General features: G+C 38.0%; 2 protein-coding genes and 1 long non-coding RNA gene across 4 annotated transcripts; all 3 read right to left on the bottom strand.

Moving 5' to 3' along the window:
• Nucleotides 1-16,065: 16,065 nt before the first annotated feature.
• LOC108169553 (uncharacterized) lies at nucleotides 16,066-19,662 on the bottom strand. The gene is made up of 7 exons (XR_011578028.1): nucleotides 19,506-19,662; nucleotides 19,085-19,176; nucleotides 18,827-18,970; nucleotides 17,939-18,239; nucleotides 16,629-17,240; nucleotides 16,469-16,546; nucleotides 16,066-16,369 (listed from the first exon to the last, which is right to left on the bottom strand). It is a non-coding gene; the product is annotated as an uncharacterized lncRNA (long non-coding RNA).
• Nucleotides 19,663-21,319: 1,657 nt separating this feature from the next.
• On the bottom strand, nucleotides 21,320-23,231 carry LOC103401762 (threonine synthase, chloroplastic-like). Its single transcript, XM_008340482.4, has one exon. It carries the CDS (start codon nucleotides 23,129-23,131, stop codon nucleotides 21,563-21,565), a length of 1,569 nt encoding a protein of 522 aa, XP_008338704.1. The 5' UTR covers nucleotides 23,132-23,231; the 3' UTR covers nucleotides 21,320-21,562.
• Nucleotides 23,232-39,608: 16,377 nt separating this feature from the next.
• On the bottom strand, nucleotides 39,609-44,156 carry ALF3 (PHD finger protein ALFIN-LIKE 4-like). 2 transcript variants are annotated; one of them, NM_001293899.1, is given in 5 exon segments: nucleotides 39,609-40,132; nucleotides 40,600-40,732; nucleotides 41,163-41,391; nucleotides 42,337-42,369; nucleotides 43,829-43,960. In NM_001293899.1, coding segments are annotated over 5 exon segments (774 nt in total). In that variant the 5' UTR covers nucleotides 43,932-43,960; the 3' UTR covers nucleotides 39,609-39,856.
• Between the last annotated feature and the right edge of the window lie 27,933 nt (nucleotides 44,157-72,089).

The following is a 72,089-nucleotide window of genomic DNA, read 5'->3' as shown; positions in this document are numbered from 1 at the left end:
TCATTTTTAATCTTCAACTGGTAGTAACCCGACCTCAAGTCAATCTTAGAAAATACACAAGCACATCAGAGTTGGTCAAATAAATCATCTATACGAGGCAATGGTTACTGATAGGAGCATATTTATGCGACTTAGTTAGCTTGTTTCTTGGCATTTATGTTGTTAGTTCGTAGTTATTTTATTATTTTAAGCTATTTTCGTGTGTTTGTAGGTCCAAAGGGTTAATGTGGCAAAGAAGTGCATTTTGGAGCATTTTGGAGCATTTTTGGGCATGGAATGGGTAGCATATGCTTGGAGCAAAAGGAATGGACGAAATTTGAAGTTTGTGCATCATCCTCTTCCTATAAATAACCATTTTAGCACACTCATTTCACCCAACACATCCACTCATTACAACCACCCAACACATTCACCTACCACTACATCCACTCATTTCACCCAACACATGATGCGAAAATTACTTGACACACAAATTAAACCCTCTTTTTGACAATTGTAGTATAGATGTAAGTAGGGTATCGTTCTAGGCCGGGGATTAGGAGGGATTGCTAATCTATTCTAAATTAATTTAAAAATATTAAATAAGACTCAAGGACACAAAATTAGGCTAAAAACTCTAATAACTCGAAACACACTTAAAATGACTCAAAATAATGAAAACAATTAAATTAAACACTAGGAACTGAAATGGAAGGAAATTAAATTAAAAGACTAACAATAAAGAAAACTAACTAAATAAAATAATTTAATAATGGATGGGTGTTTGGTTTTGATGAAAAGTAAATTAAACTTAATTAAATTACAGAATTGATAAAAACATAAAATTAAGGTAAAATGATAAATGACGGATTAGCTAGAGGGTTCTTCTCCACACATGACACATATGCAACCTAAATTGATTTTCAGTTGTTCTTTCAATAAATTATTAATCTCAATACTCCAGATTAACCGTGAACAACACTTTTTTAATCTTCAAGTTTTCCTTAAGTTATTGAATTGGACGGGAAAACGCATACAACAATTCAAAACATTCTTCAAAAGTCCCCTACGTGAAAAGCACAATAGAGATACAATCAAAGATCATTAAACTTTGTGAAAACTATAAGCATTGACGAGGCATTCGTAACTATGAAAAGCATGATACTCTTGCCAAGAATTTACTTAACGTGATTGTGACTAGCAACCTTTACTACTTGTGAAAATAAGTTCATAACGATTAGGTGAAATTCACTTATATTCTAGCATCAAATTCATGCATGTAAATTAAGCGTGCACTCTCAACCAACATACACAAATCAGTTTTTATACGAACGGATAAGTAAATTGAAATCACAACTTATGAAATCACAACCGAAGGTAATCAATTCATATTACAAATATATTCATGGTTTTGAATTAACCTCTAGCCAAAATAAAATTTAATTACACATTATTAAAAATAGAAATAAAATAGAAGTTTGGAAAGATTTAACCGAGAGAATAGATTGAAGCCTTCTGCTCACTGTGCTCTGATGCTTCAGTTTCTTGACTCTCTGCCAATCTGCCCGTATTTCCTGCTCTCCCCCTGGACTCCTTCCTCAGCGCCTCACAGTCCGAGTGTGGACTCCCTATTCGCACTGCTTAATCTCTCTTCCACGCTGCCCCAAAGGCAGCTCTCTGCCTCTCGGTCCTCACCCTTCCTGCGCCTCCTGCGCACTGCTGCCAAAGCAGCCCCCCCAGTCTCTCCGCGTGTCTCTGCGAGCTGCCCAAAGGGCAGCTCCTTTCTCCCGCTCCAAGACCCCCCTACTGACTTCTCCCGCTCTCCCTTATCTCCCCTCGTTCTCACCCTGCTGTAAAGACAGCCCCCTCCTGTCCTCCGCACTACTTCCTTTATTTTTTATATTTTTTTCTTTCTTTTTTCTGGCCAGCTGCAAAGGCAGCCCTTTCCATCCCCTTTCACGTGCACTCCTCTCCCTCTTTTCACGCCTGCTTTCTTTCTTTTCTTTGGATCCGTCTTTCCCATTTTTCCTTTTAATTTTTTTATTCCTTCTTTCTGGCAGCCTTGCTGCCTTTCCTTTCTCTTACTGGAGCACCATCCATCAACTCAAACTTAGCAAGTGCCTCTGTCTCAACATGAGTATTGGGCCCCGACCCTGTTGACTCACGACGCCTGATCTCCAGATCCATATTCTTTATTTTGATTCTTACAAGAAGGAAATATATCTTGCCGATAATAACATCTTTCAGATGGTACTTGCTCTTGTTGTACTCAAACTCAATGTGCAGACAATCCTCGATTCCCACTTCCATCTTGATGCTATTGTTAATAGATGGAGGTAGGGAAAAGATGCGAACCTGAAGCACAGAACGACATCAATATAAACTGTGAGAATGCTACATGACTAATGATTGTGAATTGTACTTATAATCACTTATATGTGAAATCCTGTGAGTAGTAAATTGTGAGCAGGTTTTGAAAGCATAGACAATAGAAGGTGAGGAGCACAATGAACAATATTGCTAAAACAATTCTGATCTCCAAGAAAACGAGAGAAGAGAGATTACCACAAAAGCTGATCTACACAGACAGTTTTGACGAATTTATTACATAAAATTTCACTTGTTCTATTTTTATTTTCTTTGCGTAACAAATCCTATAAACACAGAAATAACGTAAATAGCTCAAAAATATAAGGAACTAACTAAGAAAAGACGAGTGAATTCGAAGTAAAAATATATATAAATATGATCCGATCAAATACCCCCACACTTAACTTTTGCTAGTCCTCGAGCAAAACAAAGAAATTATGAAAAAGTAATAACATGAAAAACATTAGCTTCCCTCTATGTGACCCTCATAGAATTTCATTCAAGAAAACAAATCATCAAGAACCATAGCTAGCATCAAGGAACTAATCCAAGTTCATCTTTCTTATTCAAATATTAGCAGTAATCTTTGAATCATCCTTGAAGTGTAGTGTGTGAGATAGCCATGCTAATGCAATTTCAAGTTTTTATTTTTAAAATCATCATATGCAAACTAGCGACATTCTCACTGAATATTCACTCAATCACACATGTGTTTAGTTTTAATGTGTTTCGCTCAAAGAATCAAATGTGAAATTTCTACCATAAGCTTGCATAAAGATCTCATCTCCACAATCATAATTGCAAAACTTAAATCAAGAGGACTTTTATTGGACGTAATGAGGTTTAGGGAGAGGGTTATTGAAATGAAAGAATAGGTAAACACAAGTTCCAAGCTACAAGCAGTTCTTTCGTTTAGATTTATAAGAACTCAATATTTCCAGCGATTCTTCTAGCATCTCCAACCACACTCTTAAACTGAAACTTTAAAAACTTTTTATTTTCTTTTTATACAATCTTTCTTTTTCTTTTTCTTTTTTCTTTTTTTTTTTTTTTTTTTTTTAATACAAACATGAAATACCCCCACACTTATTTTTTTTGCCAAACACCTTCAAAGTACTTCACAAACATTTCTCATAAGACAATCTCACATTGCTCACTAGCTTGCTTGGAAAGGGTAAGGAAAAAAATGTTTCAGGTATAAGGGTAGACATATCTGGTGATAAGAAATAAAAGGCTCAACATACACGGCTCAAATTGGCAATCTAATGATATCATTCTTATTTGGGAAACATGGTTATTTGGGCCATAGTGGTAAACCTAATGCCTCTATCATTTCCAAGTTCATGCAATCAATGACAAACATTTCGAAAGATCTTTACGCAAGTTCTAGAGATGTATCTCACATAAGTTCATCACACATGAAAGAATAGGAGTGTATGAAAAATGCACACACTTTCAATAGGCTCAAAAACTCACATAGGATGTATATGGTCACTAAATTCACATATAAAGCTTTAAGTCATGCTTTAGTTTCACATTAACAAGGCTATGTGCATTTGGTTTTTCAAGGATGGTCAAACATGTACAAAACTAACAAGAGAATTAGGAATTTCACAAAACACATGTTAACTAAGTTCTTGATAATCGTGGTTCAAATTTGATTCAATTATATCATTGGGTCGGGAAACTAACAAAAATCTAATTCAAAACAATAAGGGAAACAAGACAATATTTTTGGATTTTTAAATTTTCCGAAATTTTTTTTTTTTTAATTTAAATTTTTTTTTTAAGAAAACAAAAAGCAAAAACATAGAAACAATAGAAATTCTAGAGATTTCTACCCCCACACTTAAACTTGACATTGTCCCCAATGTCAGAAAACACTATAATGCAAATAAAAAAATAAAATAAAATAAATAAATAATAAGAAACAAAATAAAACAATTGGACTGAAAACTTCCCTAATTTGCAGTAAAATCAAGCGATGACCCCCAAGCTAAAATTCTGCAATCAACTTCAAGGGTGGAAATAACCAAAAGTTCCTGCAAAGAAAAGGAAAAATTCAGTTAAGTACGCAAGAAAATTAATTAAAAAAAAAAAAATTGCAAACGAAAAATTGAAAATTACGATAAAAGATAATGAATAAAACTAATAAATAATCATTGGTCGTGCTTGTTGACTTTCCACAGCTTTCCTCTTGAACAGGGTGACACTTAGCTTTTCACTTGCAAGTGATGATTTTATGCTATTGTACTGCAAGGCTTTGCTCTTTGGGAATGTTGCAGTTCCTTATTTGTTCTCCAAGCAGATGTGGCAGCTTCTCTTGTTCTTCATCTCAGACTCCTTACGCTGGGATGATTGCGCAAGCTGCATTCTTCTCTGCTTGTTTCCTCTGCATGGCGGGCAGGCACGAGGTAGAGGTGTTGGTCTGTTTCTTTCTTCAATCTTTCCAAGTGCCCACCTCTTGCTCTCTTTCTCCTTGTCCTTAGTTGAGGATGAATCAGCACGTTGTCTCCACATGCTTCGAGGTATCATCTTCACTTCCCTTATAAGTGAGAAACAAAGCGAAAGCACAAGATGATGAGTACTCGAGAGCAGGTGCTGGCTGGAGAAAGGACAGGGAGAAAGCATGATATGAGATACTCTTGCTTTCAACCTTCATGATATGAAATACTTTTGCTTTGAATGGGTTGTTCGCAGGAGTATCCCAAGGAATGAGGAATACAGAGTGACTCGAGAGGGTTCTTTGGGAATGCATTTTTGGAGATGAAGAAGTGTTGAGAGGGTGTGCTGAGAGAGTGTGCTTTTGCTGTGGAAGGCGAAGGTAGAAACTTATAGGACTTGTCTTCACAACCGGAACTGTTCTCTCACTTAGTGTCGGCAGCCGGTGGATGGGTGAAGAATACAAATTACGCGCTTTCTGACAAAGCTGCCCGTAATTTCCGCAAAGCTGCCAGTTGCATGTGACAAGTGCTGACTAGGCTGAGAGAGACAGATGGTTGGAATCGGCACTTCGAGCTCTGAGCATCGTCGATTGTAGAGGTAGCATGTGACACGTGCGGATAAATCTGGAAAAGAAGATTTGCCCGTGGGTTGAAGCCCAGCTTTTGAGAAAGCTAGCGTGTCTTTGACTGTTGAATTTCCCTCTTCGATTTCTGAATTGGTGCTTCGACAAACTGCCCGAGATTTCCGCAAAGCAATTTACGTGTGACAAGTGACGACACGTCCGGACAAATTGATCTTTTGAAATCCGGGGTTCTGCTCGTGGTTTCTGAGCAAGCCCAGCCTTTAAGAAATGAAACGCCTCTTTTGAGAAAAGAATCCGGCTTTTGAGAAAGGAGCCCCGACTCTTCGATTTGCGAGAGGACGCTTCTCTGAGGAGCGCCTCTCCGATTTCTTCTTTTTATAGAGGCGTTAAGCTCACACTTGAGCACCCTCCTGTAAACACTCCCTTCTTGCACTTGTTTAATCTTGATCATTCCGACTCTCTTCTTTCTTCACCACCTCTTAAAAATGTCTGGCCCTTCTGATCGTCGTTTTGACTTGAACATTGGTGAAGAGGCAGCTCCGCCTTCACCAGACAACATATGGCGGCCAACCTTCATATCCCCTACCGGTCCTCTTACCGTGGGGGATTCGGTGATAAAAAATGACATGACCGCTGCGGTGGTGGCCCGAAACCTTGTCACTCCCAGAGATAACAGATTGCTCGCTAGACGGTCCGATGAATTGGCGGTTAAGGAGTCTCTGGCTCTTAGCGTGCAGTGTGCGGGTTCTGTATCCAACATGGCCCAACGCCTATTTGCTCGAACCCGTCACGTTGAATCGTTGGTGGCTGAAATACAGAGTCTCAAAGAGGAGATTAGAGGACTCAAACATGAAAATAAACAATTGCACAAGCTTGCACACAATTATGCCACAACCATGAAGAGGAAGATTGACCAGATGCAGGACACCGATGGTCAAATTTTACTTGATCATCGGAGGTTTGTGGGTTTGTTCCAACAACATCTGCCTTCGTCTTCTGGAGCGGCACCGCGTAGTGAAGCTCCAACTGATCAACCTCTGCCGCCTCCTCCTTCTGTGGCCCCGCCGACTGCTGAAGCCCCGCCTACTACTGAAGCACCACCCGACCAATGAATACTATTAGTTTACATTATTGTAAAATATTTGTACTTTTTTTTTTTTTATGTATTTTTTTTTTTTTTTTTTTGCATTAATTTTAAATTTTATCTTTTTTTTTTTTTTTTTTTTTTAATGTGTAAATTAATGTAAAGAGACTTTGGTTAACCTTCCCCCACACTTAAACTAAATAACACAAACTCACAGAAATCAACCAATTAACACAACTAACTAAACAAAACAAAATGAAAGCAGTAAAGATAAGGGTGGAAGAATGCAAAGCTGATTGGGTTAGTGATTCCAAAGTCTCCCTTCGTTGAATGCTTGGGTTGCCTCCCAAGAAGTGCTTGATTTAACGTCTTTAGCCGGACGCATCTTTCCTTTAAATTTCCCTCGGCTCCATTTGAACCTAAAATCAAAGAAAGAAAAATAAATCAAATATCAAAAGTAAAATACACAAACACCAATATAAACATAAACAAAAACAAAAATAAAAGGATTAGCAAAGTTGCTAATCCCCGGCAACGGCGCCAAAATTTGATGCGAAAATTACTTGACACACAAATTAAACCCTCTTTTTGACAATTGTAGTATAGATGTAAGTAGGGTATCGTTCTAGGCCGGGGATTAGGAGGGATTGCTAATCTATTCTAAATTAATTTAAAAATATTAAATAAGACTCAAGGACACAAAATTAGGCTAAAAACTCTAATAACTCGAAACACACTTAAAATGACTCAAAATAATGAAAACAATTAAATTAAACACTAGGAACTGAAATGGAAGGAAATTAAATTAAAAGACTAACAATAAAGAAAACTAACTAAATAAAATAATTTAATAATGGATGGGTGTTTGGTTTTGATGAAAAGTAAATTAAACTTAATTAAATTACAGAATTGATAAAAACATAAAATTAAGGTAAAATGATAAATGACGGATTAGCTAGAGGGTTCTTCTCCACACATGACACATATGCAACCTAAATTGATTTTCAGTTGTTCTTTCAATAAATTATTAATCTCAATACTCCAGATTAACCGTGAACAGCACTTTTTTAATCTTCAAGTTTTCCTTAAGTTATTGAATTGGACGGGAAAACGCATACAACAATTCAAAACATTCTTCAAAAGTCCCCTACGTGAAAAGCACAATAGAGATACAATCAAAGATCATTAAACTTTGTGAAAACTATAAGCATTGACGAGGCATTCGTAACTATGAAAAGCATGATACTCTTGCCAAGAATTTACTTAACGTGATTGTGACTAGCAACCTTTACTACTTGTGAAAATAAGTTCATAACGATTAGGTGAAATTCACTTATATTCTAGCATCAAATTCATGCATGTAAATTAAGCGTGCACTCTCAACCAACATACACAAATCAGTTTTTATACGAACGGATAAGTAAATTGAAATCACAACTTATGAAATCACAACCGAAGGTAATCAATTCATATTACAAATATATTCATGGTTTTGAATTAACCTCTAGCCAAAATAAAATTTAATTACACATTATTAAAAATAGAAATAAAATAGAAGTTTGGAAAGATTTAACCGAGAGAATAGATTGAAGCCTTCTGCTCACTGTGCTCTGATGCTTCAGTTTCTTGACTCTCTGCCAATCTGCCCGTATTTCCTGCTCTCCCCCTGGACTCCTTCCTCAGCGCCTCACAGTCCGAGTGTGGACTCCCTATTCGCACTGCTTAATCTCTCTTCCACGCTGCCCCAAAGGCAGCTCTCTGCCTCTCGGTCCTCACCCTTCCTGCGCCTCCTGCGCACTGCTGCCAAAGCAGCCCCCCCAGTCTCTCCGCGTGTCTCTGCGAGCTGCCCAAAGGGCAGCTCCTTTCTCCCGCTCCAAGACCCCCCTACTGACTTCTCCCGCTCTCCCTTATCTCCCCTCGTTCTCACCCTGCTGTAAAGACAGCCCCCTCCTGTCCTCCGCACTACTTCCTTTATTTTTTATATTTTTTTCTTTCTTTTTTCTGGCCAGCTGCAAAGGCAGCCCTTTCCATCCCCTTTCACGTGCACTCCTCTCCCTCTTTTCACGCCTGCTTTCTTTCTTTTCTTTGGATCCGTCTTTCCCATTTTTCCTTTTAATTTTTTTATTCCTTCTTTCTGGCAGCCTTGCTGCCTTTCCTTTCTCTTACTGGAGCACCATCCATCAACTCAAACTTAGCAAGTGCCTCTGTCTCAACATGAGTATTGGGCCCCGACCCTGTTGACTCACGACGCCTGATCTCCAGATCCATATTCTTTATTTTGATTCTTACAAGAAGGAAATATATCTTGCCGATAATAACATCTTTCAGATGGTACTTGCTCTTGTTGTACTCAAACTCAATGTGCAGACAATCCTCGATTCCCACTTCCATCTTGATGCTATTGTTAATAGATGGAGGTAGGGAAAAGATGCGAACCTGAAGCACAGAACGACATCAATATAAACTGTGAGAATGCTACATGACTAATGATTGTGAATTGTACTTATAATCACTTATATGTGAAATCCTGTGAGTAGTAAATTGTGAGCAGGTTTTGAAAGCATAGACAATAGAAGGTGAGGAGCACAATGAACAATATTGCTAAAACAATTCTGATCTCCAAGAAAACGAGAGAAGAGAGATTACCACAAAAGCTGATCTACACAGACAGTTTTGACGAATTTATTACATAAAATTTCACTTGTTCTATTTTTATTTTCTTTGCGTAACAAATCCTATAAACACAGAAATAACGTAAATAGCTCAAAAATATAAGGAACTAACTAAGAAAAGACGAGTGAATTCGAAGTAAAAATATATATAAATATGATCCGATCAACACATCCATTCACCTACCACTACATCCACTCATTTCACCCAACACATTCCACTCATTTCACCAACAACACATCCACTCATTACAACCACCCAACACATTCACCTACCACTACATCCACTCATTTCACCCAACACATTCACCTACCACTACATCCACTCATTTCACCCAACACATCCATTCACCTACCATTACATCCACTCATTTCACCCAACACATCCACTCATTTCACCCAACACATCCACTCATTTGAACCATCTAACACATTCACCCACCATTACATCCACTCATTACCACAACCCACTACATCCTCTTCCTAGCCTATAAATATATCCATCCAAAGACACATTTGGGGGGACAGTTTAGGGAGAAGGGAGGAAGACACATTCTGCCGCAAGGCAGAGTCTTTTCTTCTTAACCATTCTACACATTCCCACAACAAAAACACAATTCCATGCATCTTCATTTCCCTTTCCTTGCCATGACCTCCATCCAACCTAAACACATTCAGCCATTCCCTTCCATATATCTATACGCATCCATCAAACCACACCTTATGCCGCAACAAAGAGAAGAATGAGGACCCTTGGACGTGCTTGCCATTCAAGTTGGATTGTTCGAGCGTTTTTAGGTGTTTTCATTCTTTTGTTTTCAATGTCTAAATTTGTTTATCTTTGCTTTGTGAGTATGAGGAACTAAACCCCCCTTAGCTAGGGGGGAATTCAAAGCCATGAACATACTTGTAATATGAATTGATTACCTTTAGTTGTGATTTCATAAGTTGTGAATTCAATTTGTTTAACTGCTTGATTGATGACTTATTCGTGTATGTTTATTAAGAGTGCACACTTAGTTTGCATGCATGACTATGATGCTAGAGTATAAGGGAGTTTCACCTAATAGTTACAAACTTATATTTACAAGTAGTGGAGGTCGCTTATAAACGATCGCGTTAAATGAATTCTTGGCAGGAGTTTCATGCTCATCATAGTAACGAATGCCTCGTCAATACTTTTAGTTTTCATAATGCTTAATGATCTTTGATTGTATCTTTATTGTGCTGTTCACGAAAAGGACTTTTGAAGAATGCTTGAATTGTTGTATGCGTTTTCCCATCCAATTCAATAACTTAAGGAGAACTTGAAGGTTAATTTAAGCAGACTTAATTAACCTGGGGTGTTGAGTTTCATGATTTATCGAAAGAACAACTGAAAATTGGTTAATGTGCAAGTGTGTCATGTGTGGAGAAGAACCCTCTAGCTAGCTCATCATCCATAGTTTACCCAAATTCATCCAAAATCTGTTTTAGTTTAGAATTTGTTTGTTTTGTTTTCAAATTCGTCAAAATCAAATCCCCCTTTACTTTAAAGTGTTTTATTAGTCAAAATTTGTTTTGATTTTTGTTTTTAAGTGTCTTGAGTCAAGTTAGAACCTAATTTCGTCCAAAATCATCCCTAGAGTCAGTTTAGAGTCTAATTCATTGTTTTAAGCTGTTTTGAGTCTTTTAAACTATTTTGAGTCTTTTTAGTTTGTTTGCATCTTTTAAGTCTAGTTTGGTGTTTTAAACTTAATTTTATGTTTTTAAGTCAATTTAGAGGTTATTAGCAAGCTCTTCTAATCCCCGGTCTAGAACGATCCCTACTTATATTCTTTACCACAATTGATACAAGAGGGTTTAATTTGTGTGTTAAGTAAAATTCGCACCAGTTACCCGATGCAATTGCCTGTAATAAATGCACAGCCTTAAATTTCCATCTTTCTTCCTCACAAAAAGGACTGGAACTCCCCAAGGTGAAGTACTAGGTTGAATAAAACCTTTATCCACTAATTCTTGCAATTGAACTTTCAATTCCCTTAATTCAGTAAGAGCCATTCTATAAAGAGTCAAAGATATAGGATTCATACCTGGAAGCAGATCAATAACAAATTCCACATCCCTATCTGGCGGCAACCCAGGCAAATCCTCAGGGAATACATCCGGAAAATATCTGACCACACATACATCCTCCACACTACTAGGAGCATCATCATTCAACACCACATGAGCCAAATATCCCTGACAACCTTTTGACAACAATCTTTTGGCTTTCATGGCAGAAATAACACCATGCCTCACCCCACTAGGCTCTCCTACAAATGTAACTTCAGGAAATCCAGGACAATGAAATGTGACTGTCTTTCCATAATAATCTATCTTGGCATGATTATAGTGCAACCAATCAGTGCCCAAAATCACATCAAAATCCATAATATCCAATGGCATAAGATTAGCCGGCATAACAACATCCTGTACTATACTAGACGTCCTGGATATACCCGATCCAGAAAACATCGATCCCCTCTAGGCATAGAAAACTCTAAATTATATCCTAGAGGTGTAGAATGAGGTTGTGTCACTTAAGCAAATGTATGAGAGATAACAGAATGCGTAGCACCACAATCAATCAATATTCTAGCAAAATGACCAAGAATATTTAACGTACCCATGATTAAATCAGGATTGTTCTGAGCATCTTGCAGTGTCATGTTATGGATACGTCCTTGATTATGCTATCGTCCACCACGACCTCTATTAGCATGAACACCACGTCCTTGTCTAGGTTGACCAGACTGCATAGAAGATCCTGCGCTACTAGCAGCAATCTCTCTCTACTAGGGCTGTCATCCTTGGTACCACTGAGATCCACCGACTGAATGTGGCTGGTACGACATAGAACCTCCATGATACTGAGGGTACCCACTCTGATACTAAGGATCCTGAGAGTACTGATGTTGTCCTGAGGTGTAAGGAGCGGCATCGCCTTGATAATGATAGGCACCTCCTCGTCCAGTCTGGGCATATCCACTAGATCCTAAAGCTTGCTGGGTCGGTGCAGGTGGTGGAAAGAAAGTCTGCTGGGGTCTCTGCTAATTCTGAGGGCATTGAGCAGCCCTATGACCCATCTGTCCACAAGTGTAGTATCCACTGCTGCCTCTCCTACACTCCTCAAAATGCCGATTATTACACATGCGGCATAAAGGAGCACTTAAACCACCAAAGTCTCTCTGCCTCTGAAATCTAGGGCCTCCAGTAAATCTACCACCTCTTCTCTACCACCTTTTCTCTTAAAATTATGGGTCTTACGAGGTCCCTGAAATGTTTGCCCTTTGCCCTTATCATCTCGCTTTCACTGGGCATGCTCTCCGAGTCCTCAATCCATAGTAAAACCTCATAAAACTCCTGGTAAATGGCACAATGAGTCGATGTCGCTATGGAACCCCATTTCTTCTTAGTACCCAATCTGAAGTGATGAAGCATCTCAACCAGATTAGCAGCAACCTCCGGACCATAACGCGACAAATCAGTGAACATCCTATAATACTCATTAGATGACATCTTTCCTTGCTTCAGATGAGTAAACTCTTGTTTCTTATGATCAATGTACTCAGGAGGAATGAACCTTTTTTGAAACAACTCTTTAAACACTCCCCAGTCTGCAATCTCTGCTGGGGTCAACTGGTGGGACTCCTGTCTCCACCAAGATGCAGGCTACTCTCGCAAAAACCAAGTAGTCGTCTCGACCCACCTATCAGGAGGAAGGTTCCCCTGACTTTGCATCACAAGAAAGGTCTTCTCAATATGATTAAGCCATTTTTCCGCTCCCTCATGTCCTTTATTTCCTATGAAGTGATTCAATTTCAGGTTATACACAGTCTCAAAAGGTGTCATCTAGGGAGGACGTAATGCAGTCTGAAGGGCAGTAACTATAGCTTCCCCTAATTGAGCAATATTAGGGAAACTAGGCTCATCTGAGTGACGGGGCTCTCTACAAGGCGGCATAGTTCTGACATAAGACATCACAAGGATTAGAATATTCAAGAACTATACAGGACTGCTAAACCTAGGCTCTGATACCAAACTGACACACCACGACCGAGATCAAGGCATGCTAGCTGTCACGTGAGGGTGACGTAGCCATGTGCACAGTGCGGAAGCAATGAAGATAAGAATTATATGAATAATTAAAAATCAAAACTACTAGAGTGCACTACTAAACAGGAAGTGTTAAGAGTAAGATACAAAAGTAAACACTCATAATCAGAGCATATAAAGTTTAGGTGCAGTCCAATAGGACAAGTACTAATTACAGTACCTTAAGATGTCCTACAATTATTTAAATAGGTCAGAACGGCCGAAGTCTTCACACCAAGCAACTGCAAACTTACCTAAAACCTGGAGGGGCGCAAAACAGAAAACGTGAGTGGGCAAAAACAAATGTTATAACAGAGTAAGCAATTCAGGTAACAATACTTTCATATAAATGTAACATGTTAGCCAGAATCACTGTGGTAGTCTGTACGGCTGAATTCATAGCTCAAAATCAATCTAGTCAGAGTCATTATAATGACCTATACGACAACATACTGCACAAGAGTCGGAACCAAAGGAAAAGGTCTGTACAACAATAATGGGTGTAATATAATCATGCTCAATTCTACTCACACATAATAGCTGGGCGATAAATCGCTAGTCACCTATGAGTCGGAACCATAAATAAGGTTTGTATGACAAGACTGTACACCAAAATTGTATCCAATATGAGCATATGGTGCGGGAGGTGACATAATAAACAGGCGTGTGCCATATCTCTGGCTAAATCATAATCACCCTAGGTGCAGTTTTAGGTGCTCAACATTATTCAATCACATATCGCACCATTGACAATTCACATAACCAAACATAACTCACCTGAGCTTACCTGAGCGTCCACAGCACCACATTTATATATATAAAGCATCATATACCAATTCATATACGAATTATACTTATATGCATGGCATTTATGGCATACTTTCATTTAAACATATATTTCTGGGAAAATATCAAGTATATAAATATATACTGAAAACCAAAAGCCCACTCACTGGTATGTCGAAGGGTCGTAGCCCTCGAGTAGCCCTTGAACACGCTCGTCCTCGGGATAAGTCTTACCTATATGCGAATTAACTATAAAAACGTTATTTAAAGCACATAGGCAAAACTAGCTAATAACTTCTCATACAATGCTCAATTTTGGTATTTGAATATACCACAGTGACCTACACAACTCCACGAACATCCCCATATTTTTAGAATAATTTTCTGACCACCCATGCGCCGACCAAGGCACGACAATACACGTCCCCACGCGCGGCCACGTGACAGGCATACTGACGGCATCAGTCAACGCCGTCAGGAATATTCCGTCAAATAGTAACAGAATCTATTAAATTTAACTGACGCCGTGGAATATTCCTTCAAACTTGATGGAATATTCCATCATCCCTAACCTTGAACCTGCGGCGACCGTCGTCGGTGCCGGAAACTGGGTAAAACTTTAAAACGCTTATTCTCCTTCGTTTCTTCACCATTTTTTATGAAACTTGAACCATTGGAAAGCTGGAGATGAGAGGAACGACGTTATACCTGTTTGAAGCCTCGAAAACCACTGAATCACGCCTGAGCAAGCTCAATAATTCCGGCCAAACTTGTAGTGCTTCGATCTCACTCCTCCGATGTCCAATTCACTCCATTTTTCTTCTCCAAGCCTCACAAGGACGTCCTAAAGCTTCCTATGTCCTTAAAATTCCCTGAAACACAAGATTTTACGTGTGCATGAACTGTGCACAAAATCGAGGTTAGGGTTTCTCGGGTTTTTCACGGTTTCAAGTCCTAAGGATAGTATAGATGTACTCAAGGGCTTGCAAGGAACGAGAATCTCACCTTTAGAACGTCGATCCATGCATGAGTGTGAGCTTTGTGCTTGTCCGTATGTGAGGGAAAGAGAGAGAGTCCGAGAGATGAGAGAGCACGGGAGAGAAGAGAGAAGGTGCGTGTGTTGTGTGTGAGCTCCACGTGGTCACCACCCAACCAAGGAAATAACATCTAAGTCTCCAAAATAAGTCACACACACACACTAAAATTTCAATATCCAAGGATAAAACCGTCATTTTACATCACCAATAATAATAATTCGGGACGGGCTATGACAATAACACTAGTTATATCACATATTATATATACTAGAAAAATGTCACACACTCTATGCGTGAGAAACATGATTTTTATTTTTATTTTTTTCGAATTTTGTTTTTTAAATTTTTTATGGGAGGAGTTATTTGTTCTTAACGGGGTTCATAGACATCTAAAAAGGGGGTTGGTGTTAAGAAGAGAGAAAGAGAGTAAGTTTAGAGGGTATTGATAGGGTGACATGGTCGTGGGGGTAAAGAAAAAAATAGCAAACTTGGCATGGCTGCCATTCGAATTGGTGATCCTAAGCTTGTTCCAGCTTCAAGATGACGGAATTGGGATTGATCGAAGGATCAAAGGGGATTGAGAGGGAATTATATTAATATGTAGTTTATATATATAATTATATAATTATATATATATATATATATATATATAGATATATAATATACAACAATTTCTCGGGTTTTAGATATAAAATTAAATTGAAAAAGGATAGCATATGCAATATGCTAATGATAAATTTGATGACAATGATGGAGATGGTGGTAACTTGCAGAGGGGGTTTGGGAAGGCGGCTATAAGTAATGGATTTCCAAATATTAATATACTTTTCTTGCTTTTTAAAAGTAAGAAAAATTACCACCGAAATTAGACACATTTTTTCTTGAAACATTGGTCAACTAGAGCATGCAGTGGAAGTTGCAACCATATATACGTACACATATATGTATATATACACAATTATGTAAAAGTAGTAAGCTACAAGCGAAAGAAACTTAGAAATCCAACAAGAAAACCTTTGATTTTTTGGTTTGATTGCCATATATTGAGTCTTGACCCAAAAAAACGAGGACATGTTCATGGTATTATATACCAAGTCGACATTTTTTTCTCTTCCATACAACGATATTAGAAGTGAGGATTTGCGCTAAACCGCAAAAAGGGATTGCTGTTGCCTCATGTGTTCAAACCACCTCGCCTTGATTTGGACTTGAGCAATGCTTTTGCTTCAAAGTCAGAGAAATTGCAGGATTCGCTCGGCTATCGCAAAATTCTTCGACTTCATCAGCCTTTTCGTTGCTACAAAATTGCAAAGACTTTATAAGTAACACGAACGGTTGTCAGAAGAAACTGTACACAATCGCCTACCGGGCTAAGGACAGAAATCATTCTGCTTACCGGTGTCACAATGTCTCTCACGAAATGGGTGAGCATCATCCCAGCGCTGTCTTTGGTCAGGATCAGGTCCCAGTTCTTCTGCATTCATAGCCAAAAATAGTTTACTCTCCAATTCCACACTCATCTAAAACATGTTTCCAGGAATTAATAAAACTCGTGCCTTTAACCATCTCCACGCTGTTTCACAGCATTCTAAGCTTGTACCAATAAGTCCGTAAATGATGTATTGATCTCGAACCTGAAAATAATTAAGATGAAGTAAGCTGTAAACTGGCAAAAAAGTTCAGAACCTCCAGAACTGTAACCGGGTCTGGAGAAGATGGAAAAAAACCCTGATACAAGGTCAAAACGTAAAGAAAAAAGTCCAAGTTACTTTCGTCTAAGCAAGAGACGGAGAATAGGGGAATGCCGGAAAATGCAAGCTTTTCAATCTTACGTAGAATCCTTTCCTTCTCTTGCACTGTATTCACTTCTCTGTAAACATTTAATGGGGAATCAAAACCTTCTCTATTTGAACTGCTAGCATTCCTCATCACGGCAATGTAAACAGCCTGCAGGACAATGTTCAGACTTCTGCCTGTTAAACTCGAAAATGCCTAATAAGGATGAGGAAAGTAGCGGAGTGTTTCTGTCGTTCAATAATGTCTGAAATCAGTCTAATGCTTCTTTTTATGCTTTGTAATGGCCGAACGTAACCAAATCTTGCAAGATTTCTGCTCTCTGAAGTGCACTGAAGTGACTCTCTCCTGGTACTGATTCCCAACCAAGTTTTCTGTATGAATACATTCAAATATATTAAGTATGTTAGCTTTAAACTCTTGTTTAGCGATCCTATATAAAGTATTACCGCATGATCGTGAGGAGACTCCAAAACATCACAACAACATACAATGTTCATTTTAGGTAAGGAAAAAGAGAGAGAAACCAATTTTACTGGCATCGAATTCACAATCGCTGGCCAAAATACAACTCATTCAATAAGTTAAAAAGGAAAAAAAGGTTTTCACATGCTAATAATGTGTGTTCTACTAAGCTGAAAACAGGAGGAGACTAATGAAAAACTTTTTCAACTCATTTCCGAATCTGGGATGGCCTCACTGGAGATTTCAACAACATTATAACAAACCTGCAGTTGCATATACAACGCAAAAGATAATGCTACCATAAATAGTTGGTGCTGCTACTGATATTCACCAAGACAAAATTTTGTACTTACATCTATCAATTTTGTTACGACAAATATTATCTTCTTATTTTCTGTATGCATCCATCAAAGAAAGCAAAGATCAAAGTGACTGTTCATAAGCTTCACATGGAGCATATGCATCATCCAGAATGCATGAAATGTGAGACTCGGAGCTATAAACCGTCTAATTATGAATGGCTTATAATGGCTCAAAATCAAGTAAACAATCTGAAAGGCGAAACCACAGAATCAAAACAATCTGAAAAGTGACAAATTGAACACACCGAATTTCTCCGTTGCTTCTAAGCTTGCTCAATAGCCTTCCTAAGCTAGCTGCAAGCTTATCTTCATAATTGACGCCAAAGAAACCGCTCTGCTTGATGTTAACCTTGACCACAGTTGTTCATCACATTTCTGTTTATTCTTTAAATCATTATCAGAGGAATCGACATGATCTGAAATGTTCACTTCTGTTGACTTTGTTTCCAAAAGGAAAGTCCTGCGCCTCTCATACGAACCAAGTGAAAAAGTTATTGGAAGTATCCATTTCCCATCACCATGCACAGCGGATGACAGGAAATGTGTCTGCAAAACAAAAAATTCATTAGATTTCTGCAGATAATATGATTTTGGTATTGACTATTACGGAGATAACAGGATATCCCTTTTCCTTTGTCCAACCATCCATCATTTCACTGACTTTGACACCAGATTCCTCCGAAAGAACACTCCATAAATCTTCTGTCTTTGCATTTTTGCCAGAATATCGTTTTATATAGGAACTTAACAATTTTCCGATTGGGTAATGAAGCCCCACAGTAAATAAACAAACTGAATATATGTTAACACATTTAACTGATTACAGAGAGTAAATTGACAATGTACTGCAAACTAGAATGTCTTCATAACAAGAACTCTTCAATTTCCCATCTTTGGCCTTCATGGAATTGCAGAAAACTGTCAAGGATTGCAAGGGCCTAATTTCAAGCAGTGCATTTGGTGATAAGATTAAGATGCAGAATACTGTCAAGGATTGCAAGGCCTAATTTCAAGCAGTGTATTTGGTGATAAGATTAAGAAGAGTACTTCAGCCCACAGTATTCACTGTGAAAACTTTAAGTTATTGGTACGGCATGAAAGGTAATCTCGCTAGGGGGACATCAATTTTGTACCTGGAATACGTCATCCCCAAGATAATCCTGCAGCATTCATAACAGAAGATCCCTTTTTATAGCTGATTTCATCTAAGACTTCAGGAATTGCCAACCAGCAGATAAATATGCTGCATAGAGCAGTTTTTGTACCCCCTCCCTCATCTGAAATGTTAAAATGAATATAAGATGAAGCATGCTCTCAAAGATCAGATAACTATATCCTGTGAAATGCCATCCAGTTGGAAGGTATAGAGAGCTGAAAGACCGAAAAAATACCCTTGTCACAAAATCGAAAATCCTCATTAAGCCACAAATCGGTCCACCATTCCATCGTCATGTGATGCTTCATGTGCTACAACTATTGCCATCTAACAAAACAAGAAAAGGGTTGATAGATATTTCATCAGACTATTCCGTGGAGCCTTTTACAACAGCAAAAGTGCAACAAAGCTTAAAGTGGAATTAGAAATTAAACTTATTCTTTGCTTCCTTGCCATCGTGGAATGCAAAGGATCATAAAGCAGTTCATTTTCACAATATGTGATCAAACCATAATTCTCCATTGCCCCACCAGAAAATTGAGGAACCACAACCACATCGAGTTTGGGGAGAAAGTATGACGTTGGAAGTATCTAGATGTAACGATCACTCAGTTAAATAAAATAACCACAACAGCAGTGAAAGAAATAAAACTTACTTGGAGAAAGGATCGGGCGCCATAACAGCAACTTTTAGAGCAAAGTCCCCTTTGTCACTCTTCCCAACAGGGCAATATGCACGAACCAGTACCCCCGCAGACAAAGTTTAAGTAATATCTAAAACGAATTCTGTTACACAATTGAACAGTGTCCGCCTATTTGCATACCATCGGATGTTGTGTCTTCGATATAATAGAATACACCAACAACAGCCACTAAATAAGTTGACATGATAGAAGACTCCTCAAAATAAGCAGTCTACTCTTAACATTTGCATCAAGCTTCTCATTGACAATTGGCATATTGGATAAAGCTGTCAGCTCCAGTGGAACATCTACTGCTATCTTGAAAGTGTCCTATCAGCAAAAGAAAGAAGAGTTGTCGGATTTAAGCAAATTTATGTGACTGTTTTAATCATGGAATTTTAACAAGCGAACTTAGAGGTTGCATCTATAACATTTCAACAATTACGGGAACTTCTCAAATATGAGCAGTGTACCTTCAGAGCAGGTTCATCGCAACATGGAAAGCTCCACCATGCATCTACAGGTTCGAATTGAGTAATTGCCACATTCTTCTTCTCTAACCCGTCCATATTGGTGCTGAGAAAGTATCAGATGCTTTCATTAAAAACCTTGTTTGGTGACAAAGAAACTACCGGGGACAAAAGCAAATTAAGCACAACAAAATTTCCACTTTTTTTTGTAAGAGAAAATTTTCCTTCTATTTTCTTAGCAACCAAACAGACAGCAGCCTGACAGTCGCAAAATCCAATAAGCAATTCATTGTGTTCGGAAATACTCTTTCCCATAGCTGCAGCAACTTATAATTTACCAACCAACTGATTCAAATTTTCTTACCATTTATAGAACCCTTTCAGGTGCGCTTTAAGGACTGCTGAAAACTCAATCCTCAAAACTCTTTCACCAACACCAAGTGATTGATCCAACACCAAAACAAGAAATTCATCATCACCGTCCAAAACATCTCACAGGTGGTACTGCTGCTGCAAATTAAGAATGAAAAACCTTTTATACTAAAAACCCAACAAAACGAAAATCCAATAAAATCAAATCATTGTTGATCAAGAATAAGTTACTTGGCCTCGAGAGCTGGTGAACAAAACTTGGATGAACATCAAGTTCAAGAGCATTCCAGACAAGAAACTTGGTCTCTTGGACTATGCTAACGTTGATCTGCAGCGCTGGAGAATGCGCTCGCTTCACATATCAAGCTTGAGATGAAGATCGTAGCATTTCAGAACTGCAAAATTTGGCAACCTTGCTTGGCCTTTGAATTGTTGTGTGCTTTGGTTTTGCTCCATCTCAGTGTGTAGTGAAGTGCTGAACAAGGGAGGAGTTCAGTCATATTTTTTGAGTGGTGACCGGAGAAAAACTTCAGCACACGTTTCTATGCATTTGTCTCAAATCCAGCCGGTAATGACAGTTACCTTCTGAATCTCTAATGCTTCAGTCTTGTGATGATCCTAAGGTTGTCTTTGCTTTATGTGTTTTTAGCCAACTCCTTGACATGAATGGGCCAAAGTGATGTTACCATTTTAGTTTTATGTGTTTTTAGTACGAGTGATATTTTCTTTATTAAATTTTATTATTATTAAGAGGAAGGGGAGGGTTCGGAACTATTACAATAATTTAGAAGCACCAGCCAGATCTTCTTCACAAAACACTTCCAAGTGCTTTTTTGGGGGCGATTGGATTTTTATAATGTATTTATAATAAAAGCACTTCTAGCAAAAGCACTAATGAGCATACATGTTTTCTAGAGAAGCAATCTCAAATGGGCACAAAGAAACTCAACCCGAAGAAAACTGTGATGGAATTCAAATGATAATTAACTCGTACAAAATTGGCAATGCTGCCTCAGAATTTGATCCCGAGTTCTACGTAAACTAAACAGTTGCTCAGCCTAACCATTGAGAAATCCAACAAAAAACTGAATACAAAGACTACACCAATGCCTATTAGGCTCTAACTCCGTGAACCAAATGATGATAACATAAGACTACATTATTACTAGAGCAGAGCATACTCAGCAACTAATTCTTTGGCACCTTACTCAACAAGTACTTCTTCAAAACATCCATCACAGACCCAAAATCCGCCTTCACTTGCATTGGCGGGTTAGCATACTTGCAAGCCAAATCCTTGATATCATTTGAATGATAATCAATCTTCGACTGCGTAAATTTCAACCCATGAGCCGTGCTCACCACCACAGTCCGGTCATTTGTGCCTATGATCCCTTGGTTCCGAAGCTTAATCAATGCAGCCAATGCCACACCAGTGTGAGGACATATGAACATGCCAGTGGAGTCTGCTTGAGCCATGGCATCCATCAACTCCTGCTCACTGGCTTCCTCCACAATCCCATTCGACTTCTTCAGTGCATACACGGCTCTGTCTATCGAAACAGGATCACCTATTTGGATTGCGGATGCAAACGTAGTGTTCGCCTTCACGGGCTTGAACTCTTGATCCCACCCTGCCTTGTAATGCAAGTACAGCGGGTTCGCATTTGCAGCTTGGGCACAAACAAGCCTAGGAATCTTATCTACTAGCCCCAACTCTTTGCACATATGAAACCCTTTGTAGAAAGCATATATGTTACCCAAATTTCCCCCTGGAACTATGACCCAATCCGGCACTTCCCAATCAAACTGCTGCAAAATCTCTATTGCGGCGGTTTTTTGACCCTCTAATCTCAAACTGTTCAAAGAATTGGCCAAATAAATCGGTAGCTCCGCCGTGACTTCTCGAATCAGCTGCATACAACCATCGAAATCAGTATCAATGCTCAGCACGAAGGCCCCATTGGCAATGGGTTGAACCAGCTGAGCCAGAGATATCCGATTTGCGGGTAGAAACACAATCGATGGTATCCCAGCTGCGGCACAGTAGGCCGATAAGGCGGCGGATGTGTCTCCGGTGGAGGCACAGCCGACGCCGACCACGGGGCGGTTCATTTTCCTCAGCCGGTTCACTTGGCTGACCAAAACAGTCATGCCCAAGTCCTTAAAACTGCCAGTGTGGCTAATCCCACAGTGTTTGACCCACAAATCGTTCATGCTTAGAAACTGTTTGCCATAACGCTCAGCCCAGAAGAGATTGGAGTTACCTTCAAAAGCGGAGACAATGTCGTCGCTGTCGATCTCGGGTAGGACCCACTCCTTCTTGCTCCAAACGCCGGAGCCGTAGGGCCAGGTGGTCTTGCCGATCCGGGAGTCGAAGAGGTCGCGCCAGTACTTGCCGTCGTAGTTTTTGAGGGCGGCCATGTCGTGCTGGACGTCGAGGAGGCCGCCGGAGTTGGATCGGTAAACGATCTCGTCGAGGGAGTAGGACTCGGCGGCGGAGGAGGAGGGGTCGGCGTTGAAGGGGACGTAGCGGGCGGAGAAGTGGTGGGAGTGGGTGGTGTTGTGGCGGCGAGCCTCGTCGCGAATGTTGTGGGGAGGGTGGTCGGAGGAGGAAGAAGAGGAGGAGGGAGGAGTGGAGGTGGAGACGCATTTGATGGTGGTGGCGAAATGGGGTTTGGTTGAGGGATGGAGGGAGGTGGGATTTTGTGGTTTGAGGGAGAGAGGGGAAGATTGGAAGAGAGAGGAAGAGGCCATTGTGGGAGAAAGAGAGAGAGAGAGAGAGAGAGAGAGAGAGAAAATGGTAGTGGCGCTTTGGTGGCTGGTTGGTTTGAAATTTGAACTGATGTATCGTTTAGGCCTTAAGGTGAGTTTCGATGGTTAAATCGAACTGCACCGACTTTAATTATTTTGGCAATCGATTTTCAAAATTTTTAGAGTACGGTTAAACGAATCGACTCACACATATTTCATTCTATTTTTTTAATCATTATTAATACATGTAGCAATAAGGCCGGCGATGCTGTATGGCACAGAATGTTGAGCGGTGAAGCATCAACACGTACACAAAATGGGTGTAGCAGAGATGAGGATGCTTCGTTGGATGTGTGGGTACACGAGAAAGGATAAGATTAGGAATGAGGATATCCGAGGTAAAGTAGGAGTAGCCGAAATTGTAGGAAAATTAAGAGAAAATCGGTTACGGTAGTTTGGACATGTGCAAAGAAGGCCTACTGACGCTCCGGTTAAAAGATACGACTACGGGACAGAGGTTCAGGGCCGGAGGGGTAGATGAAGACCTAGGAAAACTTTGGAAGAGACACTAAGAAAAGACTTAAAGTATTTGGATCTAACGGAGGACATGACACAGGACCGAGCACAATGGCGTTCTAAGATTCATATAGCCGACCCACTCAGTGAAAAAGGCTTTGATGTATTTAACCCAATACGTTGAAATGAAGCAAAACTTATTTATTGATATCTCCGATAAGTTACAAATATGTACATATACATGAGTCAAAATAAACAAACAAGAGGGAGCCTTCACAAAGGTTGCTTAGGAGAAGTCTCAGCAGTCGGTAGAGCCCCAGAAAGAGAAGGCACCGGAGGGGGATTATTCGGAGCCTCAGTACTGGACAAAACCCTAGAAGGAGGAGGCATCGAAGGTTGATCATTTGGAGCTTCAGTACGCGGTACAGCCTCAGAAGACGAAGGCAATAAATGCCTTTGGAACAAACCCACAAACTGCTAATGATCAAGTAAAACCTGACCATCAGATTCCTTCATCTGGTCAAGCTTCCTCTTCATGTTTGTAGCATAGTCATGTGCGAGCCGGTGCAACTGTTTATTCTCATGCTTGAGCCATCTAATCTTTTGTTTGAGACTCATCACTTCAGCCGCTAATGATTCAACTTGGCGGGTTTGAGCAAATAGGCGCTGGACCATATTAGACACAGAACCTGCACACTGAACACTTAGAGCCAGAGAATCCTTAACAGCCAACTCATCAGACCGTTTGGAAAATAGTCTGTTATCTTTGGGAGTGAGAAGGTTCCTGGCCACCACCGCAGCAGTCATATCATTCTTCATCACGGAATCCCCAACGGTAAGCGGACCAGTAGGGGATAAGAAGGATGGGCGCTATATGTTGTCTGGAGAATGCGTGGCTGCCTCTTCAACGAGGTTCAAGTCAAAACGACGGTCAGATGGGCCAGACATTTTCAAAGGTGTTGAAGAGAGAAGAGGTCGGACAAATCAAGTTCTTAGAAGTGCAAGAATGGAGCTTCTACTGGTGAAGATTCAAGTGTGCTTTGGAACTTAATGCCAGCCTCTATAAAAATCTGCACTCGACGGAGCTTCAGAAATCGAAGAGGCACCTGCCCAGAAATCGAAGAGGCGTTTGCTTTCTCAAAAGCTGGGCTGCTCAGAGACCACGAGGGCCGATCTCAGAAATCGAAGAGGCGTTTGCTTTCTCAAAAGCTGGGCTGCTCAAAGACCACGAAGGCCGATCTCAGAAATCGAATAGGCGATTGCTTTCTCAAAAGCTGGGCTGCTCAGAGACCACGAGGGCCGATCTTAGAAATCGAAGAGGCACCTGTTTTTTCAGCCTTGTCAGCACCTGTCACATGCACACTCAGCTTTGCTGAAATTACGGGCATTCTGTTGAAGATTTCTGGTGAAGTAGAAAGCACGTAAATCTTACTGTTCAATCATCCACTTTCCACATGCACCATCAGCTTATGGGTACCATAGATAACTTTGCCAAAGATCTCTGACAAAGTTTAGACACGTGAAGCTTGCAGCTCCCACTACATCGCTATGACCAAGAAGGGTAAAAGAATAGCAAAGAAACAGCACTAACAAAGTTTAGATACATAAATTTTGAAGGTCTAGCTACCATATTATTACCTACAAGGGTAAAGGAACAACACCGCTGTTGGATAATTGGAAAGTCCTTGTGTGTCAACGTGTTTTGTGGCAAGGTAGACTAGCAAACATGCCCAACCTTTACTTACATTCGAGAAAACACTCCCAACAAGATTTCTTGCTCCAAAATCGAAGAGGCACCGTCCTCCGAATTTCGAGAGCCAGACTCCCAACATGATTACTTTCTCAAAAATCGAAGAGACACCGCTATCCGAATCTCGAGAGCTAGACTCCCAGCAGGATTGCTCTCTAAAAAATCGAAGAGGCACCGTTTTCCGAATCTCGAGAGCCAGATCTCCGACAGGATTGCTTGTACGAAAACCGAAGAGGCACCGCTTTCTCAACTTCGAGAGCCAGATCTCCTTGGATAAAGCTTGTCTGTAATCTTCACACGCAACATCAGCTTTCCAGATACCACAGACCACTTTTTCAAAGTGCTCTGACACACGTGAAACTGACAGCTCCCATTACCGTGCTATGACCAAGCAGGGTAAAGGAATAGCATTACTACTTGTTGTTAGGGAAACTCCTATATATGTCGACCTCTATCCTCAACGGACAGGCAGACCTGCAAAAATGCTCAACCCTTCCTCATATCTGAGAGGGCACTCCCAACGAAGCCTCTCGAAATACTCAGCTTTCTTTCCCCCCGATAATACCTCTGCAAACAAGTTACACCAGAGCAAGAATATCTCATATCATCAGGGTTAAAAGCAAGAGTATCCCATATCATGCTTTTTCCCTGTCTTTTCCTTTGGCCTTGTTCTTACTTGCAAGATAAGGAGAAAGAGAGCAATCCGTCAGCATTTGGAATCAAGCTTCCAGTCAGGAACTGACTGCCTGGAACCCCTTACCTGATTACTTACCTGGCATTGCTCTCGAGTACCCATCTTCAACATCTTATGCTTCCAGAGAAGATACCACATCTGCCTGAGGAACAGATAGGGAAAGTGAGAAGGATACAAGGAAGCATGTGGAGACAAGCGTAACATAACACGTGCCGATACATCCACTACTTTGTCAACAGCAAAAGTATCCCATATCAGCAGGGTCGAACGTACTCTAGATTTGATGGACGTGTTTTGACCCTCAAATTCTTCAGTCGGCCTTATACTCTGGAGGAAACCAGAAAATCCTCCAGCCCAGTTCAAGAATAAGCCTGTGGAAAGTTACTTCTTCAAAAGCAAAAGTATCTCATATCATATATTTTCCTTTTCTTCTCTTTATCCTTCATGTTGCCTACAAGATAGGGAGAATGAGAACAATCAGCCGGAACTTGAAATCAAACTTCTGATCTGGGACTGATTGCTTGGAGCTCTGATTGCTTACCTTGTCTGTCACCTCTTTCATCAGATCCCCTAGCTCGGCGACTTGGGGGACTCCTACTACATGGTTTGTATCGCGCTTGACCAAGCCTGAAACTACAAGTAAACTTCAAGTGAAATTGATACATTACCTTGTGCATCTCCACCAGTTAAAGATACCACCCATGGATGGAGGAAGCGTACTTCCAGAGAAGACGCCACATCTACCTATGAGACAGTTAAGGCAAGTGAAGACGAGAGCCTGCACCTATGTCATTTGTACTAAATCATTCACTTGTACTCACTAAAGGAGAGCTTGAACCTATGTACTTGTGTAAACCCTTCACAATTAATGAGAACTCATCTACTCCGTGGACGTAGCCAATCTGGGTGAACCACGTACATCTTGTGTTTGCTTTCCTGTCTCTATCCATTTACATACTTATCCACACTAATGACTAGAGCAATCTAGCGAAGATCACAAACTTAATACTCTCTGTTGTACCAAAGTCCTCACTGATTTTGTGCATCAACAATCCTTAAATCCTTACCTTTTTGCGTTGGTAATGGATGAGTTAACAGGACATATTCAAGATGATATTCCTTGGTGTATGCTTTTCGCAGATGATATAGTGTTGATAGATGAAACTCATGAGGGGTAAATGCGAAGCTTAACTTTTGGAGAGAAGTGTTGGAATCTAAAGGTCTTCGCCTAAGCCGATTAAAGACAGAATATATGGAGTGCAAGTTCATTACAAATGGAGGCCAAAATGAGTTAGGGGTGAGGATCAGAGATCAGGAAATACCAAAGAGCGACCGTTTTCGCTACCTAGGATCTATCTTGCGAAAGAACGGAGAATTAGATGGAGATCTCAACCATAGAATACAAGCTGGATAGATGAAGTGGAAGATGCTTTCGGCGTGTTGTGTAACCGTCGTAGGCCACTAAAGCTCAAGGGAAAATTTTATAGGACGGCAATAAGGCCGGCGATGCTGTATGGCACAGAATGTTGGGCGGTGAAGCATCAACACGTACACAAAATGGGTTTGGACATGTACAAAGAAGGCCTACTGACGCTCCGGTTCGAAGATGGGACTACGGGATAGAGGTTCAGGGCCGAAGGGGTAGAGGTAGACCTAGGAAAACTTTGGAAAAGACCCTAAGAAAAGACTTAAAGTACTTGGATCTAACGGAGGATATGACACAAAACCGCGCGCAATGGTGTTCTAGGATTCATATAGCCGACCCCACTTAGTGGGAAAAGGCTTTGTTGTTGTTGTTGTTGTATTATTAATACGTGTAGTAATATAAATGGTTAGGTATTTACGAGTTACTATGTTTTCACTACATGAAAACAAAATATGATTAGTTTAAGAGTCCCAAAATATGATTAGTTTAAGAGTCCCTTTGGAAAAGAATAGGGGCACTATTTGGAGAACGCAGCAACTGCTGCTTTGGTGCTTTCCTTGGGCTGCTTCATTTGTGCTTTTCTTTGAGCAATTATTCATATTGGTGCTATATTCTGTAGCTTTTGTTAAAGAAATTTATTATGTATTTTCGTCTTCACACAAACCGAAAATCAATCCAAACCAACTTGCCACATTCGATTAACCGACATGATCGGTTTTAGACCCAACTTGGCCGGTTTTGATTTGCAATTTTGGCTAAACCGACTAGGTTGGTTTGGTTTCGGTTTTGGTCCAAAACCAACCCAAAACAACCTGCACCCACCCCTAATAAGCACCATCGGTTTAATTAGTAATTCAATATTATTGGAGGGGTGTGAGTTTGATATAGAAATGAGTTTTATATCAATTCTGTAAGAGAAGAGATTTTTATTTTTATTTCAAAAATGGAGATTATTTGTAAGTCTCACACCATATCAAACTTTAGCGATCCGAACTATCTATTTTTCAAGTTGCACTTCATAAATCATTTTTGCAAAATATTAGCCAAATCAGAAATATTTGAGGCATCTAATTAAGTTGAAAGAAATTTGACTAACACTATGTTATAAGAAACATTAAAATTTCATCATGATAATTAAATGGGCAAATAGTTTCGGATTGCAATGAATTTTTTCATAGATGACCTATGGATTGAGACTAACAAAATAGACTATTTGGATCGTTGAAGTTCGATGTGGAATTGGTTCCACAACTAATCCTTTTTTTTAGTGAATATATATATACATATATATATGCATACTGTCACTGATTTGTAGAGGCCACAAACTGCACTAGAATAATGCCTGGATGGACTCTTTGACACGCAAAGTGACAGTCAATTTTTATACGTTTGGGTCTGGAGTGCAAGACAAGATTGGTTACTAATGTCATGGCAGAAATGTCACAAGGAAGTAAAGGAATGACAACTGAAGATGTGTAATGTCCCTGTGTAGTTGTTAGGGATGGGCAACGGTTATGGCAAATGGGTAACTACGGTTATTTACCCATAACAGTTTATGCTCATACCCGCATAACTGTTTATCCGTTGGGTAATTGCCTAAACGGTTATACTCATACCCATAACCGTTTATAAACGGTTAACCATACCCATAACCGTATACCTATTTAACCGTAACCGTTTAATACCCGTCTACCCATTTATCCTTTTTAACCCCGTTTATCTTCTTTTTTTACCATTACCCCTTTTTCATCCGTCTACATGTTTTTTAACAACTTGAAAATTAAAAAAAAAATTGTCATAATTTTTTTTTTTTTTTTTTTACAATTAAACACAGTTATAGATACATTCATTGTACATTTCCATATTTTTATTTTTTAAGTCCTTATACCATTCCAATAATTGAAATAATAGTTTACGGACGATATTTTTAACAGTTACCAATGAAGGTAAATATAATATTTGCTAAGTATTATTGGGTTACAAGAAGTGTTTAGAAGACATTTCTGTCAAAGCATTTCCGTCAATTTCACGATTTCCCGCAAGAAATTTAAATTAATTTGGCGAATTCCTTGATGATGAGAATCATCATTCCTGTAGCAGTGTTATTGAGAGAATGACCGATGAATTCCTTGCTAATTTATTGGGTGCTAAGTATTATTGGATCGAGAACATGATTTATGTTAGTTTTACATATATAAAATAAATGGGTAAACGGTTACTCGTTTATAACCGCGGTTAATACCCATAACCGCTCATTTAAATTTCGCGGGTAAACGGTTATACCCATAACCGTTATTTATCTAAACGGTTACCTATAACCGTAACCGTTTAATTTAAATGGGCGGGTAACCGCGGTTACCCATAACCAATGAGTATTTGCCCATCCGTAGTAGTTGTTGAAGCCAAACAACTTTTGCAGTAGTAGTAGGCTAGTAGCCATAGCTTTGTATTCTGCTTTTGTTGGAGATCTAACAATATGTTGCTTCTTAAAACTCCAATAAATATGATTGGAGCTAAAGAAATACTACAAAGTTAATAGTGGAACATCTATCACTAAGATCACCAGCCCAATTTGCATTTATATAAGCTTTTAAATACAAAGAACAGGACTAAAAACCCTACACTCAATGTGCTCCTAAGATATCTTAAATCCTTTTTATTACAACAAAATGAGAGTCAATGGGAGAATGCATGAATTTATTGATCTGATTTATTGAAAATGCAATATATGGTCGGGCGAAAGTCAATTATTGTAAAGAACCTAAAATTCTTCTGTAAATATTGCCTGCCATGATTCAACAACTTCTGATTTGGATAGCAATGAGTTAGACAAGGCTTACAGTCCATCATGCTTGCTTTGTATAGCAAATCCTTGACATATTTTGGCTGATGAAAAATAAATCCATGTAGAATGCTTACTCTGAACTCCAAGAAAATAGTGCAAAATACCCAAATCTTTCATACCAAACTCCCTTTTTAACTGGGAAATCACAGCTTGAATGGTATCATCAATATCACCGGCAAGAATGATATCATCGACATATAACAATAAGACTCCCAAGATAGTACAAAAACTTGTTTCCATGTTTTTGGGTGGGCTTTAAGTGTTTTTGTGTTTTTGTCTCTCCTTGAAATGTCGAAAACCTAGTGTAGTTCCTTAAAATATAACATATATTTTTGCCTTTTGATAGGAACATTATCCAAAACCTTATCTAACTTTATCTTATCTTATCCAACCTTATCTTTTCCAAACTAATCTTATCTTATCTTATCCTATCCTAATCCTATCATACCTTAATTCCAACTGCAAAGGGGAATCAATTGCACATTAAATCACCTAAATACCCCTTTCTAGAAGCCCTATCCTTTGCCTCCTTAAGCTTCTAGAAATCTATTCCATTCTAGAAGCTTTGTGCCGAATTTCCTAGTCCTATTCCCTTAGGATTGTGTAATCCTTCTCCTCCACTACTTTGTGCCGAAACCCTAGCCTATAAATACATATTTTCTGACCATAATTCACACACCACACAATAGAGAAATCAGAGAGGAAAATATACATGAGTGCCGCAAGTTTCTGAGTTCTTTCAGAGACTTGTGCCGAGCTTTGCAAGGGAGGAAGGAGGACTTGTGACGTGCCTAGTAGCCAAGGATTGTGTCAAATCTACCATTGAAGTGCTGGAGCGTTTTTTGGGTTCTTTTTGTCCTTAGTTTTAGTCCAATGTTTAGTTTAATTTGGTTTTCAATTATGATGAACACGAGGAACTAATTTTGTTTTAGTTAGAGGAGAATTCGAAGCCATGAACATATGTGTGATATGAATTGATTACATCCAGTTATGATTTCATGAATCATGAGTGCAATTTACTTATCTGTTTGATTGATAACTTATTCTTGTATGTTGATTAAGGAGGCATACTTAGTTTGCATGCATGAATTTGATGCTAGGATATAAGGGAATTTCACCTAATCGTTATGAACTTATATTCACAAGTAGTAAAAGTCACTAGTCATGATTGTGTTAAGTGAATTCTTGGCAGGAGTATCATGCAGTTCATAGTTATGAAAGCCTTGTCAATGCTTATGATTTTCATAAAACTTAATGATCTTTGATATGTATCTCTATTATGTAGTTCATGTAGGGAACTTGATAAGAATAATTTGGTTGCGTCACTGAGTCCAATTCAATGAATTTAGGAAAATCTGAAAGTTAATTTGTGCTTCTCACGATTAATTTGGGGCATTGTCATTCATGGTTTATTGGAAGAATAACTGGAAATCGATTTGTATGCATGTGTGTCATGTGTGGAGAAGGACCCTCTAACTAGCCATTCACCCTTTAAATCACCAATTTCGTCCAAAGTATTTAAAGTCTTTAAATCTGTTTAGTTATAGTTTTAAATTCATCAAAAACCAAACCCCCTTTCTATTTCTTGTCCTTAGGTTAGAATCTGTCCAGATTGGTTGTTTTACATTGTTTTGAAACTTTTGAGTTCAATTTTCGTCCAAATTACATTCTAGTTATTGTTTTGAGTCAATTCAACTTAGTTTTGTGTTATTTGAGTCAGTCTAGCTTGTTTTGAGTTGTTTGAGTCTAGTTTTAGTTTTTAAAGTTTAATTTGTGTTGATTAGCATCCCTAGTTAATCCCCGGCCTAGAACGATCCCTACTTACGCATACTACAACTATCTTAATAGGGTTTAATTTGTGTATTAGTTTCTACCACATCACCTCTATATGTAAAACTCCCAAGAAGTAACGTGAAAAATGTACACTTCTAATAAAATAAAATTAATCACCTAGAAAAATGTTTGATCAAATTTAAAAAAAAGAAGGAATGTTTGATCTAAAAAATTTTAAAAAATAAATCGCTTATATAAAAACACCCCGAATACATGAAACATGTGTAATTTGATCAAAAGCGAACCCTGCCCTTGTAACTGAGGTGAACCTTACCTAAATCAGAAAGATGGTTAGTAATGCGGGCTATATTATATAGAGTAGTGCTAAATTTATCATTTATTTATACCATTATTTGTACTATCTTTTAATAAAAAAGGTCAATCAACACATATGAGTGTCATCTCTATTAGAAAAATAGTACAAATAACGGTATAAATAAGTTGTAAGAAAGTACTTTTGTATTATATATATGCTAGAACTTTTAGAATATGTTGTACACAAGACAAGAGTCGGCAGCCAACCAAGGCATTGAGCAACTCTTCGGATAAAGGAACAGGATCCTATTCAAATCCTCTTTGTGAGAATTATAAGGATCAATTTATTTTATCCGTTCATCATTCGTCTTACAGCCATAAATTATTTTAAATTTGAACATAAACAATACTTTATGAAAGCTGACCGTACGATATACGATAAACAATTAAAATGAATTGACCCCTAAGATCCTCACAAAGAGGATCCAGAGAGGATCCTCATCCCAATTCAAAAACAAACGAAAAATGCAAGTTTGGACTTTGCAGCTTTGAAATACTAATTTATATATTCTTCTTTATTTTTAAATATTTAAATATCGAATTGTGAAGTTGGTATGCCAAGTCCTTTTCTGTAATTTTCGTCTTCCGTACTCCATTGACATGTCGTACTAGACAATACCTATGTTTGTACAGTTAAAAATACATAGCAGTATAATTGAATTGTGACACTAACCACCACATTTCAATATCTTCTTCTATGATACCAACTTGTGATTGTTACGGTCATGTGGTGTCCTGGGTATATGAGAGATTCTCTATCTACTTTGTATTGTTTTTCGTGACATGTCAACCGTAATTTGAAGGTTCATGGAGAGAACAAAGCTCGGTTGCTGACAAGCGTACATGAAACGAGTGCAGTACATGAGTCATACATGTAGGAAATCACAGGATCAATCTCTAATGTCATCAGATTATTGATTACTATGCGGTAGTGCCAAGGGAGGAAAAACACACCAAAGGGAAGTAGAGAAAATAACTTTCACATTGGATTGATTTGTCTAGAAGAATGAATCCTCCTTTCATACAGAAAATTGTGAGATTTCTCTGAATTGTCTCATCCTTTCATGATAAGACACAACACTTATAAAAGGGTCTAACCTTTATGATCAATCATACTTCTTATCACACCCTTTGGTTAAGTGTATATCAATACACCAATCTTATGGTGCACCTCCATACATCAAATACACACATAGTAAAACCAACATCATCATGATCATATTCCAACATCTCCCACTAGATCTTGATGATGTAAGATCTCATTGGCTACATAGGTTGGATATCATTACCGAGTATCAAATCTTATTTACTCTTGACCTTCCAACTGTAGTTTACAAACATTTGTAAATTGTCATCGGTCTGTGGTTTGACTTATACGTGCGCATGCTTTGACCACTATTACTGACCAAGTTTGTAATAGAGACTCCATTTTACTGTCTTTCAAGTAAAATGACACCATTACTCTTTACTAGGAAAATACCATCCGTACCTAATATTAACGGCGACTTTAGGCAAGTCCAACTTGACCTACATTGAAATTTAGATCAAGTACTTCCTTCTAAGCCTATCCAGAGGCTTTTCTAGATACACCTAATCAACGAATTTACACACTATGCGCTAGTATAAATAGATTTTACATACAAGAAGGTTTGTTATAACTCTATTACCTCACTCGTGCCCCTCTATCTTTTATCCGACCAATCAATCAAATAGAGTGAGATCAAATTGTTCACTTCAAGAGTCCCTGAAATCCCTCCAATGATGTCCATACCGCATGCTCTGACTACAACATCTAGATGATTCCAACTTGTAGTCACATACTCCTCTGAATAATTCAGAGCAATCCTTTGGTCGTAGGATCAGCCACCATCTTAGTCGAGGGTGTGTGGTCGACTCTCACTTCATCCCTTTCCACTATAATTCCATATAGTGATACTTTACATCAATGTGTTATCCTTAGGAACTAAAAATTCCTAAAAGATGGTGGACTTATTATCATAAAACACATTGACATAATTCCAAGGAATACAATCAATATATATTAATAAACATTTAGCCTATGCTGCAGTACTTATCGGCCCATATTATAACACAACTTTGTTACTTAATTAATCAAGAAGTGACCATTATGTTTTTAATCAAAATTTCTTGCAAAAATGCACTATAATAAGAAAACACATAATTATTACTTGATTCAATAAATTACATATCTTGAGACTTCTTATCAACATGCTTAATTAAAAACATAAACCAAAACAAAGTTTGTATGAGTCTCCCATTGAAATCCGAAACAATGTTTCTTTGGATCTCCCACTAATTGATTAGTCTCTTCAAGATTGGAAAAAAAAAATTTATGTATTTAAAATATTATAATAATTTACCCAAATTAAAAAAAAAAAGAAAAAATTGAAAAGAAGAACCATCTTCTTCCCTGTGACCTTCCCCTTCCCTGCAACACAAACACCCTATCCCACCTCCCCCGCAACCCCCCACCCTACCCCCACCTTCTAGGAGATCACCGCCACGCCCAAAAATCCCACCCGAGCCCAGAAACCATTCCCCCTGACCCACTCCCTCTCCTCTGCCCCACCCCAACTTGTACTTTTTCACTTCTTCTATCTCCTTCCTATCTTTCTTTCCCTCCGTCATTGGCGTCGACCAATGCTTTAAGCTCCCAGCTTTCAAACTTCCATCGCCTCACCAACTCCCATGACCAACTTTCTTTCCGTAAGTTATCTCTCTCTTTCTCTCTCTCTCGATACGTTTTGGCTTAGTACCAGTAGCAATCCTTTCAATTTTGTATGCAAGTATGTCTCGAATTGCATAGAAAAATTATGGGTTTTTGGAACCAAGATAGAACGGAAATTGGGTTCCTTTTCATACCAATTTTATGCCTTTATTAGCAAACACTTAAGGAAGATTTGTAGCTTTGGCAGTGTGAGAAATTATGGTTGGCATGTTGGGCCATGTTCTGGGCATTGAAATTTGATGCCCCACCCGCACCTCCCCAGCAACCCCCCATCCCACCTTCTCCCTCTCCTCCACTCTCTTCTTCACCACCAAAGCCACATTTGCATCCTAATTCCTTCCTCTTCCCTCCGTCCCCCCACCTTCACCCCCAAACCCAAAGCTTCCCCCCTCTCTCTCTGCGATTCAAACCCTAATCTTCTCTCTTTGCGATTCAAGCTCGTAAAAACCCAAATTGAAAAGGTTAAAGGCGTCGGGGCCTTGAAAGGTTGAGAAGCGTGAGGGTGCGCCACCGAAGAGGGAGGAGAGATCATCAACGAGATTGGTAGGGGCGGGAGTGGGATCGGAGGCGAATGAGGAGAAGAGGAGAGGAAATCCACTGATGGGCGTCGGAGAAGGGGAAGGAGAAGAAAGGATTGGGGGAAGGGGTGGGGGGCTTGAGTTGCAGGGTAGGATTTATGGGTTATTGTTGTTGTTGTTGTTGTTGTTGTGTGTGTGTGTGTGTGTGTTTTTTTTTTTTTCAATAGGTAAATTATTATATTATGTTAAATGCATAAATGTTTTTTTTGTCACGTGGCACAAATGTGGCAGCCACGTCAGCACTTAATGGACCAATAGATGGAAAATGTAACGGATGTATTATATTGAAATAAAATAGTACTCGAGGTATGAAAATGAAATGTTTTGAAGATGTGGTATGAGGTTGCAATAGACCTTAAACTTGAGGTGGTAAAATGTAATTTAACCTTTTTCTTTTTCACCTAGTGTTCTAGTTATTACTATTAGGGCTCGTTTGTTTGACTGGATTAGGGAGGACTAGATTGGATTAGACTATAGTCCATTGTTTGGTCTGCACCAGGATTAGGTTTAATGACCTTAGCATGGACTCGCTCAGATTATACGCCTCCTTAGCAGTTCTTAACGAGGATCCCCAATTTTGGGCGGACTCGTAAGCCAGAGAAAACCACGAGAGATTCTGTAGTCCAAGAACCCCCTAACGTTGCTCGTCCTGCTCGTCCTCATCTCTGCGTCTTCCCTCATCGTTGTCATTGCCCTGCTCCCTCATCGTCGTCCTCCTCACCCTCATCTCTGCGGCTTCCCTCATCTGCATCTGGTCGGCCTCATCTGCTCCGAGTTGTCTGGTAAACTTCTAATCTTCGATTTATTTCGTCGATTTGTTTTGCAGATTGTGATATTACTAAGCTTTATTTGATTTTGTTGTTTTGGGTTTGAGAAATTTTCAATCATAGAACTCTGCACTTTAACAAATTAGGGTTTTGATTTTTAGGTCAAATTGAGATTAGAATTTGGGGTTTTTTCATATTTCAACTTTTCTTTCAAATCCGAACTTAGAAACGTGGGTGACTTTACCTGTTTTGTAGCCCTTCACATTGCGATTAAAATCATATATGTTTTGTAACGTGAAGTACCACAGATGACTGGTCTTGCATTCATGCTTGTTTATATTGATTATCTATTCCTTGCTTCACTAAGTTTATGGTACGTCTTTAAGGTATGTCAAAAAGGAATTGCAGTGAAGTATTTGATGGCTTTATAATGTTTTAGGATTGTGTATAGACTATAGAGCAATAATTTCTAGTTATATCATATGTTTGTCATGTTGTGCCTCTAGATGTTGAATTAGGTCCGGATTGATAGTCTAGCGAGAAAACAATTACTGGGTAAAGTAGGCAGGGCACAGTAAGTGAAGCGAAATATCTACAATTTCTGTATGCCTTAGGCATTATCTTTCATATTCCAGAACAATTTGGTAAGAGTAAACTAGGGAGGGCTTATAGGGTGAAACAACTAAAAAAAAATTCATTTTAAAGAAAAATGGTTAACAGTTAACTGGAATGTAGTGAGAAGGATACCCCTATGAGAAGTAACCAAGAAATGACTATCAGATTTGCTAGTACCTCTCCTTAAAGTAGTTTTGCCGGGTTCAGAGAGACTGGTCTCCAGTGCATCTATGACTTACTTTTCAATATGATCCCAAGGCTACATATAGACAAACACCATGAAAACCATCATATATGCTATTGATATGATTAATACAGTAAAAAACCTAAACAACTGGTTCACTCAAAGGGTTTAGACAGTGTATAACATATTCTTCATACTGCTCGGTATTCACATTCTACTACATCTGCTACGTGGTGCTTGTTTTAGTTGAATATAGGATTAGCATCATTAGTAATAAGGTTTGGGTGCTTGCTCATGTCTAGTTCTAACCTTCTTGATTTTGTTAGTATACAATAATTCTGCATGTACTTTGTAGTCCTGCTGCTGTTTGAGCTTTGTCATTGTGATTTTCGTTTTAAGCTTCGTAGTTGGCTTTTCAATTTGAAGTATTGAAACTCTACGCAAGCAGAAAGCCGCATTTCGTTTTAGATTTAGTCTTTTGAGCTATGGCTTTTATCTTGAAGCTCTGTTTGTCAATACGCAATAGTTGAGACCATTCATGTCGGTTTTTCTGTTGCATCATAGTTCTTAGCTACAACTGTTAAGACTAGAGGAAGACAATGATCTTTGCATATGCTATAGTTTCAAGTTTTTTTTTTTTGGCTTATGAACTAGTCTTTGCATATACTTACTTTTTGGTATCAGGTTGGACTAGCCATTTGGGAAGCTTGAAACTCTGGTGGGAAAGTTGTATGTGGTAAGAGAGATTTACACTCACTTTTACGACAAGATAGAGTGCAACTGCTACCCAAAATGCAGGCCATGTGAAATGAAATGCAGCTAAAAGAGTATGCAAATGCAAAGCCAAAAGGACCCAACTACTGAGCCTATATCCACGATGTTCCATTCCCTGATAAGCTAAGCATGCCGAAACTAAATTCAAATGGTTCTCTTATCTCATCCAATCCATGCAACAAAATGTTTCAACTTAGTTTGAATGAGTCAACGATCTTGGAAGTATGAATTTTGTAATTTATGTATTTAGTTCTTAGTTATCTGTTATGTTTTAATTTGAACAGTTTGGTTTCATCTCAAACTCTCTGTCAACTCTATATATATAATGAAAATATACAGATGGCTAATTCATCTAGCCTAATTATACTTGAACTGAGATTTCTATCTTGGCATCATCCCTCTCTGCGTCTAACGACAAACCTCTCAACTTTTTCCATGGATCTTGTTAATTGTACAACCTTAGGATATGGGTGTATTTTGTTCGTCCAATGCTACTCTTGAATCATTTATGTTTCCTTCATTGGCAAGAAAATTTGGTTTTTGTGTTTTTATTGAATCTCACTCTCATCCAATATTATTAATTTTAATAATATCTTTAATAAAAAAAAAGCAATTACAATGGAACAATAATGTAGTCCTAGTTTAAGCAAATACCAAACTAGTGACATTACTGTTTTTCATTATCCTGCTTCTTAGTCTGACACTGCACCAAACGCTTCACTAAGCTAGTATAGCTTAGTCCTTGAAGCTAGTCCAGTTCAAGATAGTCTGGTGCAATAAACGCACCCTTAGAACCTAGTAGCACATCACTAACCATATCATTATCATGATGACTAATTGTATCTCTCCAACTTGATCATTGACAATAGCATAATTTTTAACCATGTCTTGATTGGTAGTGAAACTTTGTGCTTCCGAGGGTTTTCTTTGATACATGATTTTCATATATCAGTGATTAAAATATTTGTATTCATAAGAAGTGCGTAGATAATCATACACCTTAGCCTATGGGGATTAGACTATTCTTGAAGTGATTCACAGAACCAATTCCTCGTGCATTGTGTGAGATTTTACAGTTTCGTTATTTATTCTGTTATGTTTGTTAAACTTTGGGTTGTGGCCCTGTGGATGATCTCATCTTCTATATTTATGATTGAGAAAATGAGGCACGAACCATTTCGTTATTACTCTCCCGGCCACTTTGTGTATCAGAGATCCTTCAACTAGTTCTCACTTAAAATCATATATACAAAGTTTTCTCAGGAATTAGAAGGTATGTTGTTATCTTGTTGCTGCATGAAGGGCATTTGTACTGCTTGATCCGTTAGCGACGTAAGGGTCACCCAATTATTTCCCCAAGGAACAAGATTCTTTCATCAAATAAAATCCTGTATAACTATTAGCAGTAATATAATGCATTTGGAGATGTAAATAAAAAGTATTCAACACACTAAAATTACTTGGATAAATATATGAAAAGAGTGACACATGTTTCATAGGAACAAACAATTGAAAAATCTCTCTCTAAAGTAGTAGCATCCTGGAAATGGAAAGCATGTTTAGGAAGATAGCCACCACAAGCAAACTATGAAAGCAGCATTACAACAAATGGTCTTAAACAGATCGGACTTTCAAGAATAAACTTGGACAGTATTTATCCAACTATCGGGGGACGTTTCCAATTAATCAGGCCGGGCTCTCTTGTTGCTGCATGAAGGGCATTTGTACTGCTTGATCTGTTTTGCTCGTGCAGGGGTCATCTTCACGCACTTCATGTGGAACCACGTCTCACAAAAATCACAGAAAATCCAGGGTTCGTCCAATGAGGATGGTCCGCCTCCACCACATGCTCCACATGTCTCTTCACGTTCATCCTCCTCCTCTTCATCCAAGCCCTCATCTTCGTCTTTAGGCTGCAATACTTCCGAATGTCTTCCTTGAGATTCGGACCCTCGCTGCTTTTTTGTCGCAAAAATGGATAATGAAATTGTTTCATGTCAGTAACACCTATTCAAATAACATCCACAGCTGCTACAATAATGAAACCATGCTTAAATTGCGAAACAGGGAATATAATAGAAGGTCAATACCAGTCACACCGCCACTGAGCCACGAACAGATTCATATTTTAATTCACAAATGATAAAAGAACTTTGCGCTTGAATAGGGGATAATGCATCTTTGATTGAGGCTACATATCTACGTTACCAAAATTCTCTTTCGGACATAAAGGGAAAGCCAGAAACAGATACATGTAGAAACAAGTTATATCAGCCACCGAACAAGAAAAGGTAGTCAATGTGACCTTCCCTGATGGGCAACAACATATAGACAGTAGCCATAAACCTAGGCTCCCCATAAATACGGTACCCTTATATGTAATTTTCTTGAAGTGTTAAGTACAAATGGAATGTAAATTTTTTACCGCTTTGGAGTTTGACTTGGATTTGTTGCTGCCATGATTTGAAGATGACTTCTCCTTTGCTTGTTTTTTTGCAGTACCAGTCACAACTTCAAATATTGTTGGCAGTTCATTAATCATATTAAAAAGTCGCTTCCTGCAGCAAAAAGGAAACAACAATACATGGAACAGAAGCCCAAAACCACATGGAACACTGAAAGAGTTTGATTTTAGAAATGGAAACAAAAGCAATTGAAAACCAGCTTAATTTAAACAAAACAGAAAACCTAATCGAATATAAGAAAAAGGGAGTGGCTAGCATCTGTTTTAGTATAGTTCACTATCATACTGAAATTACAAAGGCAATGAAAATATTAAAACAAACAAAAATAAAATCAACTTATGTAAATACATCTACCAACTACCAATTCAGCATTCCATTCGGAAGGAAATACACTGAGAAAGATACAGCGATGATTATCTATCAATAACTTCAGAGAGAAATACATTTGCAAACACAAAATGAACTTTATTCAGTCATCAGCATCCGATCATGAGAAACTGTATACAGAGCGGATGCAACTTACCTGTCAGCCTTGTCAAACCCAAATCTGGCACCAAAGTAGAAGGCAACAGAAACTAGCCAGGCATCACTATGAACAGCAACCAAAGATAGCCAGTCTTTTTCTGCCATGCCATCTCTTGCAAAGTTGATACCCAGAGCAGGCTCTGGCAATTCAGGAGGCACTTCTTCAGCAGGTAGGTTGACTTCCCACTGCTCACTAGGATATCCATACAAGGAGAGATTCTCCTTCTCTATAAGTAGAAAATAGCTCATAAAGATGGTTGAAACAGACAGCATAAACATAGCCACAAATAGGAAGTAACAACGAAAAAAATGACAATTGAGTAGGAAACCCTATTAAATACACAGCTTTAATTTCCAAACAGATCTGAACAGTAAAGTATCACTGGTCAATTTTATTAAGGCCTTGAACACAAATGAAGGTATTACCCGTTCAAGGTAAAGAATTACCAGTGATTCATGGAAACCATACAAAACCATTAAAACAAAAGTGCACAAGGACAGAAAAAAGAACAGGAACACTATATCATAACAAAAAAATAAATCATCATTGTCATCTCCATATCACAAAAGCCTTGTCCAGAATGCAACATATTTAAACTGTAAATGGCAGTTAATTCTCCTTGGAGTACTGCTCTTAAGAAAATTAAATATAACTCATAACACAGCACAAGCATGGATGGCACAAATTTCTATTCAAACAATCACTTGGACAAACCACAGCATGTGCACACAAAGAAAAGAAGAGAGTTTCTTCTTAGTTCTCTCTAAAATCTTTAATTAGCTATTTCCCTTTATACATTATTTCACCCATTAGAATGAAACAACATGATTCATTTGCGAATTCCAAAATCCAAATTATTGACCAAAGATAATCCTGCAAATGCTAAAGTCATTTTAACTTCTTTTTTTTCAACAAGTGACAGACTGAGCAACTCCATTAACTTATTTGAAGAAAGGCTTCTATAAAGAGCCTTGTTGCATACAGCTAATTAGATGACCAATACAATATATTCCTGAAAGTAGTGGGAAAGATGTAGTGACAACCTAGGTAAGTTCCAAATTTGTTGCAGATCTCCATTTACAACTCCAAGAAACAAAGGAACAGTTCATACATAGATCGCATGTTAAATGCCACATTCATGAAAGAAATTTATAAGGCATAGAAAACTTACCAGGATCACACATCTGAAAGAATTTTTCAACATCTGCAACAAAAATTGAAATCATATAAATCAATCGACAGTCAAACAAAAAAAAAGTAGCTCTGAATGAAAACTACTACAGGTCCAACACAATTTTCAAAATCCCTTAAAAAAATAAAACTAATGATCCATTATATGAAAAAAATTACAAAACTCATGCAGAACGGGATGTACTTTTGTCTTGGCTCTCCATTCAACGAATCACAAGATGTTAATCTAGTCCGACTGTACTCAAATCTAGTTCGTAACATTTTGGTTTTCTGTATCCCTAAGCTTCTTCACTTCCAAAATAGAAGTTCACTTCTATAAAACAAAAACAAACAAAAAATATATTCATTCACTTTTTGGTTCATGAGTTCTTGAAACCTGTAAAGGTAAGTCGTCCTCCAACAAATTAATGAACAAATATTTGCTCCAGTTAAGAAAGCTTCATTTTCGCACAAACTGGAAAAACCTGCATTTTCTTTTCTCAGTCAAAAAAGATGCGGCCGAAAAACTATAAAGCCAAAAGCACTTCTGTTCTACTCAACTCTTTTGACAAGTAAACAGAGATTGCATGAACAAACAAACAGTTCTGAAGAGGTTTTTAATCCTTTTTCAGCTTTCTCACAAAAGCTAAACATTTTTCCCCGTTACACAAGACAAAGTAAAACGTCAAATTCAGAAACATATTTTCCTGCATTCCTCTTTTCACTCCCAATACAAGAAACACTAAATACATTGCAGAGACAAATGTGTTAGAGAACAAAACATAAAACACGAACTAGTCTGAAATTACTTCCAAATCATCGACAAACACAACCACCATACATGAAATCACATTTTCGCTTCTCCCAAGCACTAAAGCTGAAAACCAAAGTAGAATTCCAAACCCAAAATAATTGATTTTACCATCCTCAACCTGCTCGAAACTCAAAAGCACATAACAGAAATGAAAGAAAAGGGAATAACTTCAATCATAAATGAACTTAAAGCCCTCAATTCAGTGAATTCACTAATCTTCTATCCTTTCCTTCCTCAGTTTTCTCGGAAACCAAAAAGAAAATAAGAACTGAGCTAAACCCTATTCTAAAGGGAGAAAAGTGCCAATTCCCTATCACTCAATTTCTAATATGAAACAAACAAAATTAATCCAAACCCAAAACAACATTAAACGTGAATATTGAAACTTTACGGCCTTTTAGCATTCTGAATTTGCTCTCAAACCAAACACAGAAGCTAAACCCAGTAAAAAATATTATCCATTTCTTGTCAATTCAACTAAAAAAAACAAGGGGAGGACCAAATTAGAGGTCTAGTTTCCAAATCCCAAACCAAATAATCCCACTAATCAGTAAAAAAAAACACCAATTTCCCCTCTGGGTTTCCTCCAGGACTAAATTTGAACTTAAATTAGTAATTTAAAAAGTTTACACAAATGAAAGATTCGAAGTAAAATAGATAAAGACAAAAAGGAAATTACCAGAAGTGAGAGCCTTGATCATTCCAGATCTGCGGCCCTTGAAATCTCTGAAAACCTCCTCGACCGTTCGAGGATTGTAGAGCGCGGCATCAGCTCCCTTCATTGTTTTCTCTCCCTCTCTTTCTCTCTCTCTGAGAAAACCAAGTCAAAACTTATGAGAGAGAGGGAGAGTTTTGCGAAGGTGTTAATGAAGGCGGAATTGCAGTGTTGGGCCTTGAGTTTGTGTTAATTTCGGATTTAGTGCTTGATATTTGCAGTTAGATCCTTGTGTAAGGTTGAATACTTTTTCTCTCCACATGTTTGGTTCAGCTTTACAATTGGTCTTTGTGTTTTCAAATTTGTCAAGTTTTCTTTTTGGTCAAACATAAACTTCAAGAAAATGTACAAGATAAACTTAAGTATAGGTCGCTAGTAGGTCACAAAGATGTTCAAGCAAAGCACATGATAGCCCAATTGAAGTTTGTCTATTGATTGCTACAACAACCATGTAAATCACCACTTCGCTGTTTGGATTGGATCAACCAATATACTGTTAACACCAACAAAAGACAAGGGTCATAAAAAAAAAGAGCATATACAAAAAAGTCCCAAAAGAAGAACAAATCTAACCCCTAATTTCACAATAATGAAGATGCACAAAGAAAATAAAAAGTTGCCTTTAAAAACTCAACCAAAGAAAAAAGCAGCCAGAACCAAGAACCGTATCCACCAACTGAGGAACATCAAAGGTAAACTTTCAATGCCAACAAAGAAAGACGATAAAACACCATCAGAACAGTAGAAGGAGGCGACGCAAAGACCCAAACCAGCTATAAAGCGGCTTTGCACACCTTCATATGAGTGAGCGACCACTTGCTCTCGAGGTGGGTAGTAAATACAATGGCTAGTAGAGGTTTCTCATTTGAAAGCGAGCATTTATTAGACAAATGAAGGATTTGTAGACGAAGAAGTGGGAGGATAAAGGAGAGCTCTCGTGTGAGGCACAAAAGAAGAAAATCTAAGTAGTTGTATGGATAGGGATTATAAATAATTTTGGGGCTAATTTACATCTGGTGCAGCAAGCTGAAAAACTCCAAAAGGTGAGCGAAAAACCAAAAAAATGGGGAGAAAACACCTAATCTGAAAACCGAGCTCAAGCCCACCACCACCGAAATTATAGGATTGAGGCTCACTACTGTCAGCTCGCAGTTCAAGAGAGAGATAGAGAGATGGCATACTCTATGGAGATGGAGAGGTAAAGAAAAAAGACAATTTCATCAAACCATGGTTGTGGGTAACCTGCAGAAATGGTGTGTTCTGATTGAGAGAGAATGGTGAAGGGGTGGCATATGCGAGGTAAGGGAAGAAGGGGATGGTGAAGATGAAAGGGATGTTAGAGAGTATGTGGGTTGAAGATGATACGCGAGGTTAGGAAAAGGAAGTGGAGAAAGGCGAGGCAGGGCGGGGGGGGGGTGTTTGAGGGACGCAAGGCACGTGGTTAGGAGAAGGGGAGGGAGAGCTGTTGCCGACCCCAAGCTGGAACAAGAGGTCGACGACGGTAGGTTTACTGATTTAGGGTTTTTGGAGGGAGGGAGAAGGGAAGAGAGGTAGGGCACTCAAAGTCAGGCTTTTTCTACATATGATTTGACAATTTGTACTTCCTTTTCTGAGCAGTTGGCGAAAGGGAGGTTTGAATCTCAAATTTATTTTAAAGTTGGGAAGAAAGTATCACTAGACTAAGATATAGTTGTAATTGGTGCTAAAAGAGTGTCAGGGCTCAAAATTTTCATTAAGTAGCCTAACTATATTCGGAATCTCAATCATTATATATTCGTCACAAATCAAGCTTAAATTCTTGCGTAAAGTACAAAATGAGGGGTATGCAAATTCACAATCATGCCACGCCAATAAAAATTATAATTTATAATTCAAACATTCGAAAAATCACTGTAAACCCATGCAAAATCACGCATATTCATTATGACAAGCTACATCGAAACAAGATTATAATATTAATACATTAACATTTTAATTCGAATTCATACCAAACATGTGACACGCTTAAATGGGCCCAAGCCATATAATAGGCTTGCCGAGTGGGTTGTGGTGTGGATGGTTACCAAAGTTCACTGGGCCTAAGTGGAGTTAAAGTTTGTGAAGATTTTGGGCTGCTTGGGAGTACAAAAAATTCAAGTCCACAACTTCAAACCAACTAAAAGCATTTGAACCAAAAACCAAAGCCTAAGCTGACTAAGATCACGTTTGACAAACCAAACCTTGAGTCGCTCGCCTTGTGAATGAATCATTGGGAATGAATCATTCAACTACAAATATAGGTCAGGAGCTTTAAAGGAGAGATCCATCATAACACAAAGAGCCTCAAATCCCATAAGGCATCACTTTGCAACCTTAGTATTTTCCATGACCTCCCTCTGAGCATTCCAGCCATCAGAAACCTTATTACCACCCTAGGAAACCCAAATTATCCAACCTAGAACACCATACAACCATGCAAACTCTCTCTCTCTTTCATGCTAAACTGATGAATTTCTAGCTTCCACACCATGCTTCTCTTGACCAAGTCATTATTTGCCTAATCATGCTATCTTTGAGTCATTGATCTAACATGAATATTTCCTAAGACGTGCTAATTTTTTCGAGATATTCCGGGCCTTGATACGAAACCAATCCAAGGGAGACAAAAGGAAGTTCTCAAAACCAAAGTCCGCCTTGACCTAAAAAGTCCCCCAACAAGCTCAAAAGGACTATGAATTTTTAATAACTAATTACGAAAATTAAAACTTTGTAACAAGTTAACTAAGACTCTACAATTAACGAAAAGAAGTAATATAAAATTTTGCAAATACGAAATGCGTAAATTATAATAGTGAAATATGGGAACAAGATTTCACAAAGGCAAGATGACTAAGGGGGGGGGGAGAGAGAGAGAGAGAGAGAGAGAGAGAGAGAGAGAGAGAGAGAGAGAGAGAGAGAGAGAGAGAGAGAGAGAGAGAGAGAGAGGTGGAGTAAATGAGAAATTGGAAATTGGGAAAAAGTAAATGTAAAGGGCATGAATCTTTACTTTTTACTTAAATATATTAAATAATAGGGCACGAAAAGCTTTATTGTGTCATTGTAATTAATCAAAAATTTTCATTTCTAAGATTAAAAGAACACACGCAGGTTGAACACAAAATTTTTTGTTTTAATTTTAGTAGGCATAAATATACTTTTCTATTTCTCTTTTTCGACATAAACTAATGTATCTTTTTATTTAGAGGGCACATTTGAGATAGTGGTCAACGAAATGTAAAAAGCACAAAATATGCATTTGTGTCCAAAGAAAATGAATAGAGCACAAATCAATTGTGTTCTTAGCCTTTTTTTTTTCCTTGTTTAGTAGTGGGTTTAGGTTTTGTTCTGTTTTGGTCCCTAATTCAGTACACTTGCATTTTCTGAAGTCACATTATAGTGCAATTATGAGTCCATAACAATCATCTTAAAGCAGCAAAGGAACCTTTCATTGTTTTTCTGAATAAAATAGCTTTCATGCTTTAGGAATTTCTAAAAACGCTTTTAACCGTTTAATCTACAATAGCGTTTGCCTTCGTCTTCTGGGGCTATACTACGTAATGAAGCTCTAAATGATCAACCTCCGATGCCTCCTCCTTCTGGGGCTCCGCCGACTGCTGAGGCTCCGTCGACTACTGAGACTTCTCTTAAGCAGCCTTTGTGAAGGCTCTCTCTTGTATTTTTCTACTTAATGTTCCTTTTTTTTTATGAAAATGAATGTAAAATACCTTGCATATCTGTCAATGTTTCAAAAATAAACCCACACAAAAAACAATTAAACAAGCAACAAATAAAAATGACAATCATGGAAAAATAAAACTGCAGAAAAGGGAAGGTTTTTAGGAACTCAAAACCAATCATGGAGCAATTCAAAAATCTTCCTTATTTGAATACATGGGTTGCCTCCAAAGAAGCGCTTGCTTTAACGTCTTCCAGCCGGACGAAACTTCCTTCTAAACTTGGATAGGGCCCATAGCATGGAATTGATCCTTGAATGGAAGGTGATACTTGACGTGATCCGACAGTGGTTTAAATTCTAGTGTAGGTGCCTGAATCATCAAAATCAGCAAGTTAGTATATAATAAAATCGAAGTTGGAAAAGCTGGCTTACTTGCTTGCTCCAACACAAACTCAATTACGAACACCACATTAGGGATATGAGACTTGGCCAAATTTGGTGTTTTGAGAGTTATGATTTTTCCTGTGTCATAAAATCCAACTTCTTTGGGAATTTTTGTCTTAAGTGTATCTTCTTTGATGAATTCTAGACATTCCCCATCCATTTCTTGCTATTGATTCTTTGGAAAGGTTTCGAAGATGCCTTTCTCACCCTCTTTTTCCTTGGATTGCATGATCCTGCAAGGAATAAGGACATTTGGTGAAACGGGGTCAGGATAAATTGAATTTAGGCTTACCTTGGTTGTAGTGGATGGCATAGAGGGCATATGGGGCTGCGGCAAGGGTGGTTCTTCCCTTGCCGTGGCCTTGTTATTCTCCTCTTCTTCGAGCAACAACTGTTCATCCATGTTTTGGCTTGGTTTGGATGTTTTGGGTTCACCTCCAACCTCCATAACACTTCCTAAAGTGATAGCATCATGGATTTCAAAATCTTCCTTCAAATTTTCAATAGTTGAGTTGGAGAGTTCACTTTGCTCTTGAATTTGTGCCATGAACTTCATAATCTGCCTAATTTGCTTCTCCAATTCACCCATCTTCTTGGCTTGATTTTGCATCTCTTTGTTTCGATTTTCTACTTCCTGGTTCAAAGAGGTGAGTAACTTATTAAACATATCATTATCCAAAGACGTACCTGAATTGAATTGGGCAGATTGTTGTGGTGGTTGTGATGGTTCATATGGCCAGTGATAACTCATCCGATGGCAGCAAATATTCTTCTTGTTGTGAACCCTGCGTCAACGAGGTTAGTACATCAAGAATTTCATCATAACTCATAGGCATACTTGAATTTGATTAGAATTGTTGTGGAGGAGGTTGTGGTGGCTGCATAGGTCTTGAATAGAACTCCTTTTCTTACTGCCAATATCCATCTTGTTGGAATTGTTGAGGTTCTCCCCACATGTAATCTGAATAATCTCTCCAATCCGAATTGTAAGCGTTGGAAAACATGTCCCATGATTGGCTATGGCCTTGATAACCCCAAGCATCTTCATTTGCAGTGAATTGAGAACATTGATGAGTTGGATATCCTTGCCCATAGGTCACACCATATGTAGGGACACTTTGCATTGTGGTCCTTTCGGGATATTGTGACAATTGAGAAGTAAGTTTCGCCAATTGAGCTTGAATGGTAGCAAAATCCATGTCTTACTTCTCTAGTACCTAAAATCAAGGAAACAAAACTAAATCAAATATCAAAAGTTAAAAAAAAAAAAAAAAAAAAAAAAACACAAACAGAAACAAAGTCAATAACTAAAAACAAAAGACACGAAAATATACAAAAAGAAATAAGTAGGTAGGGATCGTTCTGGACCGGAGATTAGGAGGGCTTGCTAATAACCTCTAAACTGACTTAAAAACATAAAAACAAAGTTAAAAACACTAAAATAGACTAAAAAAACTCAAAACAAACTCAAAAGACTCAAAACAAGCTAAAAACGTCCAAATCTGCCTAAAAACACAAACTGGGCAGATTTGGACTTTAAACACACTTTTGGAAGAATTTTGGTTTTAACTTGGTTCGAAACACTTAAAAACACAAACTAAATCAGTTTCTAACTAATATGACTCAACAAGGTAAATGGGGGGGGGGTTTGATTTTGACGAAATTGAAAACAAAACAAGTAAATTAAAGAACTAATGAAATCTGCACGAATTTGGGTAAAACTATGGATGATAGGTTAGCTAAGAGGTTCTTTTCCACACATGACACACTTGCAAACAAAACGATGTCCAGTTGCTTTTCAATCAACATTAAACTCAACACCCCAGGTTAATTAAGTCCGCTTAAATTAACCTTTAAGTTCTCCTTAAGTTATTGAATTGGATGGGAAAGCGCATACAACAATTCAAGCATTCTTCAAAAGTCCTTTTCGTGAACAACACAATAAAGATACAATCAAAGATCATTAAGCATTATGAAAACTATAAGTATTGACGAGGCATTCGTTACTATGATGAGCATGAAACTCCTGCCAAGAATTCATTTAAAGCACTCCCTTATACTCTAGCATCATATTCATTCATGCAAACTAAGTGTGCACTCTTAATAAACATACACGAATAAGTTATCAATCAAGCAATTAAACAAATTGAATTCACAACTTATGAAATCACAACTGAAGGTAATCAATTCATATTGCAAGTATGTTCATGGCTTTGAATTCCCCCCTAGCTAAGGGGGGTTTAGTTCCTCATACTCACAAAGCAAAGATAAACAAATTTAGACATTGAAAACAAAAGAATAAAAACACCTAAAAACGCTTCAACAATCCAACTTGAATGACAAGCACGTCCCAGGGTCATCCTTATTCTCTTTGTTGCGGCACAAGGTGTGGTTTGATGGATGCATATGGATATATGGAAGGGAATGGCTGAATGTGTTTAGGTTGGATGGAGGTCAAGGCAAGGAAAGGGAAATGAAGGTGCATGAAATTGTGTTTTTGTTGTGGGAATGTGTAGAAAGTTAAGAAGAAAAGACTCTACCTTGCGGCAGAATGTGTCTTCCTCCCTTCTCCCTAAACTGTTCCCCCTGGGTGTGTCTTTGGATGGATATATTTATAGGCTAGGGAGAGGATGTAGTGGGTGGTGGTAATGAGTGGATGTAGTGGTAGGTGAATGTGTTGGGTGGTTGAAATGAGTGGATGTGTTGGGTGAAATGAGTGGATGTAGTGGTAGGTGAATGGATGTGTTAGGTGAAATGAGTGGATGTAGTGGTAGGTGAATGTGTTGGGTGGTTGTAATGAGTGGATGTGTTGGGTAAAATGAGTGGATGTAGTGGTAGGTGAATGTGTTGGGTGGTTGTAATGAGTGGATGTGTTGGAGGAAATGAGTGTGCTAAAATGGTTATTTATAGGGAGAGGATGATGCACAAACTTTAAATTTCGTCCATTCCTTTTGCTCCAAGCATATGTTATCCATTCCATGCCAAAAAATGCTCCAAAATGCTCCAAAATGCATTTCTTTGCCACATTAACCCTTTAGACCTACAAACACACGAAAATAGCTTAAAATACTAAAATAACTACGAACTAACAACATAAATGCCAAGAAACAAGCTAACTAAGTCGCATAAATATGCTTCTATCAATTACCTTAAATAATTAGCAAGTTCTACAAGAACCAACCAACTTCTGCGGGCTCTACTGATATAATTAAGTTGACAAATATCCGAAAGTGCCAACACACTATCAAAACAAACACCATGGAGTAAAGATGATCTATTGGTATGAGCACTTACCGCATCTTGTGGCCCAGAAGCAGTAGCCAATAAGCTACCTATGTATGGCTCAGAGTGGAAAGGAATATGACCCTGAATTAGTAACCAGAAAAGTATAAGATTCCCACCTCCATTTGCAACCAGAAAAAACGCAGGCAGGTAACAACTTACAATTGAACGGCTAAAATCAATTTGTGAAGGGAAATTAAAGCCCTGATTTGCCATTGGTGATAATGATTTCGTATGGCCCTCAACAGGCTTCCCTTGTGTTTCATTATATCCTGTACCAAGAACAAGATAAACCAAATAAGATATTGATCTCGTCTGGTAACAAAGTAATCAATCCGAAGAACAACGTATTTATTTGGGGAAGTTCTCCAATGGCTATCTTGGCATGCCAAGTCTGACCGCATTGATACAAGTTTTGGCAAATTGATAAGAAGCATAATATTAACTTATGAAGAGGAGTGCTATGGCCAATCACGTGTAAGGGGTGTGTGCAATTTCTGACCGTAGTAAAAGCCTAATACATACGGTCCAAGTCATGAAGTCTTAAACTTGGAAATCCAAGTCGACAAAGAAGAAAACGGGAACAAAAAATAAATAATATATATATATATATATATATATATATATATATATATATCAAGGGAGAAAAGAAAACACATGTTTCTTCCTACAAAAAGGCAGAAAACGTGGAGCAAAACTCCCCATCTTCTGCAAAACGTGGAAAGTTTTCTGTAAGATGTGGAAGGTTTTTTGTAGAGACGTGGGAGGTTACACAGTCAGTGGGAGAGGGTGGTGAAAAATATAGCCTCTATCTCCCCCACGTAAAGGCTCCAGAGGCTTCCTATGATGCCTATAAATAGGCATCAGTCGTAGTGGAAATGGGGGGGAAACGGAAACAAGAGAGGAGACGCTGCAGAAATTGAGAAGCACAGAGAATACAACAGAGAGGCAAAGCAAGAGAGCAAAGGCACAACAAAGGAAAAGAAAGAAGAAGAAGAAATCAAGAGCTACATGCAAGAACAAAGGGCAGGAAAAGCTACACAACATTTGAAGGTATAAAGCCATCTCATTTAATTTTTTGGGTTGTTTCCTTCTTCTGCTTTGTAGGAAGAAAAGAAGCACTTTGCTTCTTCAACTTTTCCCACTCCCCAGCATTCTCGAGTTGCAGTCCAGCAAAGCCAACGAAATCACCACTTCCGCTCCCTTCTGCTTCAGTTTAATCCCATGAATTTCTTCGGGGTCTAAACCACCCCATGGAGTTCCGATCAAATCCAAGAGCCCCGCTCTGTGCCGCTGCAGTTTAATCCCATGAATTTCTTCGGGTTGGTCTAAACCACCCGTGAAGTTCCAATAAGTGATCCATGCTCGTCGGTCCGCAAGTGCATCTTCAAAGTTCCAAGCTTGGTCCCTGTGGAAAAGGCAGGAAGGAAGCAATCTATACAAAATATATAGCTACCGTGTACCGTTTTCCCGCCTGGAGGAAAGTGATATGTTGGCAAGACTGCTCACTGTTAAATAATGGTTCAAAGTCCTCGTCCGCACGAGCTAAAACTGCACAAGGCATTCAAAAGCTCCAATGGTTCAAAGTCCTCGTCCGCACGAGCTAAAACTGCACAAGGCATTAAAATGCTCCAATGGTTTAAAGTCCTCGCCCGCACGAGCTAAAACTGTACAAGGCATTAAAAGCTCCAATGGCTTAAAGTCCTCACCTGTACGAGCTAAAACTGCACAATGCATCAAATGCTCCTTGCCTGCACGAGCTGAAACTGCACAAGGCATCAAATCTCAACAAATACCTGAACTACGAGTGACTTGATCACTCAAGAGGGTACGTAGGCAATCTAGGATTCGACCTAGGTGCAGTCACAAAATCAAACAAACACCAAAATCCTCAAGTTACATTTTATTCGAATTGGAATCAAAGGGTATTCCTTTCCTAAAAGAAGGGTTGTAATTAATAGGCGCATAGCCTAGAATGGGTCAAACTCGAATTAATAAAACCCTTTTCGGAAAAATGAACGAGGGTGAAATTGTGTCGAGTGAATTATTTGTTTACATATTATGTACAATTTTTGCTCAACACCTTCTTTCATACTATCCACTCCAGAGAGGGTTTGACTCGTTGACTGAGTTGAGGAAGAATCCTGATCTTGAAGGTTAATTCCAGATTGCTTGCTGTTGTGATAATTATGTAGTGGCACGCCCATCTTCAAGATTAAACTTGTGGAGGTAGATGGGTGTTGGACATGTGTGCCAGTAGATTTTTCCCTTTGATGAAGATCCAACAACGAATGGAAACGTTGAGTGGGCAGAACCAAAACAAGAGTTTTTCTTGGCACAATTCTGCATTTTCTAAAACAACTACTCGGGCTCGTCTAAAAAAATGTGGCGTTGAAGCTTCATAGATCTTCAAATATGTTCAAGTGAAAAACCTGAAGGTTCACTTAAATGACGGACTCATCAGCAACCAAGAATTTCAACTTGTCGAAATGCTGCCCAAGTAAAAAAGTACAGCACCAAACTTTAGTAACTATTTTACTTTTTATATGCACTGAACAATTGTGATAATGAAATCAATTCAAGAGGAAAGAAAAACAACAAAAACAGCAACAACAACAAAGCTTTATCCAAGGAACAAAATATCGATATTATTGGCGAAATATCGCCGATATTGTCGTTTTTTTTAGATACCGATATTTTCACACTTATCCCTTAATTATCGTCCATATATCGCGATATTATCAATAATATCGATAATATCGCGATATTATCAATAATATCGCAAATATTGCGATATTATCGCTAAGGGTAATGATTTTCTGGTATGCTTTTAAGTTTGGGCTGATGGTCCATTTGATAATCCCTCCACCAGCTTCTTCTTTATGACTTGGGCGATGTGGGACAACAGTGGTCCATTTTATAATCCCTCCACCAGCTTCACTTTATGCCTTGGGCGATGTGGGACAACAACAACAACTCTAATTTTGTTCTAGTGGTGGTTCCTCGTCTGGCTCGCGTTCTTCCGGTTCTACTTCTAGAGCCTATAATTTTGTTCTAGGTTTCTCGGTGCTGCACATGTTGGACTGCCTCATTTCTCTCCTTTTGATAGCTTTACTGGAGGGAAGATTCAATGCCAAATCTGCCGGCGTTTTGGTCACACAGCGATTGACTGCTTCATTCGCCTGAACATGTCCTATGAGGGATGTGTTCCATCATCATGTTTCACTGCTTATGCTGCCAGTTCATCTGCTCCCCGTACTGCTGCTCCTCCGCCACCTACAACTTGGCTCTTAAACTCTGGAGCCAACACCACATAACCAATGATGCTGCTTAGATCACAAATCATCCTTAAATAATACACGGGTTCTGATCATGTAAATGGTTTCAATGGGTGTAGGTTTGAACATCTCTCATATTGCAATTAGTTTATTCTGATATATGAAGTTATTCAAATTTATCTGTTTCTAGATTCTGTTATTATGACATATATTCATTGACGATTTTTCGCGATACACTTGTGGCGTCTTTGATTACCAAAACATAATCATGTACTATGTCTATATGATTTTGTATTAACACGTTGGATAAAAATATCACTCAAAATTTTGATATGGCTTTCAAAATTGACCAAACAGTTTTCTTTTTTCTCGAAACTAGATGATGTAAAATGTGATTAACCAAATTATTATTATTTTAAAAAAATAAAGAAAAATTAGTATCCAATCCCTAGTTTCTAATGTTCATTGACTAAGATCTTATCAGTTTTTATATTTTGATCAAAGTCCCTAGCATTAATGAATTACATGTAAGTTACATAACTTTCATAACAAAAATTAGTAATTGATTTAGAGTTTTAATACTCACATTCTTATTAAACTTCTAATTAATTTTCAATTCAAACATTTCAAATATATAAAAAATAAAATAAGAATAAGTTTGTACCCATTAATTTTTATAAAAAAATTGATATGTACCCGTTATAAGAATAAGTCACTCATGTATCTTACCATGCAATGTAAAAGTGTAAAATATTGTACTAATTCATTATATATAAATGATTATGGTGTGTTTAAACTTCTTTCATTAATTACTACATATTTTCTACACTCACAATGTTTGCCAGCTCGCTATATAATCAACTTAAATTAGTTAAATCCATCATGCAATGCATTTCCTTCCAATTTTTTGTGATAAACTAATAGATAATTAACTAAATAAACATCCTGCAAAGTTTCAATAAAAATTTCCAAGTTTTTCTTACAATTTCCGTGGTTTCCATATTATTTTTATCGATATCGATAATATCCCGATATTTCCATCGATATTTCCGTGTTTCTGGACTATCGATATTTCCGATATTACCGATATTTAATACCTTGGCCTTATCACACTAAGTGGATCAGCTATATAAATCTTTTAACGCCACTGCGCTTGGTTTTGTGTCATGTCTTCCCTTAGATCCAAGTAGTCCAAGTCTTCTCTTAGAGTCTCTTTCCAAGTCTTTATAAGTCTTCCTCTACCCCTCTACCTCTTTGGCCCTAAGCCTCAGTCTGGTAATCACATCTTCTAACCAGAGTGTCTGTAGGCCTTTATTTCATATGTCCAAACCACCTTGACCGATTTTCTCTCACCTTATCTTCAATTTCGGCTACTCCTAAGTCACATCGCATATCCTCGTTCCTAATCTTGTCATTTTATTGATATACATCTAACAAAGCATTCCCATCTCCTCTACACTCATTTTATACATGTGTTGATACTTCACCGTTCAGTCAAATAGAAAATTACTTGACTGAACAAAGATACTGATAACAAGACCTCCGTCCTATCAATTAGCACTCTCTACAAGGGCCGAGCAATTATCATGGCTAATGTGGCGGGCTAGTGATTCTTTTTAAACCACAGTACTAGTTCGGATCATTCATAAAACGCAGAAACTCAATGTACATGCTAACAAACCCTTTTTTCCCTCCCTCCATCCTAATTTAACTTTCACTCAACTACATAAAAAGCAAGGAAGACAACACCAATCAAATCACTACATTTACAGAATTCTTTTGATTTTATAAATTAAGTAATCAAATCAAACATGTACACTAATTATGAAATGAAAAGCACCACAAAAAGCTCCATGATTTTTAGAAAATCCCATCCTCAAATAGGAAACCATTTTATACATGCAATTAAACAATCAAAGAACAGAAAAAAAAAAAAAAAAAAAATCCAAGAACAGGAATATCTGTAAAATCAGCAAAACATATGAGTCTAAAATCTTTACCCAAAATAATTATCAAAAGAAAAATGATATAAAAAATAAGCCTTACCGAAATAAGAAATCTTTAACCCAGTAAAAGCACTACAAGATCAGCCTCACCAACTTAAGCTCCACATGCAACCAAACCAGAGGCTCACTAACATACAGTAAATATAAACCAATGAAGTTGAGACAAAATAAAGAAAAATTAAACAAACCCATGTCCAGAAAAAGGAAAAAAGTCATGAAATTTACATGAAGTGAGCGAGTAAGGAAGAATGAGACACAATACTAGGGGAGACTAAAATTTAAAGATTAAATTTTGTAAACTAAATGACATGAAAGTTGGTAATTGAATTATAACTTAATCGTTGATAAAAGTGTTCATTTTCTATTAGTAACACCTCATTTAGTTTGTTAATTTAGTTTACAAATTTAATATTTCTAGCATTACTGTGAAATGCTCTACCTTTTTTCATCCCCTTTTTTCCCTCTATTAAAACTAATAAAAGAAACATTCAAATGACTAAATTCAAATACTGAAAGAAAAAAAATAAAATTGAGTGTTATCAGTTGTATCCGATAAATTTGCGAGTTTAACGACAAATTTCCTTGTATTAAACGCACTCACAAATTCGATGTCTTGTCATGGACTCGCTAGCTCTGGGTTGAGCTGTACAAATGGAGCAGGGTGCCACCATCACTCTACTCTGGGGCAATAGGCGGTGTGAAATCCTGTCCCTAAAATTTCACTATTAATTACGTATCTCGTTATTTAAATTCGTATTTCATGTTTACGTTATTTTCATTAGTTAATTTTAATTTCATTGATATTTGGAATTAAATCAAATAATTATCAGGGTTGAATTTTCATAATCAATCTTTAAAATCCGTAGACCTTTTGAGGTCACAATTTATATTTTTGAATAGAGCTCGACCTCACGAACGTGTAGGCGCAAATCGTTCGTGAAATAGAGTTATAATGAAAGAGTTATTAACGTTTAAAGTTAAGGATATTTTGGTAATTTTCTTTAGTTTAGAAGGCTCCAGATTTCTGGAGCAAAGATCTGTGAAGCCACGTGTGTGGCTAGGATGGAAGGAAAGAAGAGAAAGGAGAGAGATGGGCGGTTTAGATGAAAGGAGAAAAAGATGAGAGTTAAGGGAGGAAAAAAGGAGGGAAGAGGCGGACCAATGGGAGAGGGGGAAAGGAGGAAAAGGAGGGAGATGGGAAAGGCACGGGATGATGGACCCGTTGACACGCCCCGACCCTGATATCCCCCAAATACCAGGATAGACACGTGCTGGCTGACACCTGAGGGTGACGAAAGCCATTAATAGATACAAAAGCTAAGAATAAGAAATAAATAAGGGTTATGAATTTAAAATACAATGAATTAATAATTTAGGAACATGTTTAGAGCATACAACTAACTAGAGTTCTAAAACAATTAATGTAAAATTTAGTAAATAAAAAGATGTGGGTCCTACACCAAGAGGACTCGAATATGCCAATACGAAAACGTTGATGTAGGGATCGTATGCCTCGATTCTAAATCCTGAAAGGGGGCACAAAACAAGGGTGAGTGGACCAAGTTCATATATATATATATATATATATGCATAATGCAAAAACAGTTATGAACATACTAACCCCCAGGTTTATATATAATGAAAACTACTAACATAATAAGTGATAGGTTTCTTAAAACTCTAGCATGCCATAAAACATCTCAACAGGTATAACGCGAAAAAACATCATATAAATCATTGCGTGTATTGTTTCGTAGATCGTCACGTAAGTGTTGTGTGCTGCTAGTAGGATCACTGAATAAATATAACTCCCGGCCCTATGCCAGCACTGTGGTCTCTGCGCCCTTAGCCAGAGATTACCAACTCCCGGCCCAATGCCTGCTCCGTGTCCCTCAGCCCGTAGCTAGGGATTATTTCCCCCGACCTAACTGCCAACACCAGATCCTCGCCCCAGGTGGCATAGTGTCCACTAGGTACGCATAAATTGTTACGCCTTTCATAAATAACCACTTCATAGTATAAAGTCATCCATCATCTATACTATAAAGAGGGGTTTCTAAAACATGTTCTAGCATCCTATCGTCATCCATCAGATAGTCTACCAGTTCATGGTTTTTATAGAAAATACGATATATCAAACTATAGCTCAATATAGGCTAACAATTATTTTCTCACAAAAAATGATGAGATGATAATCAACATTTCAATAAACATGCTTAACATAAAATCAGTTCATAAACTCGTAAGGCATGCAATTCATTTATGCAATTAAACCATAAAATCATATAATTTTAGAAGGGGTCCACTCACAGTACTTCGCCATCGAAAAGCTGCGCAGCCAGCGAAAATGCAAAAGCCACAATAATTGCCCCTAAGCAAAAAAATGGTATATTTAGTCAAACTCTACTCAAATGATTTAATTTGAGAAAACGAATATCGAAAACGGGTCTCAGACGTCGAAATTAGCCTAGGAGAGGTCTCAGACGAAAATTGAAAGTCAACCCGAAAGTCAAAGTCAACGGTCAACTGTCAACGTTGACCAAGTCAAAGGTCAACCGGGTTAACGGGTCGAAGTCAAATCGGGTCATGGGTCCTAGGGTTTTAGGGTTTAGGTTAGATGGGTTATAGGGAAAAGGGCTTTGGGTTGGATGGGTTTAGGGTTGTCTGGGCTTGGGCCTAGATCCACTTAAGAACAAATAACAAAAATAAAAAATAAAAATAAAAATAAAGGAATGGGTTGGGTTTTTGGGCTAACTTGCCACGGGCCTAAGGCCAGAGACCTTTAGGTACGGCTTGAAAGGCCTGGTGTCGACGGGACCAAATGGAGAAGAAAGCCAGAGCTTCTACAGCTCCGGTTAACTGCAAACGTTCACCCTAAACCTCGATCTAGGTATCAAATTGAAGAGTGAGACGAGGGGAAGAGATTTATACCTTCTATTAGCTGTGAAATTGCCGGAGGTGAACGGAAAGCTCCTTGACACCTATGGTTTTGCTGGAAATGGGTTTAGTACACCTGAGCCGATTACGTGTTAAAACCTTGGAAAACAGAATGGAATCACTTCAATAATCACCTCCAAACATCAACCCACGAAGAATATAAGGAAATACAAGACTTACCTAACCGGAAAAAGAAGAACTCTCACCGGAGAGTTTTCTGGGTTCGCTGAGTCGCACGACGATAGGAGAGAGAGAGACGACATAAAGGAGATGATGATGGTGATTGTTCTTGAGCAGGAGCAACTGTGAGTGTGGGTGTATGGTCACGGTGCAAGGGGATAAGAGAGATCAGTGAGGGTTTCGAGTGACAGAGGGAGAGATTGTACGGTGAAGAAGAGAGAGACGCGCCGGGGGAAGGGAAAGAAAAGAAAGAAAATGAAAAAGAAAAGAATAAGTTGGGGTGCTGCCACGTGGCAGTTTGAGGGAAACATGGAACCTAGATCAAAGGTCCATATTCAATTAAGATAAAGGACTGAAATGAAAGATTTAAAATACGTTTCTGGGAGAATTATAGAATTACATATATAAGTGAGGGTGGGTGTAACACCCGTTCCCCTTTTCCTAACCCGGCCGGTTCCGTTTGTCTTCTCCAACGATTTTCGTCAGTTTTTCTGGCAATCACCTAGAAAAAATTCCTTATAGTTCCCTCTTTCCTTTACACTCCAAATTTGATGGAAATTTGGCCAATTTCATGAGAATCGCACCAGTGGGTGTGAGGGAAGTTTGTCGGCGATCCACCATTTGTGGAACAATGTCCACCAATTACCACCACCAAAGCACTTCTCTAGAGGCCAGGAACAAAGCCCAAACATTTTTGGGGGCGGCGGAACACCGGTGGTGACAGATCGAGGCACACCTATTTCTAGGGTTCCAGCAGGTTTGGGAGAAATTGGAGCTTTTCTTGGCCAAATTGTACTTGGCCATAGGTATGAAACTTACTCCACTCATTGAGATCTACATTTCTATGAAATTTGGTAAATTTCATAAATAGTTGAATTTTCCGATGGTTCGGGGCTGTCGTCCACCACCCGTGGCGGCGCGTGGCCAGTGGAACAATTTTTTTTAAGTGCTATTAGATGCTCTGAGTTCATGTTTGATATTCATATGACGTAATTTGATTATTTGAACTTAGTTTCGTTACGATACCTTACTTAATCAAAGTATGAATCGACGATCCGACTGTTGGATCGTTACCTAGAGCGTAATATTTGAGGATAGCTGGAATTGACGGATCGGGAATCTGACGTACAGATCATCCTGAATAGGACTTCTAAGTTAGAAAATTAATTGTTGACCTCCACTTGAATTTGTGATTAACGAAGATCCGACGGTCGGATCTCGATGAGAATTTAGTATGTTGTTCTATGAGCATAACGTGGTTACAAATCTGAAATACAATGTGCGGATCTTCTAGATTAAATTGCTAGGGTGTGGACCCACCGTTGATGTTTGGTCAATAGGTCTTGAACCATTTGAATTACTAAAATTAGTATTAATAGAGATTCAATGAAGCTTTGCGGACTTGTTTCGGTGAGTGACTTTAATATATGTGATATGGTGAATACCTAATTCTTTATACTAATATCCTTTGTGGATATGACATGGTTTTATAAAAGTGTTTTATGCTAAAATGTGATTATTTTATAATTGGCCATCGATCTATTTTTATTAAATGTGATTTGATTCATGGATTGGTAATATTTGTGAAAAAATGAATCGAATTGCATATTGAAATGTTTTGTAAATTGAGGGCTAGTAGGGGACTATGACCCTACTTGGTTAATCCGCATTGGGGGGTCACTAGTGATCCTGCTTGGTTAATCCGCATTGGGGGACCATACTATATATGGATCGCGCATGGATAATCCGCGTTGGACGATCCTTATGGCCATTTATATTTATAGGTGATCATGCTTGGTTAATCTGCGATGGGTGATCATTACCTAATAGTTTTGTAGGTGTGACTCTGCTTGGTTAATCCGCGTTGGGGGGTCACTACCTACTTGATTATCTTGATCCTGCTTGGTTAATTCACATTGGAGGGCCATTTTCTGTTTGGTTAATTCGCGATGGGTGATCACTACCTAATAGTTTTGTAGGTGTGACTCTGCTTGGTTAAACCGCGTTGGGGGGTCACTACCTACTTGATTATCTTGATCCTGCTTGGTTAATTCGCATTGGGGGGGTTACTAGTGGCCCTGCTTGGTTAATTTGCATTGGAGGACCATCTTTATATGGATCGGGCTTGGTTAATCTGCGTTGGGCAATCCTTATGGCCATGTATGCTTAGGAGTGATCATGCTTGGTTAATCTGCATTGGGTGATCACTTCTTAATAGCTGTAGGAATGACTGTGCTTGGTTAATCCGTATTGGGGGGGTTACTGCCTACTTGGTTACTTTCTCAGGGGTGGCTCTACTTGGTTAATCCGCTTTGAGGGGCCATTTCCTGTTTGGTTACTTATGTAGGTTTTAGCCGAACTATGTCCCTCTAGCCCTAGTTTTTAATGTACATATGAACGATGGTTTTTGAGAATCTTGGTGGTTTGAATTGGAAAAGCAGTGGGATGTCTGGGTGACTCCTTCAGAGTTTTTAGAGACTTGACTATGTTTTCATAATTACGAAATTATATTTGAGGTTTATAAACTGTGATCGATGGTCTTTCTTTTTATTGATTATCACATACTTGTATTATTGTCACTCACCCGAGCTCCGCAGCTTATCCGAGTTCTGTTTGGCCGGTGCACCATTTCCATGATGTAGGCATTGATTTTACATATGACATGTTTGGGTAGATTATGAGAAACTGCTTGATACTTTGGTTCCGTTGAGTAGTCAGGAACCCGGTGTTGTTGGATTCCGTTGAGTGGTCTGGAATTCTTGCTCTCGCTTATTCCCATAAGGTTAGTCTAGAACCCTAGATTCGAGTAAATGAGAATTACCCACAATAGACCTTGTGAATATAAAATAGATTTACCATGTTATTGCTCATAATCCAAGTAGGAAATTATATAGAGTTCCTTGGTTAAATTTGTGCAATGATATGTTACTGCATTCATTGATTAACATAATTAAATGCTAAGATCATGTATCTTTGATTCATGAATTGATTAATTGACGGGATTGTGGAATGACCTTGGTTATGGCTGTTATTATTATGATTATTTTAGTTGATCAATCTGGCTTGAGAATAATATGTTCTTCGTTTGTTATTTGATATGTTACATGCTGCGGATGGAAGTATTGTGCTGAAAACATGGAATTTTTATTGATGGATGGAATGAGAATCTTGAATGGCATGTTGGTTTGTTTTGTAGCCCTGAACTTGGTAATGTCATGCATGTCAAGTTCTAATAATTGATTATAGAATGTTATGTACTCTTGTTAGAACGCACTGGAATAAATGTCTAAATTAGTGAATGACGAGTTTCGAATGGCTTGATCCTTAATGAGGGTACGTAGGCAGTCTAACGAGGAGGTTAGATGCAACTATAAAGTATAAGAAAAATTACTATATGATTCGATTATCGAGTTGTGATTTGTCATATCCCGGAGTTGGGGTATGTTGAGATACAGGTATTTGGTGACGTCACGTGTCGATCCTGGACGTATGTTGGGATCAGGGCATGACAGGTGGAGTCGCTCTGCTGGATGACTATGCTTGTTTCGTAAGACATGAGACTTAATCTGGATATGGACACAAACATATTGTATAAGTCTTGGAGTCCCTACAATCTAGGGATAGGCATGCACTGCAAGTAATCACAACTCTTAAGATGATGCAATATGTACTTACTAGATATCCTCTAGGATTCTCTGGCTTAGAATGAGGATTCTATCCTAAAACTGTCTCTCTTCCACATTATAAATACACCCATCTAGGGATTTATCTATGGTAACACAATCTATACACTTGAATTCTCTTGCCCACTGCTTGAGTTTAAGATCATTCATTGTTTTGTAGGTTGCCCAAGACTACACAGATTGTGCTTAATTGCTGCTTATGAAGGTGCACAGATTAGGTTCCGACAATATTGTTATTCATGAGCTTAATGTATATTTTAAGATTTGTGTATAGTTAATCGATAATTCTTATTTTGGAAATAGGTAATGGGTATTGGAAACTGGTTAATAGAGTGTTGACTAAAGTTGATGATAAGGGCTTATTACGTTTGTTTATATAAGTTCGACTCAAATATGTAGTGATGGAAAAAATTCCAACGTTCAAACATGGCAAAATAAATGCAGTAAAGAGAAGGGTTTAGGAACGCAAATCTGGTTTTGGAGTGAAAATTCCAACGTTCCCTAGTTCAATGCATGGGTTGCCTCCCAAGAAGCGCTTGTTTTAACGTCTTCCAGTCGGACGATACTTCCATTCAAACTCTTCTAGGTCCCACGGCATGGAATTGATCTTTGAATGGGTGGTGATACTTAAAATGATCTGGCAATGGTTTAAATTCTAGAGTGGGTGCCTGAATCATTAACAACAACATGTTAGTAGAAAACGAAATTGAAATTTGAGTAAGTGGCTTACCTATTTGCTCCAACAAGAACTCAAGGACAAACACCACTTCTTTGAAAGTTTCTGGAATGTTGGACTTGGCCAGATTTAGTGGGAAGGTTGTGACTTGTCCTGTGTCATAAAATGCAACTTCTTTGGGGTTGGTCGTCTAAAGTACATCCTTTTAGGTAAATTCTTGATACCCCCCATCCACTTATTTCTCTTGAATCATTCTTGGTATACAAAGTTCTTTGAACAATTCAACACATTCTGGAACTTGATTTGTTGTACCAAAAATCGAGATATTACTTTGCACATTTGGAAGGGCTTCAAAGATGTCTTTTTCACTTTCTTCCCTCATAGCTTGCATAAACCTGCGAGGAAAAGGTACATTTGGTGGAATAGGGTTAGAAAGAATTGAATTTGGAACAACCACACCTGAATTTGATGGTGGTGGAGCTTTGGGAGGCTACGGCAAGGGTTGTTCTTCCCTTGTCGTGGCTTTGTCTTCATTCTCTTCTTCAAGCATCAATTGTTTGTCTACTTCTAGGCTATGTTAAGACATATTGAGTTGAACTCCAACCTCCATACCACTTCCCAAAGTGATAGTTTTAGTGATTTCAAAATCTCCCATTGGATTGACAATGGTTGAGTTGGAGAGTTCACTTTGTTCTTGAATTTGTCCCATGAATTCCGCAATCTCTCCCATTTGATTCTTCAATTCGCTCATCACTTGGTCTTGATTTTGTAATTCCTGCGTCAAAGAGGTGAGTAATTGAATAACTTTATCATTATCCAAAGACATACCTGAATTCGATTGGAATTGTTGTGGGGGAGGCTGTGGTGGATGCATCGACGTTGCATAGAACTCCTCATATGGCTACCAATATTCTCCTTGTTGAGCCTCATTGGCTTGATTTTGTGAGCCCTGTGCCAAAGAATTTAATTCATCAAGAATTTGATCATAATCTATTGACGAACCTGAGTTTGGTTGGGCATGAGGTTGTGGTGGCTACACAGGTTGTGAATAGAACTCCTCATATGACTGCCAATGTCCTTCGTGTTAAACTTGTTGAGATTCCCACCACATACAGTTTGAATGATCACTCCAATCTGAATTGTACTTGTTGGAAATCAAGTTGTTCCTTGATTGGTTATAGCCTTGATAACCCCAGGTATTGACACTCTCTTAACTTCTTTGTGGATGTTGATCAGCTTGATATCCTTGCATATAGGACACATCGAATGTAGGGGTGCTTTGTTTTGTGGTCCTTTCGATGTACTGTGACAATTGGGAAGTAAGATTTGCCATTTGAGCTTGAAGATTAGCAATTGCCATGTCTTACTTCTTTAGTACCTGATATCAAAGAAAGAAAACTAAATCAAATATCATAAGAAAGTTAAACGAAACCGGGTAATTAGTAAAACAAAGAAAACAAGAGAACAAAATAAAGTCAGAAAAAATACACGAAAAAGAAACAAAAAGAAACAACGGGGGATTAGCTAGCAAAGTTGCTAATCCCCGGCAACGGGGCCAAAAATTTGATGTGATAGATAATAGCACTCAAATTAAACCCTTTTATTGACAATTGTAGTATATATGCAAGTAGGGATCGTTCTAGGCTGGGGATTAGGAGGGATTGCTAATCTACTCTAAACTGACTCAAAAACATAAAACCAGGCTAAAAACACTTAACTAGACTCAAAGAATTCAAAACAAACTGAAAAACTCAAAACTAACTAGAATGACTCAAAACAGCACAAAGCAAGCAAATAGACTCAAAATAGACTCTAGGGAGTTATTTGGACGAATTCTAACTTTAATTTGACTCAAAACAATAAAAGACACAAAGTTGGACATATTCTAACTAGTTTAACACTCTAAAAAAGGGGATTGGGTTTTGGACGAAATTAAAGTGAAAACAAGTGAATTAAAGACTTAAACAAAGTTGGACGAATTTGGTGAATTAAATGGATGATGGGCTAGCTAGAGGGTCCTTCTCCACACATGACACACTTGCATACAAATCGATCTCTAGTTGCTTTTTCGATAAACCATGAATGACAATGCCCCAGATTAACCATGCCATCACTAATTAACCTTCAGATTTTCCTTAAATTATTGAATTGGATGGGATACACATCATCAACCCAAATTATTCTTCAATAGTCCCCTACATGCACATCATAATAGAGATACAATCAAAGATCATTAAGTTCTATGAAAATCATAAGCATTGACAAAACATTCGTAACTATGACATCATGATACTCATGCTAGGAATTTAACTTAACGCGATCGTGACTAGCGACCTTCACTACTTGTGAATATAAGTTTGTACCGATTATGTGAAACTCCCTTATATTCTAGCATCAGATTCAAGCATGCAAACTAAGTAGGCCTCCTTAATCAACATACAAGAATAAGTTTTGAATAAAACAGTTAAGCAAATTGCATTCACACTTTATGAAATCACAACTGGAATTAGTCAATTCATACTGCAAATATGATTATGGTTTCAAAATTCCCCCTAGCTATAAGGGATTTAGCTCCTCATGTTCACAAAACAAAGATAGACAAAGTTAAACATTAAAATCAAAAGATAGATTACAGCTAAGAATGATCCAGCAATCCAAACTTAAATAGCAAGCACTCCAAGGGTCCTCCTTCTTCTCTTTGTTGTGGCACAAGGGTTGGGTGAAGGTTTGGATGGTGATTTGTATGAAAGGTTGTGTATTTAGAATGGGATGTGTTGATGGATGGTTGGATTGGTGCGACAAAGGCTTATATTTATAGGGATGGGAAAGGCATAGCTAGAATTTAATTTGGGAAGGTTTTAATACTCCAAATTCTCAAAGAAAAAGGGTAATTAAATTCAGAATCCAAGGGGAAAAGGGAATGTTCTTTGCGGCAAGGAAAGTAGGATAAGGAAATCCCTTGCCGTGTAAGGGAAAGGAAAGGGGAAAGGGAAAAGGGTGCGGCAACCCCTTTTGTGCAGGGATTAGGTCTTCTAGACCTATATTAAGTGCCCTAATATATCTGGAAATCTTCCTTGTGGCTGGAACCTTGGTGATTTAGGATTAGGAAAGGTAAAGACAAGATAAGGCAAGTTTGACTAGTATTTCATTTTTCTTGATGGTTTCCTTGTCTTCCTTTGTCTTGAATTTATTTTCTTCTTTTCTTTGGCACATTCCTAGCTTTTTTTGGTCTTCAATTTCATCCAACCACTTTGCTTCAAGCATATGCTATCCATTCCATGCCCAACACTGCTCCAAAAGGCACCAAAATGCATTTTCTTGCTACTTTAGCCCTTTGGACCTACAAACACACGAAAATAGCTTAAAATACTAAAATAACTATGAACTAACATAAATGCAAGAAAAGAAGCTAACTAAGTTGCATAAATATGCTCTTATCATTAACCAATCTTGAAATTTCGGTACAAGAATCGATATTGTCTCCTCGATGTTTCGGTAATCCGAACCAAAAATAAATATTACATATATATATATATTATACATTTGATTTGTTGCTAACTACTAGTAGCAATATAATTGGTGTGGTCTACAGGTAGTAACCATAGCCCTTTATCGCCAACCTCACACCGAATGTGTCTATTTCTTCAACCTGAAATAAAAAAAATTGTATTGTTAGTTTTTGAACATGTTAAGTTTGTAACTTAATTTTTTTACTTTTGGGTTTGTTACTTTTATTTTGGTTACATGTCAAGCAAATATACAAAAAAAAAAGGTAAATAATCTCAATTATCTTTTTGAAATAAAAAGAAAATACATGAATACGTCGTATTCATTCACTAGTTGGCCAGGTGTACTCGCCGCCCTAGGCTGTATCTTCAGTTGGTTCACCCACGCGCTGCTAGTGCACGTGAAATGTACACCACATTCCTGGTCAACGGCTTGAATTTCTTCGGCTGTCCGAATGCTCCGGCTATAAGGAACCGTTGGATCACGTACAACTTGTTGTCCGCACCATCCAACGGTCATATCTTCCTCGTATGTGCAACTTGTGAGAGATGTCCTATGATGTCCGGTGGTAACCAATTAGGAACATTTTACTCAATAGTGATACGAAATTTAACTTGAGAATGTTACTACATGAGTATATATTAGGGGCAAAACCGTAGATATTTTAATTGAAAGTTTACTTCCTTAGTTATTTACCAAAAAAAAAATAATATTTAGTTCATTAGTTGGAATGAGTGAGCATTTACATTAGTTATCTAATTAACACGTTATATTATCTTGATAATCATTTTCAGATACATTCTAAAATTAGATTTTCGTTTCAATAAATCTATGGCTCAAGGCTCATTTCAATCAGTCTAAAATTTGAACCCTTGAGCCTCAAACTTTGGACTCAAGACTGCAATGGACTTAAGATTTTGTTAATGATCGTACATAATTAAATAAGAAAATTACACAAGCAACACAATGACTGTTAGAGAAATTCCACCCGATTGAAAAGAGAAAGGGCAAGGGCAAGGTAGTTGAATCGCCCTTACTATTGCCTTCTATTTTTTTGGGCCTCTAGAGCCACATTTGGTGGGTTTTGAAAATTTCTTGCCCTTGCCTTCTTTTAATGGATGGAAATGCTCTTAGGAGTGTGTGCAAATAAATTCAATTGTAGTTTCTGTCCAGTTACCACCTAGACTTATGTTTAAGTGTGAATGTATTACAAGTGCTAAAATACTTTACGGACAATTAGGATGGAGTCAAATGCTTTTAGTTTAATTTTTTTAAATTTTAAAAGCATGAGTCCCAATGACAACTAATAGGATAAAAATTAAAGTCAATTTTAAAAAAAGAAAACTAATGAAAAGGGCTTGAAAACTTTGAGTTTTAATGATAAGGACAAAATAAAGGGTAAAGTGAATAGTAACAGGATTGACTTTTTAGTGTAAAAATGTGGTTTTTCGTTAAAGTGAACAGTACCGGGTGCTTTTCGTTAAAGTTCTCCTTAAAAAATTAACAAAATGGAAAACTAATGAAAGGCCCCTAAAAACTTTGTGTTTAACCCTTAGTACAAAAGTTGTCTAAAATACCCATCTTACCCTTTAAACATTCAAACAGAAAATGACAAAAGAAAAACATCTTCAACAAAGGTCACATGGTCATCATTAAAGTGAATACAAATGATAACAAAGTTATGGGCCCCAGAAGACAAGCCATGCAACAAGTTCACATGCATAAAGCTAGGTATTTGTTTGGTACTGAGGTGCTTTTATAAAAAGTGGGAATAAAAAATAGCTGAGCTCAAAAATGTGTTTGGTAAACACTTAAAAACAACTTATTTTCACAGTTTTGGGTGAAAAAAAAAGCTGAAAACATGAAGCAGCAAAAATGAGCTTATTCTCATAGCATAGCAGAAGTAGTTTTTTTTCAAAGCACACTCCATACTTTTCCATCTCTGCTGTGTCTCTCATTTTCCTGGCTCTTCACTCATTGGTCACTCTTTCTCCTTACTCACCCACTCTCTTGCTGACACATCACCTCACTACTCAACTCTTTCTCTCTCTTTTCAATTATCTCTCACAACTCTCTCTCACTTTAACTCATGACCCTATCTCATTCTCGGCAAGTTAAGACCCCTATACCTTGTTGCTCCGGCAAGCTCCATCACCTTTGTCGCACCATATCATCACCACTTGTCCCTTTCTGGTTTTCTAAACCCCCCAAATTCTCACTTTCTCAACTTTATACGCATTGCACAAAAACATGAATAGTGATCATCTGCCATGGCCGACTCCGGTGAGGTTGACATACCAACATGCCATCATCACTTCTCCTTTGTAAAAACCCAGGATTCGGAGACAACACCTTGGACCCTCTATTTCAACTCCTTGTCTTCCCCACTACACAAAACGCCTAAGCTGAGTTTTAATTTTAATTTCCATCAAATCCGGCATCATATTCATTCTCTTAAACACAACCTTCAAGCCATTTCTAGAGACCATGAGTCATTACTTAGTAAGTTTACCAAAATGAACCAAGAACTCCATTCTCTTAGAATGCAGCAGAAGACAAGTGACACCCTGAAAAGAGAATTGAAAATAGGTTTAGAAATTGATCAGCATAAGAATAAAGAAAAAGAGGTTATTGAACTCATAGAACAAGAGGCTAATGAGCCCATAGAAGAGAGAGAAATAAAGATTGAGCTCTTAGAAGAAGACATTGAAATAAAGCAGTATCAAAATAATAAGGAGCATCAACATTTAAGGGTCAAAGAAAAACAAGAAAGATATGTAAGTTTTCTTAGGAATATATCTTTAGACTTAATAATTGATGATATCCTATTAGAAGAAATTTCAAAAGTAAAATTAAGAATAATGCCACCAGATATGCAAAATGAGATCCTGAGCAGAGCATCATAGTCCATGAAAAAGTTACAATTACAATTACAATGTGCTTTGTATTAGTCCATCTTTGATCCAAAACTAGGGATGGATATTATTACAAAGATGTATCCACCATGTATTTGTGATAGTACAGAGAGTTGTATTTGTATACCAGAGGTTAGCATAGCTGTGGTCAGGATTAACATGAGAGATTTTAGACCATGACATTTTAGTTATGAACATTAAAAAAAAGCATAATGTAGTAGAAGTTACCCCTAGCCTTACTATTAGAGTTTGGCTATCTTGATAAAATATTCATTGACCATATTTCCCAACTGAAATCATTTCCTAGAAAGCTTATAAAAGTAGCAGAAGATTATCTACAACAGTGGAAAGAAATTTGCATAAGTTTTATTAATAGTCCTCTAGATTGGTATGTACATATTCATAAAGAGAAAGCTAGACATATAACTATGATAAATGAAGAGTCCTTCAGACTATCCTTTATCTCCACACACATGTGGACTTCTTCATACAAAAATATTCTAAGATTTCGAGGGATCCAAATGCTAGCCTTAGATGAATTTGAAGATTTTAGGTATGATATGTTACTAGTAGCAAAAGAAGAAGAAATGTATATTTACAAAAAGACAAAAATCAGTCATCAGCTCTACTAGAAGCCTCAAAATTTCAATGGAGAAACGGCATATATGTATTACTAGGTAAAAGAAGACAGAGAAAGAGATGTAGAGCTAGTAGAAGGTGATGAACAGTACTAGAACAATTTGACAGAAGAAGAGCTGCATAACATTGACAACATGATGGAAGTATGAAGAGCTAGCATCAAATTAGCATAAGTTAAATAGCATCATGCAAAATAATGTATTTTAATTCAGCAGAAATGTCAACATCATTGTGGATCCTGCTACAATAATGAAATAATGACATAAGAGTAAATAAAGAAAATAGATTGACCCATTATATATTTCTCATACACAAAATTTCCTTTTGATTTAGAATGAATAGTGATAAGCCTTTTTTATTAAGATTCCCCTTAGCCAAAACCAACCATTAAAATCAAAGATCAAGCTGCAATGGCAAAGCTACCTGCTAGGATATTTAAGTTAAAACCACTAGAGAGAGATGGAAGAAAGTGTTTTCCGATCGAAAATATATCAGAACCCTCCCTTACCCTTTCGATTAATCTTTCTCTCTCTATGTCTTGAATAATATAAGGGTGTTCTTAATCTTTCTCATCCCAGCAAAGGACACAAGTTCAATTCATGTTTCTCTGATGTATATACGTAGCCAACTATATAAGTATAGACTTGGACTATTTAGAGTCTTATCCATCCAAATAATCAAGTCCAATCCTAATTTAATACCATATATTTCTTCATGCAAATGTATTAAATCAAAGTCAATTCAACTATAACAGATGCACACGTGTAATAATCAAATTTTACATTACATGTAGTCTGAGCAAAAGTGGAAATACTAGACTTGGCAATTTCTTACACGACACGGTAACATGACACAAAAACTATGATACCTTGTCCTTAAGTTTTATGTATTTTGTAATATTGAATGTGTGAAATTACCAAATTACCCTTGTGGCATGAACATTGACTTTCATTTACCGTCTCGACATGACGCCTGTGACTAATC

The sequence above is a fragment of the Malus domestica genome, chromosome 17, assembly GCF_042453785.1.
Source record: "Malus domestica chromosome 17, GDT2T_hap1".
Classification (NCBI taxonomy): domain Eukaryota; kingdom Viridiplantae; phylum Streptophyta; class Magnoliopsida; order Rosales; family Rosaceae; genus Malus; species Malus domestica.
Note: the sequence above shows the minus strand (reverse complement) of the source record. Positions and strands in the feature narration are given on the sequence as shown.

Excerpts from the sequence above, each read along its gene's own strand:
- ALF3 (XM_008385141.3), bottom strand. The coding sequence starts at position 43,931 with ATGAAGGGAGCTGATGCCGCGCTCTACAATCCTCGAACGGTCGAGGAG. Across the intron at positions 42,370-43,828 it reads GATCAAGGCTCTCACTTCTG|ATGTTGAAAAATTCTTTCAG; the intron begins GTAATTTCCTTT and ends TTTTTGTTGCAG. Across the intron at positions 40,733-41,162 it reads GGGTTTGACAAGGCTGACAG|GAAGCGACTTTTTAATATGA; the intron begins GTAAGTTGCATC and ends TTTTTGCTGCAG.
- LOC103401762 (XM_008340482.4), bottom strand. The coding sequence starts at position 23,131 with ATGGCCTCTTCCTCTCTCTTCCAATCTTCCCCTCTCTCCCTCAAACCA.